This window comes from Ailuropoda melanoleuca, chromosome 4 (genome assembly GCF_002007445.2).
Source record: "Ailuropoda melanoleuca isolate Jingjing chromosome 4, ASM200744v2, whole genome shotgun sequence".
NCBI classification, from domain to species: domain Eukaryota; kingdom Metazoa; phylum Chordata; class Mammalia; order Carnivora; family Ursidae; genus Ailuropoda; species Ailuropoda melanoleuca.
Genome location: NC_048221.1, coordinates 1,919,567 through 1,974,609, shown reverse-complemented (window position 1 = coordinate 1,974,609; position 55,043 = coordinate 1,919,567). Strand labels below are relative to the sequence as shown.

At 45.7% G+C, this 55,043-nt stretch overlaps 2 protein-coding genes, 2 long non-coding RNA genes and 1 other non-coding gene across 6 annotated transcripts; 3 read left to right on the top strand and 2 right to left on the bottom strand.

Annotated features, from left to right (window-relative positions):
* Positions 1-4,383: 4,383 nt before the first annotated feature.
* Positions 4,384-10,207, bottom strand: LOC117801756. Its single transcript, XR_004624475.1, has 4 exons — positions 9,956-10,207; positions 9,259-9,409; positions 5,832-6,091; positions 4,384-5,013 (listed from the first exon to the last, which is right to left on the bottom strand). It is a non-coding gene; the product is annotated as an uncharacterized LOC117801756 (long non-coding RNA).
* A 2,065-nt stretch (positions 10,208-12,272) lies between these two features.
* Positions 12,273-20,657, top strand: LOC105239455. 2 transcript variants are annotated; one of them, XR_002143569.2, is made up of 5 exons: positions 12,273-12,631; positions 12,773-12,925; positions 19,109-19,205; positions 19,840-19,946; positions 20,231-20,657. It is a non-coding gene; the product is annotated as an uncharacterized LOC105239455 (long non-coding RNA). The 2 variants fall into 2 exon arrangements; XR_004624554.1 differs by lacking the exons at positions 19,109-19,205; positions 19,840-19,946; positions 20,231-20,657 and adding an exon at positions 14,482-15,851.
* Positions 20,658-23,448: 2,791 nt separating this feature from the next.
* Positions 23,449-37,849, top strand: LOC105239457. Its single transcript, XM_034660009.1, has 4 exons — positions 23,449-23,531; positions 27,015-27,600; positions 32,951-33,077; positions 33,850-37,849. The coding sequence occupies exons 1-4, from the start codon at positions 23,449-23,451 to the stop codon at positions 33,912-33,914; spliced, it is 861 nt and encodes a 286-aa protein (XP_034515900.1). The 3' UTR covers positions 33,915-37,849.
* Positions 37,850-38,924: 1,075 nt separating this feature from the next.
* On the top strand, positions 38,925-39,115 carry LOC117802137. Its single transcript, XR_004625187.1, has one exon. It is a non-coding gene; the product is annotated as a U2 spliceosomal RNA (small nuclear RNA).
* A 1,059-nt stretch (positions 39,116-40,174) lies between these two features.
* LOC100472441 (zinc finger protein 556) lies at positions 40,175-54,796 on the bottom strand. The gene is given in 6 exon segments (XM_019804124.2): positions 40,175-41,909; positions 41,911-41,971; positions 41,974-42,839; positions 43,454-43,637; positions 44,283-44,409; positions 53,608-54,796. Coding segments are annotated over 6 exon segments (1,524 nt in total). The 5' UTR covers positions 53,611-54,796; the 3' UTR covers positions 40,175-41,626.
* Between the last annotated feature and the right edge of the window lie 247 nt (positions 54,797-55,043).

The following is a 55,043-nucleotide window of genomic DNA, read 5'->3' as shown; positions in this document are numbered from 1 at the left end:
CACTCACCATCTCGGGGGTCCTTCCTGCTCCGGGATCTCCCGGCGTCCTAACCCGCGGCGCGGACCCACACCTGGGCTGCTCAGGACTGGGGCGCGGCAGCCGGCGCCCGCTGAGAGCCACACCTACCGGGCTAGCAGGGACCGCNTAGGGTCCCCAACAAGAAGATGGGAGCTGGGACTGCTAAAGAGAACCACGCGAACATCCTGTTCTGCAGCGTAGACGGGACCGCATTCGCGTTCTGTTCTGCAGCCTTTGCAGAAATGACTTCAGCAAAATGTCCCAAAACGAAACAATTAACTATAAAGCATTTGTCACTATTATGACGAAGAAGCAGTTGAGACGTAAGCCCGCAGGTGTCAGCCCAGAGAGACCATCAGCACCTATACATGAACCTAATAGGCAGACAGATGCCTTGATCAAAGCCCGGACTGGCACCACTCGGGACACCCCGGCTGCTTAAGATAGTTCCGCAAAAGAGTTCCTAAAAAACCCCTAAACTGAGAAACTCCAAGGGCAACCCGCTCAGGTCCCCGCCCTCTCTGGGAGCTTTATACTCTCGCTCAAGAAATACTGCTTTGCTGCCCACCACTCCTCGTCTGGTCTACCTCTTCATTCTTCCAAGTACGTGACCAAGAACCACAGGCACTAAAGGAAAAGAAATGCTAGAACACCTTTACAGAGGACGACCGGGCTCCCCTCTGTGAATACTCGCCCTAACCCTGAACCAAAGAAACCCACTCACCCTCCGCAGGGGCGCAGCGCCTGTGACCTTACTCCCTGCGGTCTCCTCCTTGCTGCAAATCAAGCTTCCTTTGTACGACAACTCACCTAGCAGCGAGCTCCCGTTAGGCCGCACACCCTCCCGAACGCCAGGCCTCCCCCCGCCCCCGGCGCTGCCTCCCTCCCCAGGTCCACCGGCCAAGGACTCAGGTGCGGCCCGTGCGGGTGGGGAGTCCCCCGCCGCCGCCGCTTCCACTTAGTTCTGGCTGCATCGAGCCACCCCTCCGGCCCCCGCACTCACCATCTCGGGGGTCCTTCCTGCTCCGGGATCTCCCGGCGTCCTAACCCGCGGCGCGGACCCACACCTGGGCTGCTCAGGACTGGGGCGCGGCAGCCGGCGCCCGCTGAGAGCCACACCTACCGGGCTAGCAGGGACCGCCCTCAGGCCTGATTGGATGGTTTACGGGCCCCGCGCTCCGATTGGGCGATGCTTCAGGTCCGGCCCGCTGAGTGCATGGGGTTTCGGAGTTAACGCCCCGCGACCCTGATTGGACATTCGTCCGGACTCCGAGCTCCCCGCACCGTGATAGGACATCCTGCGTCCACTCACGTTCTGATTGGACGGTAGTTCCGGCACCGCCCCCGTCGTCCTGGACTGGGCAGCTCTCCCAGGCCCCGCCTCCTGCATCCTGACTGACAGGCTGGCGCTACACACGTGTCTCATCTGCCCGCTAGGAGTTCGGCTTCCAGCAGAGTTTTCTCCTGGCCGGCTGACCCGTCTGCGTCATCCTTCTGTCCCGGGAATCTGATTCAGATTCTCCGCGGAGTCTCCCTTGTGCGGCGCCCGATGGGGATGTGACAGAAGGACCCGGTGGTCCTTATGTCCGTGGTCGCCAGGGGGGCGAGGGACGGAGCACCTGTTCCGTGTTTAAGCACAGCTCAAGAACCGGTGACGTCAGCACAGGGAAGGCAAGGTCTCCCTTGGTTTTGACTGGATCTGACACCGCGAGGCCCTGCCCTCCGTCCCCACCTCCACTGGCCTCAGGTCAGACAAAAGTCCCCTGAGTCTCCGCGTGGAACCCCGCGGCCCCAGGCGGGCACGGCCTCAGGCGGGACACGTTAGAAAACTCAGGTGTGCGTTATATTCTGCAAGGAAGGTCAGGGCAGAGCTAGTTTGTAGTCAGTCCCCGAGAATGTGAAATGTAAAGGGCTCTATTTCCTTCAGAGGGTGTCAGGATGGCACAGCTGTGAACAGACAAAAAACAGAAAACCTAGTTTTACTTTTAAAAGTGGGAGCATATGGTATGTGAATTGTATCTACATTTGTCAACATGAATTGAAAGGCCAAACTAGCTAGGAAACCATGCCTTCTTGCCACCACTGAAATACTTTGTCTCTATGGATCTGTCTACTCTGCATATTTTTTAAAATATTTTTATTTATTTATTTGAGAGTGCATACGCAGGGAGAGGGGCAGAGGGAGAAGCAGACTCCCTGCTTATCCAGGAGCCAGATGCGGGACTCCATCCGAGGACCCTGGGATCATGACCTGAGCGGAAACCAGACGCTTAACCACTGAGCCCACCCAGGTGCCCCTGTTTTTTATGTTTAATTAGCTAACCCTACAGGGAGGTGCTTCCTCTTTAATTTTGGGTTCATCATTTACATTGAAGTGAGTTTTTCCTTTGTCTTGGGTTGTGGATATACCCACAGGGAGGAATTTTGAGTATGTCCAGGCTTTGTGGTTTTTACTGCTATAAGGGAGTGGGGTCTTGTGGTTTTCCTTGAGTCAGATCTTGTGACTCTCTTTTTATGACCTGATGACTTTTAGGTTAAGGGTTAGCCTAAAACCAAAATGGTTTTACATTGGTCAACTGGTCTCTTGAGCCTCCCTGCCTTACCTCCCGCTTAGCTACAGTGGGTCCTTCCAAGGCCCCCCCCAAACCCTGGCTGCAGTGCTGCTGGTCCTCTGCTCCCTCTGATGCCATTTGGCCAAGGACTAGGGTGTAGACCCCTGGGGAAAGTGGGGACCTATCAGAATACCGGGACCCCAGCCCACAGCCAAGGGTGGAGACTGGGGTGTGGACCCCTAAGGGTACTAGGAGACCCAGCCTGCAGACACGTCCAGCCCCGTATGGGTGGGAACCAGGCCCTCTGAGGTTTTCCTGCCTGCCCGTGCATTCATGATCTCACTGCCTTCCCTGGTGAGGGCCCCAAGGGCAGGTGCACGTGAAAGTAAGACCCACCCAAAGCCACATAAAGGAGGCGAGGAGCGCTCCTCCCTGGATAGTGTCCTGGGCCCCCCCGCACCCTGATCAATCTGAGCTCCCCTGCTAGAACCTGTGATCTGAAAGAGCTTGGGACCGCGGCCCCACATCTCCTGATGGGCCAGCCCTCGGACACTGGCGCTGGTTTGGTCAGGGCTCCTGGCTCCCCTCGTGTGTCGGACTCGATTGGATAGTGCTCCGTGGATCCTGAGTGACAGGCAGAGGTGGGGCACGTGGCTGAGCCTGCAAGCACAAGGGTTCTGGCCTCCGCCTCCCCTGCCAGGCCTCCTTGCTGCAACAGGTCCCTGCTGCCCACAAGGACACAGGCTCGGAGCAGAACGCCCAGTGGGCGCACCCGGCATTTGCCCACAGCTCAGAGCCCCTCCTGCATCGTCCTCCTCCTGGACTGGGATGTCCTGTCTCAGTTTCCCCATGGAGTGCCCCCTTGTCCAGAGCTGGGACAAGAGGGGATAGGCCTGAATGGGACAAGAGGGCCTGCTGACTTCTGGTGTTGGGAGTCAGTCAGGGGATGAGGTCCTTGTGGCTCTGTGCCCTTTCTCTAAGAACAAAGACACTCAGTAGTGATGTCACCACATGCAAGGCAGGCCCCTCTGTTTTGACTTGTGACCTTTGCTATGCTGAGGCCTTGCCCTTCCCTCCTGCAGCTCTGGGGCTTGACCAAGGAGGTTCCCTGCAACCCATTTCTTTTTTTTTTTTTTTTTTTAAGATTTTTTATTTATTTATTCGACAGAGATAGAGACAGCCAGCGAGAGAGGGAACACAAGCAGGGGGAGTGGGAGAGGAAGAAGCAGGCTCATAGCAGAAGAGCCTGATGTGGGGCTCGATCCCAGATCACGCCCTGAGCTGAAGGCAGACGCTTAACCGCTGTGCCACCCAGGCGCCCCCTGCAACCCATTTCTTACCCCACGGTTATCAGGCTCTTTCCACTCAGGAGACCTGAAGTTTGGGTTGCCTTCAGGACTGAGGAAACACTGATACTGGGACCCAGCTCCTGGTCCGTGATGTAGGAAAGACATTAGGGTTCAAAGACAACTTCAAAGCCTACGGCCAAGAAAAATTCTTGAGACAGCTTTGGTGCAAAAAGGTGGTTCTATTAGAGCACAGGGACAGGCCCTGGGGGCAGGAAGAGCTGCACTGGGGTCATGAGGAGTGGCCCATCATATACTTTCAAGCTGGGAGGGGTTAAGGACAGCATAAGTCTCTAAGGAATTTTGGAAGCAAGGTTTCCAGGACCTTGAGGGGGTAGCTATTATTGGGAAAATGTCATTTATTACCGTCTAATAAATCCTCAGTCATGAGACCCTTCAGATGTATATCAGTGGGTCATACGCTTGGGGTCTGATTGCCAACATGTATTTGGGGGGTAGAGATAAAGGAAGTTTCCAAAGGAATTTTTATATGTCAGAGTAGGCGTACAGGGTCCTGGGGGTCAGGCTAAGATTGCCTCTTGTCCTTACCAAAGTATTAATATCAAGGCAGCTGAGTCCCTAGAGGAATGTCACCCTACCTGTTTCAAGGACTTGTCAAGGGGCTGTAGGTAGGAAGGAAATATAATAATTTTTCTTCTGCCTTTGTTTCCCACATCAGTCCATTTCTCCCGAGAATGAGGACACATTGACCACAGGAGGCCCTATTGTGTCCAGCCACGCTGGTCCTGCAGCCCGCTGGACGCCCCCATCAGTCCAACTTCCCCTTACGTGGAAAAGAAAAGACCCTTTCTGTCTGACTTGACATCCTTGTACCTCTTGGATCAGTTTGTTGTTACTTGAGTCAAGTTTCTCCTTATACCAAATCCAGATCTGTTTGTTATTGGACAGACATGCATTTTAAATCAGGAACACACTGCTTCTGGAGAGCTTGGTGCTGATGGGAAGCTGGAACTATTTAAAAAGCAAAATTCAACTGGGCGCCCCGGTGGCTCAGTCAGTTTAGCATCTGACTCACGATCTCCGCTCGGGTTGTTGAGTACAAGCCCCGCGTTGGGCTCCATGCCAGGCGTGGAATCTACTTAAAAAAAAAAAAAAAAGCAAAATTCACCTGAATACTTTTTTTTTAGAGAGAGAGAGTGAGAGAGAGGGGGAGAAGAAGAAGAGAGAGACAGAGAGAACCCTAGGGAGGCTTCACACCCAGCGCTGAGCCTGGCATGGGGCTTGAGGTCACCACTGTGAGATCAGGGCCTGAGCTGAAATCAAGAGTCTGTCGCTTCGCCGACTGAGCCAGCCAGGCGCCCCCGACTGAATACATTTTGAAGATCTTGTTGGTTTTTTTTTTTTTTTAAGATTTTACTTATTTATTTGATAGCATACAAGCAGGGGAACAGCAGGCAGAGGGAGAGGGAGAAGCAGGCTCCCCGCTGAGCAGGGAGCCTGATGTGGGACTTGATCCCAGGACCCCCCATCATGGCTTAAGCCAAAGGCAGATACTTAACCAACTGAGCCACCCAGGCGCCCCTCTTGTTGGCTTTATTCAGTGATTCAAGAATCGGGCAGCGTGCCATCTCGCGGAGAGAAAGCAGCTCGGAGGAGCTGCACAAAATGAAAGACTTCGGGCATCAGGAGTGGGAGCAGGAAGTTAGAACAGGGGGCGCCTGGGTGACTCAGCCGTTAAGCGTCTGCCTTCGGCTCAGGTCATGATCCCGGCGTTCTGGGATGGAGCCCGCGTGGGGCTCCCTGCTCAGCGGGCAGCCTGCTTCTCCGTCTTCCTCTCCCCCTGCTTGTGTTCCCTCTCTCGCTGCCTCTCTGTCAGATAAATAAATAAAATCTTAAAAAAAAAAAAAAAAAGGAAGTTAGAACAGAAATAGTGGATGGGTCGTGGTAGGTCACCTTCTTTCCGAGATGGCAGGGGTCTAGCAGCCGGACGACCCCGCAGCTGCTGACCAGCTCACTCCTGATGGACGGGTTTAAGATTCCATTGCTGGGAGAGGCCGAAATGGCAATTAGTCTTGGTTTGGTGACAGGGAGCTGAGTAAGTGACTCCATTTTGGCCTCGTTGTCTTTTAACAGCACCCAGGCCTGGGAGCAGGAACTCTTCGGACAACCACAGACGTGAGATGTACTTAAGGTTTTCAAGTGGACATTTTAGCCTGGAAAGAAATTTATTTTAGATCACTTTTCGAGTGCGTCCCTAAATGACTTGAAGTGTAAAAGGTATGCTAGCCCTGTTAGGTGGGGCCGTGACTCAGAATGGCAGAGGGAGCAGAGAAACACGGAAGGGCCATTTAAGGGTGTGACAGGATTGCAGCTGTGCCCGTAGGGGGGGTGCGGAGGGGGTCAGTTCTTGGGAGGGTAGAGCGGGAGGGGGCAGGTTTCCAAGGGGCTCTGTGCAGGGCTCCGCTGGGAAGCGGGGGTGCTCAGGCTAGGGAAGCGTGTGTTTCGCAGCTGGGGTTGACTTCCTGGGAATGTCGGGCACCGTGACCTGGAACACCCGAGTCAGGGCCAAGGGCAGGGCCAAGCCAGGCGGAGGGGAGGGGAGGGGACTTTAACAGATTCCTTTCAGGGCACCTCCACTGCCTGTGGTGACATCACTGCTCATGTGTTTATTTTTAAACAAAGGTGTTGCGGAAATCGTCAAAAAGACAGACCTCCAGGGGCGCCTGGGGGGCTCAGCGGTGTAGTGTCTGCCTTTAGCTCAGGTCGTGATCTTGGGGTCCTGGGATCGAGGGGCTCCCTGCTCAGTGGGGAGTCCGCTTCTCCCTCTATCTCTGCCCCTCTCTCTGCTCGTGCTCTCTCTCTCCCTCTCTCTCAAATAAATAACTAAAATCTTTTTTTAAAAAAATCTTAAAAAAAAAAAAAAAGACATGACCTCCAAATGGTCCACGAACTGGACGCAGGCACTCAGAGGCTCATCGTCTTCCTCTGTCCTTGGAGTGTGGGTTCCGCCTGCCTCCCCTGTCCCCAGAGGCTGCTGCAAGGGCACAGCCTCGATGGTGACGTGGCCTCATGACCGAGCGCAGTTAAGGCCTCTCTATAAACTGTGAAGATTTGGTGGGTGGGTGAGGGATCCGTTCACCTTGCTGCCGCCCAGCACAAGCCCTGTATGTAAGGTCCCTTTGCTTGGGAAAACTGCCACCTACCAAGCTCGAGGGACCTGCCTCTTTCCTGGTCTCTCTGCCCTCCGCACACAGGGGCTGATTTCAGATCACACCCAGGAAGCTCCGGAGGAGGGCACAGACCCATAAAAGAGCACAGATCCACTGGCAGCCTCCCTCCCAGGCCAGCCCCTGACCCCCTGGACACCAGGCCCTCCTGTTTCAGCCTGCATTGGCCTGGGTGCCCCTCTGCTCTGGACGAGGGGTTACTCCACGGGGAAACTGAGTCTGAAATTCCTGAGCACGGCTGAATAATGCTTCTCTGAACCCGGGTGTACAAGTGTCTCTCTTCAAAACCCTGTTTTTTATTCTTTTGGGTACAGACTCAGAATTGCTGGATCATATAAAAATTGCATATTGGTACATGCTTATGTAATTCGCTAAAGGTTATTGTGACATGCGTCATACTCAGAAAAGAATGTGTTAGATATTTTGTGTTCAGTTTAATAAAAGTGGGTAACGTTCTTTTAGCCTGGGCCCCCGCATTTGTGAACAGACACAGGCAGCTGTTAGTGTCCTGGCAGTGAGGGGTAGAGGCTGAAAAATGTTCACCTGAAGCCCAGAAGGCTGACCATATACAGCCTGCATCATTCTGACAAGGGTCACGGATGTGCTGGTGACGATATTTTTAAAGGGTCTCATGATTACCTGCACATCTCCAGCTGAACGATAAGCACCATCGTTAATGTCCAACTGAATGGTAAGCACCAGAGGAATCTTGCAAAAGTGGTTTTAGGAGTAGAAATTCAAAGAAGGCATCCATGATCTAATACTCCGGGCACACGCCTCCCTCCACTAAGCACGTAACCACCAGCTTCGTGCAGCAAAGGCACAGCTCTTCCCGCCCACGGCCCGTCCCTGTGCTCTAATAAAAGCACCTTTGGGCACCAAGCATGTCTCAAGAATTCTTTCTCCACCGTTCGCTCATGGCCCCACATCATTTTGGCACCCAACGTAGGGCCTGTCTTCTCACTGGACTTCGAGGCTTGGTGCAAACTTGGTGAGCGACCCCCTTTTCTTCTACTTTCACTTTAGGGGCTCTGCTAGGCCTTCGGTCGTATTGAAACAACCCCCTGCCCAGCGCTCAGGCTGGGGCTACTCTGCGGGGAGGAGAAAGCCTGCCTTTTGGCCGGAAGTGAGCACCAAGGCTGGGATGGTAACAGGACCCAGAAACTTAATGCCCTCTCTTTATTCCTGTCCTTATACAAAGTTATCTGTCTTGGGCAGGGGACAGCCACTTAAGTTCCCAGGACGGCTGCCAATCTTAAGACTCCTGTGTGAGGTTTCCTCCTCATTGGGGGTAATGGGATCCCCTCCACATAGCCACTCTGGCCGGGAGACCTCCACTCAGAGGCAGCCGAAACCAGTACCCGGTTGGACTAAAACCCCAGTGGGGATGGTTTCCTAGGGCAGTTGGCTGTAAGGACGACATGTGCTGGAACATGGCTCAGGCCGTGATGGATTTCTGTCTTGACTATTTTTCACTAGTGCTCCCCTACTGACTACTTAAATTACAACATTTGGTAATTTCCCCTTGTAAAACTTTCCTAGTGTTTTCCATGGGTTAAAAACGGTGGGTTCTTCATGGCAGGGTTTTTCGGTCTGTTCACCAGCACCCATTTCGTAGTCTAGAATGCGATGGAGAAGCAGACACCAGCCTCCCTCCTAAAGGGCAAGGCCGTTCACAGCACTTCTTAGAGGGGCGCCTCTGGTCACTTGGACACCAAGGAGCCTCTGACATGTGTCGCATTGGACGCCACCTGGGATTCAGGGGAGATTTTCTTGATAATGGACCTTCTCTCAGTTCCCACGGATCTCCCTTGGAATGCCTTTTAACCCACCGAAAACCACTCAGATTGCAAGAAAGGACTGATCTCCCGTAACTCTGCATGGCCTCAGCACTGCTTAGCAGACCAGGAAAAATGGCCCATGAACAGGACGATAAACTTCAATATGACCCATCAGTCAGATCTCCTCCGCAGGAACAGGGTGGAGGGACCCCATATCCCGCCCTGCATGGCCCTAAATCAGGACCCCAACCGTAGGGCCTCTTGCAGAAGGTGTTTGTCCATGAACCCCCTCCTGATTTATTGGGTGATTGTCTAAACAAGCCTAAACAAGCCCGGAGGAAACCCAGGCCATCCCTAACGAGGGGGACTCACTGTTCCTCCTCCTGAAAGACCAGGGTTACTCTTGCGTGTGGATGATGAGGGAACAGAAGGCAAGCCGAGGACAAAGCAGAAACAGACACCCCGCACGGCCACCCCATGGGATGTGCGGGACATTCCTCAGGCGCTCCTGGCTGCCCTAAAGCTAAGGAAAGAAAAACAAATAGTTAACAGATCACAGTCCTGCAAGACCTGAGTCTCCCTCCGTTTCCGCATGTCCTAGTGATTTGCAAATAAGCAGCTTTCTTATCAATAGCCTGACTTCCAGAGACTCATAATTCAGTTTCCTGGAGCCCTAACTTGACCATCCCCTCCATAAAATTGAGGGAGGCTGAGGCAGAAGGAAATGTAAATAAAATAGAATTTCTTTTAAACCTGCAGCCCATTGACAAGGACTTGTGATGGGAGGAATGGGAGACTCGCAACTGTCTTCCTGTTAGCGCCATATGAGAGGGAGGGACAGCCTTGGCTTGACAATGGCCAGGTCTCCAGCATCCTTCTGGACACCCCCTTTGTCCTCACCTCCACCACTCCCAAGTATGTATCAGCCACCCCTCACAGCCCCTGCGCAGCAGCTCTTTCTGCCCATGGGGCCTGTCCCCGTGCTAATAAACCACCAATTTTGCACCAAAGGCGTCTCAAGAATTCCTTCTTGGTGGGGGGCTCCGGACGCCACCCCACTGAACCTCACCGATATCCCACAACCTCAGCACGGGGGCTTCTCCCTCATTCGTTTCCGGAGTTACTGGCTGTGATGGCTGCAGCCAGCTGTATCCCGCTGGCCAGTCTAGGATGGGGGCTTTAAGGAATATTCCCAAACAGCTGCCCAAAGTCCTTTGGTTTCAGGAAAGTTCCCTGTCTCCTCCGGCCTGACGCGGGCTGCCGATTCTCACTTTGGGGTAAAAACGTGGGTCCGCTCATCTGTCTGAGCCCAGGAGCTTTAAGGCAGGGAAGTCTTTCGTTCTGCCCTCCAGGCTTGTAGGCCTCCCGCCGCTTCCGCCCCTCCTCCCCCTCCTGGTCCCCTCCTCCCCCTCCTGTCTCTGCAGCACCCGGGGCGCGGCGTGCTCAGCGCCTCCGGCACCGTGGGCTCCAGCTCGTGCCCTCGCTGCAAAGGAGCCTCGAGCACCCCTCCCCGGACACACCCCCCCCAATTCAGACTTCCCGACGGGTGCCCCAGGTAAAAAACTGACAACGGGGAGCGGACTGACTGAAGCTAAGTTTCTTAGTTTCATTTAGGTAGAGTTGCCAACATCAGACATAAAGCTTATCCCGCCAAGGGTTACGGAAGGTCAGAGAAGCTCACTGACCTCTGCTGCAACGAGTCAGCGAACAGATGGACTTGAAATAACGGTTAAGTTTGTCTGTCTCATAAAGTTCTCACGGGTGATTGGTAGGATAGATTTCAAAGTCTTTGGTAACCTGAACCCTTGAGGTTTTGCTCCATGAGATGTCAAACTGGGTTAAGCGGACTGGTTACCTGCCTCTTCCAAGTAAGATAAACGACTGAAGAACTGATTATTGAACGCAGGTCTGCGCATTTGGCTTCTTACTGCAGAGAACCTGAGGATACCTGGGTCTGTTAGTAAATACGCTTTGTGCTTGACTGAAAGAGTGTACTATGGGAAAATGTATGTTTTTAGAAATTACGGAGTGGTTTCTAAATTTGCCAACTAAAGAATTCTGGCCTAACCAGCTGCTCACAATGGGTTAGTTTTCACCACAGACTAAGGTTTCCAAGAATTAAAATTCTAATAAATGTAAGCAAGCCTGATGGAAATGAGGAGGAAAACAACTCTGTATGTAGGAAAGTAGATGTGTAGGAAAGGTATAGAACCTGGAATACATTTTATGAGGGGAAAAAGAAGGTAATTTTGCCCTAAAATGAGACCGGTTGTTTGGAGAGAAAAGGCATAGGACAAAATCTGATTGAAAAAGAAAGTTGTAGAAGGTTTGTGAAGGGAAAGCTTTGGAAAAGAATTTTATGTGTGGTCAGGGCTCAGGTTGAAATGAACGGATATTAAAAGTACACTAGCCTAACATTGAAATTCTGCTCTTCTCTGGGTTAAAAAGACAAAGATTTCTTGGATTGTTGGTCTGCTCTTGATAAGCAAAGTTTTAAAAATTTTCTCTTCTCTTTATCTGCCCAGAAAACCAAAGCTTTGCTTGGTCTTTATCAGGTCTTCAATTACTTAAGAAAGTTAAAACTGCTCAGAGGCACCGGGTGGCTCAGGCCCTTAAGCGTCTGCCTTTGGCTTGGGTCAGACCCCAAGGTCCTTGAATGGAGCCCAGCACGGGGCTCCTTGCTCAGCGGGGAGCCTCCCCCCTTTGTGCCCCCTGGTTGTGCTCTCTCTCTGTCAAATAAATAAAATCTTAAAAAAAAAAAAAAAGAAAAGAAAAGAAAAAGTTAAAACTTCTCCGTGTTAAAGGAGCTAAATTTTGCCAGCAATTCCATAGCTTCCTATAAAACCCTATCGCCACCTTGGTTAAATACAAATATTAAATTTATAATGATCTGTAATCCTATTTAGGCTTGTGCTGTAAAATTTTCTAAGGTTTTTGACAAACCTCCTGAGATTGAAATGGGAAAGTTAATTAGGCTTGTCTATTTTGCATGTTAAGTTACTTGGATAGTACTGTCAAGCCTTAGGTGATAAGCCTTAGGTTGCATTGAAATGCTAGCTAGTAAATGCTAGAACTATTCTAGAAAATATATGAAATTCCTGAAACTTTAAGGTGTCCTGGTATAAGATCAGTAATTGAATTATTGAAATGTGTGTCACAGATATAACCCAATTTCCTTGACAATTGCATTATGATGAACTCTCCTATCAGCTCTTTAATCATGGCCATTTCTGAGGGCTTTTTTGTCATTGATAGTTATTGTTCTGATGTTCTTACAAATTGTGTTTGTTTCGTCCTCAAGGAGATTCGTAAGAAGGACTCTTTTTTTTTTTTTTAAAGATTTTATTTATTTATGTGACAGAGAGACAGCCAGCGAGAGAGGGAACACAAGCAGGGGGAGTGGGAGAGGAAGAAGCAGGCTCCCAGCCGAGGAGCCCGATGTGGGACTCGATCCCGGAACACCGGGATCACGCCCTGAGCCGAAGGCAGAATGCTTAACGACTGCACTACCCGGGCGCCCCAGTAAGAAGAACTTTTGACACATCCAGGTTTCTGCTATCTTTAAAATCATAAAACTAAGCTGAATGAAAATTTCCAAAACTGACAGAAAAAGCTGCGTCCAAACAGAACAAAAATTAACATAGGACTGAATGAAATAAGGAAGATGATAAAATATTCCTTTATGAACAAATTGAAACATTTAATTTTCTCCCTATCTGAACCCTCCAGGATTCAGAAACCCTCAGTGAGTATTATATTATAATTCTTATATATATCATATATGTGTATGATTATATATGTATGTTATATATCACATATATATTATATATGACTATATTATAATCATTTGCATAAATTCAATGAGACTCTGTTCTCTTTGCTACAGGACACCCTTGGAAACACAGGTTATCCTACCAAGGATGTGTCATATTTGAGAGAGACATGACCAGACAGCTTTAAGGAACTAAGCTTGACTTTGTGGAGCCTTGGAGATATTGGCCTGCTGCTTGGCTGACAGAGTTCCCAGCAGCTTTACCAGGTGAGTAAAGAGTGTGACTTCCTCGGGGGTGCAGGAGCCTCAGGCTATATTGGGGGCGTCATGAAGAGGAATTCACCCACCAGGTATTGCCGGCAAGTCTGACAACAAGTATCTGTTGTCAACAATTATTTCTATTACTAAAAAGAACGTTTCTTGCTGGCCCATGGTAAACATTACATGGGACTCTGCAGGTCATAAGAGGCCCTTCTCTTATTCTCAAACTATTAAAAAAAAATTTTTTTTAAGGCTTTATTTATTTGACAGAGAAAGACAGCCAGCGAGAGAGGGAACACAAGCAGGGGGAGTGGGAGAGGAAGAAGCAGGCTCCCAGCAGAGGAGACTGATGTGGGGCTCGATCCCCACGCCCTGAGCCGAAGGCAGACGCTTAACGACTGAGCCACCCAGGCGCCCCTCAAACTATTAAAATTTTAACGGAATATGCCAACCAACAGATGGGCTCCTAACAGTGGACAAGATCCATGTTCCATCCGTATGAGCACGTGGTATCTATTTTTCTTCACCAGTACGTTTAGAAGATGTCACATGGAGGCCCTTGATAAATAGACAAATAAGGCCTTAAATGACTCTCAAAATAGCATTACATTATTAAACATTAACATTACCCGAACGCATAAAGCAATTCTACAAAATAGGATGACACTGAATGTCTTCGCGCGACACAGGAGGAACGAGTGCGTACTGAAGCTGTATGTTGCGCCTACACTCCAGATCGGAACGGAGACGCAAGAGGATTACCTACGGGTGTGAATAATCACACTGGCGCTCTTCCAGATCCCAGCTGTCTCTTCAGGATGGGTCACAGTCCCGATCAGGAGGCGACTGAGGTCTACTCTAAAGGGTCTTCTCATCACATTTCCTGTTTTTATTATCATGTTAATCGCAATTTGTCTCTTTCCCTTTGTTCCCTCTTTTTGTCAAGATACAAGCAGTTCCTGAGTCCTCTGCCCAGCCAACCACCATCCTTACTACGGGAAACAAATTCACCCCAACGTCTGCTCCGGGCTCTACAGCAATGGCTTTCTGTGATAGTTACTTGTTGGGACAGAGAGTGACCAATCTCGGCCCCGAGATAGATGATGTAGTTGTTGAGTGTAGGTGAGGTTTGGTGGGGTGAGGCCCAGAGCTGATGGCCAAGGAAAGAATTCTTGAGACGTCTTTGGTGCAATATGGCGGTTCTATGAAAGCACGGGGACAGGACCCATGGGCAGAAAGAGCTGCTGCCCCGGGCTTGTGAGGGGTGACTGATGATATGCTTGTAAGTTGGAGGTAAGGAAAAAGGTTTTCAAAAGAATTTTCGTATGCTGAAGAGGACCTACAAGATACTGGGGGACTTGCCATTGTCAAGTTAAGGTGGTTTTTCCCTCTAGTAAAGCATTAACATTAAGATAGTTGGGAGTTTCCTTCTAGAAGTTAGGTTATTGATAAGAATGCTTTTTGTTCTTGTAAATCACTAAAACATTTGTCAACTGAGGGAGACTGAGTCCTGCAAGACTGTGATCTCTATCTGTTAACCATTTGCTTTTCCATTTCTTTAGCTTTAGGGCAGGCAGGAGTGCCTGAGGAATGTCACACATGTCCCTCCTGGGCAGGGGGCTGGTTCGCTGTGTCAGCTTGTGCTCTGTCCTCAGCTTGCCTTCTGCTCCCTCATCATAGGGACATCTCTGACCTCTATTGGCTTGAAGAAGTTACAAAAGATGAGCCCTTAACCCTTCAAGAACCTTAAAGATTTAAGGACTGAAAACTGATCAGAGGGGAAGTGATGAGGGATAGAAGCAAGAAAATGTCCATCTTCAGCCCAGAAGGCTGACCTACAGCCTGCATCATTGGATAAGGATCAAATACTCACTGGACGCTACATTCTCCAGAGGTCTACTGACAGCTGTACATCTCACCTCTGTTAATACCGAACTGAATGATAAGCCCCAGAGAAATCTTGCAAAGTAGTTTTATGAGTAAAAACTCAAAGACATTTATGATCTAATGCTCCCTTATGTCTCCTCCCCCTTGAGGACTAAGTACATGACTGATGTCATGTGGGATCTGGGAGTGAAAGGGCAGGAAAGAATTCTTGAGACATTTCCGGTGCAAAAAGGTGTTTTTATTAAAGCATGGGAACGGGACCCATGGGCAGGAAGAGCTCTCCGGGGATTTCGAGGAGTGACTGATTATGTACTTTTTAGTTAGTGGGGGTTAGGGACAGCGGAAGCCTCTAAGGAATTTGGAAGGAAGTCTTCCAGGACCTTTGGGAGGCTAGCTGCTGTTAAGATAAGGTTATTTACCACTGTCCAGTAAGACATAAGTTACGAGAACCTTCAGATGTCTGTCAGTGAGCCATATGTTTGGAGGACGATTGCCAACATAGATCTTTTGGGGGGAGCATATAGAGTAGAGATAAAGGAAGTTTTCAAAGGGATTTTCATACGCTAAGATTGCTTTTTGCCTCTGGCAAAGCATCAACATTGGGGCACCCAGGTGGCTTAGTCGTTAAGCGGCTGCCTTTGGCTCAGGTCAGGATCCCCCTGGTGTTGAGATCAGCCCTGCGTCAGGCTCCCTGCTCAGCGGGGAGTCTGCTTCTCCCTCTGCCCCTCCACTCACGCTCTCACTTTGTCAGATAAACAATGTTTTTTTAAGCAGTTGTGAGTTCCTCGAGGAATGTCCTACTCTCCCTGCCCCAGGTATTTGTGGATGGGCTGTGGGTTGTAAGAACATGTAATCTTCTCTACATTTCTTTTGCCTTTGTCCTCATCAATAACCGCCAGCCTCATACAGCAAGAGCGCAGCTCTTCCGGCCTACAAGTCCTGTCCTGGTGCTAGAACAAAAGCAGCTTTTTTTTTTTTAAGATTTTATTTATTTATTTGAGAGAGAGAGAGAGATCGAAAGAGAGCACAACCCGGGGGAGGGATAGAGGGAGAGGGAGAAGCAGACTCCCCACTGAGCAGGGAGCCGGATGTGGGACTCGATCCGAAGACCCTGGGATCATGACTTGAGCCGAAGGCAGATGCTTAACCAATTGAGCCACCCAGGCGCCCACAAAAGCACCTTTTTTTGCACTGAAAATGTCTCAAGAATTCTTCCTTAACCATTTGCTTGTGGCCCCACCTCACGGGTGTTTCCCACCCCGAGCCCATCCCCCTCCTGCCCCAACAGGGGAGCACTCCCTTGCGTGTGGTGCCTAGTTCCTGTGTCTTCGCCACCTACTGCTTCTCAGGAAGTGGGGTTTGGCTTAATTTTGACTCTCGAACTCGCAGGAAAAGAGTCGAATTACACAAGGAAGCCTGGTCTGCGGCCCCTCAGCCTGGTCTGTCTCGCTGGTGTCTGAGGCCTTGGTCACCCACCGAACTCCTCTATCCCAGCTCTTTGCAGCGTGCGCTCCTTCAAAACTGTTTTCACTCTTGTGGACTCTTGCTGCGACAATCATTCCTGGTTTTGTATCCAAGAGCGAACAATTTTTAGTCTTCCCACATCCTGGATGATGAGGTTGGGGACTACACGTGAGGTTCAGCGGGGTGGAGTCCGAAGCCGGCGACCCAGAAAGAATTCTTGAGGCAACTTTGGTGCAAAATGGTGGTTTATTAAAGCACGGGGACAGGACCCGGGGGCAGAAAGAGCTGCTGCCCCGGGGTCATGAGGAGTGGCCCATTATATGCCCTCAAGTTGGGAGGGGGTTAGGGAGAGCATAAGTCTCTAAGGAATTTTGGAAGCAAGGTTTCCATGACCTTGAGGGGGCTAGCTATTGTTGGGAAAAGGTCATTTATTACCGTCTAATAAAACCTGAGTCATGAGACCCTTCAGATGTGTATGGGTGGGCCGTATGCTTGGGGGACGATGGCCAACACATATCTTGGGGGGTGGGGGTTAGAGATAAAGGAAGTTTCCAAAGGAATTTTTATACGTTAAAGCACACTTACAGGATCTTAGTGGAGGGGAGGGGGTCAGCCTAGGACTGCTTTTGGCCCTTAGCAAAGTATTAACGTCAAGGCCGCTGAGTCCCTGGAGGAATGTCACCGTGCCTGTTTCAAGGACTTGTCAATGGGCTGTAGGTATAAGGAGACTTTGTCTACATACATTCCCTTCTGGAAGCTACGTTACTGATGGCTTTGTTCTTGTCGACTGCTAAGACATCTGTAAACTGAGGGAGACCCAAGTCTTGCAGGAGTGTGGTATCTGTAGGTTAACTGTTTCTCTGTCCTTTAGGGCAGCCAGGAGCGCCTGAGGAATGCTGCATACATCCCGGGGGGAGGGGGCTGCAGGGTGCCAGCTTCTGCTTTGTCCTCTGCTTGCCTTCCATTCCCTCATCACTGGAGAAACGCTGCTGTGCAGCAAGTTCCGATAACTGAGGAGGGAGCAGAAGGCAAGCGGAGGGCAAGGCACAGGCTGACACCCCACGACCCCCCTCCCCACGCCACACCCCCACGCCTGACTCCCGGGTGGTATAAGGGTGACATTCCTCAGGCATTCCTGCCGGCCCTAAAACTAAGAGAAGGGAAAAAACCCAAATGGTTAACGGCTAGAGATCAGAGTCCTGCAAGGCCTGAGTCTCCGGCAGTCCACCGACGTCTTAGTGACAGACGAGGAAAAAGCATTCGTACCAATAGCCTGAGACCCACAGACCATCTCCTGGAGCCCTAACGGCACCCTCCCCTCGGTAGTGATGTGGGACACAAAAGCAGAAGGGAATGTAAATAAAACAGAATCTGTTTACAACCTGCAGCCCTGCGACAGATACTTGAGAGAGGCAGGTGGTAGCGTTCCTCCGGGGACCCGCCCCAATGGTCTTCACGTTAATGCCGCACAAGAACGAAAAACCACCTTAGCGTGACAATAGCCAGGCCTCGGGGATCCTGGAGTCGTCTTTAGCATATCAAAGTCCTTCTGGAAACCTCCCTTTCTCCTTCCCTGCCCCACCTCCCAAGTATGTAATCAGTTATCCCTCACTTATCATTCAGCTCCTTCCACCCCTCAGGTCCTGTCCCTGTTCTTTAATAAAATCACCTGTTTGCACCAAAGACGTCTCAAGAATTCTTTCTTGGCCATCAGCCCTGGACCCCACACCACTCCGAGCCCCATCAGTAATGTTCACATTTACTAAGAAATGCCAGTGGAATCTGTGATTTGACCCCCTACCATTATGTATATGTCTTCCCTAACTTCCTAGGACTGTCCACTTGCACAATAACCTGATGTGTGAATTTTTGCCCACGGAGAATGGGAAAAAGGATCTCTGATTTTGTTGCAGAAAAATAAGAATCAGACCGGCGAGAGACCGAGTGACGCTCGGAGAAGCAGGAGAACTCGGATTTATTTTACGCCGGCGGACCCAAGGGAGCTCCTGCTCCAAATTCTGGGCCCCGGGCAACAGGGTTACAGGGCTTTTATAGGGGACCCCAGGCAGTCAGGCTCCAAGGGCCATGCTGCCCGGTGGGAGATGGGTTTGAACTGGGGGAGTGGGGGCTGCTGTAGGCGGGAACAGGAGCGCAGGGAGCCTGTTTACAGCGGCAGCAAGGGCTGCTTTTCTCTGGCTCGCAGCAGGGCTTCTGGTTATCTCTGGCCTATTGTTAGTAACCTTCCGTCTTCTGGGGCCTCCTGGCCTGGGCCTGCCCTGGGCAGTTTCCCTCAGTTTACATTGTTTTTTAACTCCTTACTAAAACGACCAAGCATTGTTCCTCTGTTGTCTTTCACCGTCTGTTAAAGCCTTCGGTCATCGTTTCACCTCCATCCTGACCTTACATCCCCTGGGTGTGGATCCTTTTTTGTTTCTTGATTCTGCAAATATCTCCTCTAAAATGGTGGCTTCTCTTTTCATGCCTTTTACTCTACTCCCTGACGGACTGGTCTTAACTTTAATAGCACGGAGTGGACCAATCTCTTTGTTGCTTACATTGTGTTCTTCTTCTGAGAAGGACCTGCCAACTCGAGTGAGAAGAGTGTTTCTAGTAACTTCCTGCGGGCCCGTCTACTGTAGCTGCTTCCTTGTCAACCACTGGGACTTGTACAAACGGGGGAGACTCAGGTCTTGCAGGACTGTGATCTCTGTTAGTTAACTATTTGTTTTCCTTTCCTTCGTTTTAGGGCAGCCAGGGGTGCCTGAGGAAGGACCCGTACATCCCATGGCCGGGGGCGGGGGATGGGTTGTGAGGTGTCAGTTTCTCCTTTGTCCTCAGCTTGCCTTCTGTTCCCTCATCACGACTACCTTGCTCTTTGGATGCTTCTCGGTATTCCTGGGTACTTGTTCTGCCACGGACATCGTAGAGAGTTTTTGTAAGTACCAAACACTCCCTGCTGGGGTTTTGATGAAATGTAATGAAAACTACAGACCTACTTGTTCAGAACTGACACCACGGCAGTGATGCGGTTCTGGAGTACAGGGGAGCTTCAGTGGGGTGGAGTCTGGAGCCGACGACCAAGAAAGAATTCTTGAGACGTCTTTGGTGCAAAATGGTGGTTTACGAAAGCACGGGGACAGGGCCGGTGGGCAGAAAGAGCTGCTGCCCCAGGTTGTGAGGGTGGCTGATTGTGTACTATGGGGTTGGGGGAAGGTAAGGAAAAGGGAGGTTTCAAAAGGATTTTCATTTGTTAAAGAAGACTCACAGGACACCGGAAGCCTTGCCATTGTCAAGTTAAGGTTGTTTACCCCTCCAGTGAGACATTAACATGAAGATAGTCGGGGGCTTCCTGGAGGAACGTTACACTCTGCCCACTTCCAGTATCTTCCAATGGGCTGCCGGTTATAAGGACATTTAATTGTATCTACATTTCCTTCTGGAAGCTGGGTTATTGATAGAAATGCTTTGTTCTTGGAGATTGCTAAGACATTTGTAAACTGAGGGAGAAACTCAGGTCTTGCAGGATTGTGATCGCTACAAGTCAACCATTTGTTTTTCCTTTACGGCAGCCAGGAGTGCCTGAGGAATGCCACACATACCCCATCTGGGTGCAGAAGTTGTGGGATGTCAGCTTCCAATTTGTGCCCAGCTTGCCTTCTGTTCCCTCATCAGCACCGTTGAGTTCTGTTTTTTGTTTTTTTAAATATTTTATTTATTTATTTATTTATTTATTTATTTGACAGAGAGAGGCAGCTAGAGAGGGAACATAAGCAGGGGGAGGGGGAGAGGGAGAAGCAGGCTTCCCGCTGAGCTGGGAGCCCAATGCTGGGGGGGGCGGCGATCCCAGGACCCTGGGATCATGACCTGAGCTGAAAGCAGACGCTTAACAACTGAGCCACCCAGGCATCCCTGAGTTCTCTTTTTTAAGAACATTATTCATGTTTCTATTTTTTTTTTCAGTTGGCTTTGATGTCACCATGATGATGTGGGAAACAAAGGCAGAAGAGAAGTATTAAATTGCCTTACTACTTAACAGCCCATTGACAAGTCCTTGGGACAGGCAGAGTGACATTCCTATAGGAACTCAGTTGCCTCGATGTTAATACCATGCTAAGGGCAAGAGGCAATCTTAACCCAACTTCCTTTACTTCTAACCCCCAAGACACATGACCCTGTACACCTACTCTAACATATAAAAATTCCTTTGGAAACTTCCTTTATTTTTACCCCCCAAGATACATGTTGGCAATCATTCCCCAAGCATATGATATCTGAAGGGCCTCATGACTCAGGTTTTATTAGACAATAATAAATGACGCTTTCCCAACAACAGCTACCCCCTCAAGGTCCTGGAAACCTTGCTTCCAAAATTCCTTAGAGACTTATGCTCTCCCTAACCCCCTCCCAACTTGAGGGCATATAATGGGCCACTCCTCATGACCCCGGGGCAGCAGCTCTTTCTGCCCCCAGGCCTTTTCCTGTGCTCTAATAAAACCACCTTTTTGCACCAAGGATGCCTCAAGAATTCTTTCCTGGCTGTTGGCTTTGAACCCTAAGGTCTTTCCTACACCAGTGAAAGTTTTTATTATCCCATTGTGGTTTTTTATATGCCTCATTAGAATACGTTATGGACTTAATTGTGTTTGCCCCCCAAATTTGAAGCTCTGACCCCCAGACCCTTAGAATGTGACTGTATTTGGAGATAGGGCCTTGAATGAGGAGATTACATTAAAACAAGGCCACTGGGGTGGGCCCTACTGCAATGTGACTTGTGTACTTATAAAAAGAGGAGATAAGGACATACAGACACAGAAAGATGACCATGTAAAGATACAACACCACAGCCATCTGATAGCCGAGGAGGGGCCTCAGAAGAAACCAGCCCTATGCATACCTTGATCTTGGACTTCCAGTGTCTAGGAAGAAATAAATTTATGAAGAAATATGTGAAGAAATAAACTGATGCCACCAATGACTGTGTCATTTTGTTACGGAAGTAGCCCTGACAAACTAAGACAGAGGATGTTTAGCATGTCATTATATATAGGCACACCTCATTTTATTTTGCTTTGCTTTATTCCACTTTGCAGAAACTATGTTTTTACACATTGAAGTGTTGTGACAACCCTGTGTCCAGCAAGTCCGTTGGTGCCATTTTTCTAACAGCATTTGGTCACTTCACGTCTCTGTGTCACATTTTGGTGATTCTCACAATATTTCAAACTTTGTCATTACTCTTACATTTGAATTGAACGGCTGAGGAGTTGCTTCTTACGGATGGGCAAAGAAGGTGGTTTCTTGAGACAGAAGCTGTTCCTGGTGAAGATGCTTGTAAAGATTGTTGACGGGACAACAAAGGATTTAGATCGAACTTGAAAGTTCCGTGGGTAAAACGCTATCAAACAGCACTGCACGCTACAGAGAAATCCTTCTTGAGCGGAAGAGTCAACGGATGTGGCAAAGTTCATGGTCTTATTACAGTAAATTGCCATCCCCACCCCCACCCCCACCAGCCCCCACTCTGCTCAGTCAGCAGGCATCAAAGTCAGGAAGAGACCCTGTGGCAGCAGAACCATGAGGACTTGCTGAAAGCTCAGATTATGCATTTTTAGCAGTAAGATAATTTTAATTAAGTCATGTGGACGGTTTTAGAGATGATGCTATTGCACACTTAACAGAGTTCAGTGTAGTGTAAACGTAACATTTATATGTACTGGGAAACCGAAAAATTAATTTAAATCACTGTATTGCAATATTTGCTTTACTGTGCTGGTCGGGAACTGCACGTGCAGTATCTTTGAGGTATGCCTGAACAGTTATTTCCTAACTACTACTGCTAGTGATAAGACGTTATTATTTTTTTTTAAGTAAAGCTATGCTCAATGTGGGGCTTGAATTCACAACCCCAAGATCAAGAGTCACATGCTGTACCGACTGAGGCAGCCATGTGCCCCAGAAATAAAAACTACTTTGAAAGGGCTCCCACTGGGAAGATTGGTAAAATTTTGAGTGTCAAAATCAACAATGAGAGCAACAGCCCATTGAATAATGTAAGAAACCATGAGCCAAAATCCAATGGGAATAAATAAATAGGGGAAAAGGAAGGTCCTCTACACACTAGAAAGCAAACTAAAGAATGGAACAAAATACTGGTGTTAGAAAAATCCCTTCAGACATGTCATCCTCATAATGGATTCAGGCAAGTGCCATCAACAACTATTGAAAATAGTTTGAAGAGGGGCGCCTGGCTGGCTCAGTGGATGGAGCATGGGTCTCTTGATCTCAGGGTTGTAAGCTGAAGCGCCATGTTGGATGTAGAGACAACTTAACAATAAAATCTTAAAAAAAAAAGTTGAAGAAACATGGATTTTCATAGTTTCAATGAAGATAGGCTGAGAAACAAAGAATGAAAATGATATTCTAAAAATGAAAAAAAATGACCAAAGAGAAGGTAGTGGAAATGAAAGACAAGAAAAATATGCATATTACCAGAATCCCTGAGGAAGAAAAATCAACAATGGAACAGAGCTAATAGAATGCAAAAAGACTTTTCCAGAAATAGAAAAGGATATGAATCTACAAATTGAAAAGGTCATTGGATAAATTAACTTAAAGCAATCAATTCTAACACATAGCCAAGAAAAAACATTAGATTTCAAGGACAAATTTAAATCCTCAAGACTCTAGGCAGAAGAAGATGGGGAAGGAGGAGGAGAAGTCAGAGGAGGAGGAAGAGTAGGGGGAGGAGGAGAAGGGGGAGGAGGAGAAGGGGAAAGAACAATTAGCTTACCTACAAAAGTGAAAGGAACTGAAATTGGGAGTTTCAAACTAACATACTAAAACAGCAAACAGCCAGACACCATTTTTAGAAGAACAGCTAGAGGAAACTAAGTGTGAACCAAAGATTCGATATCCACCCAACCTGTCCTTCAAATACCTAGGCTAGTGAAAAGCATTTCGACAAACAAGAACTTAGGGAAATCTGCCCCCTTAGGCCCCTCTTGTGACCCACTAGCACAGGAACTTCATCTAAGCAAGTGATAGCTGAGAAAATTCAGCCAAGGCACTGATGGTGAGCGTTTTAAAAAAATATAAATATACATCTAATAATAGAGCAAAGATGGAAAGGGGGTGGAAGAGTAGGTTCAAATGTTATGGATCATGACAAAGTAGAAAGAATGCAACTAAAACGGGAGAAGAAAGATGAGAAAAGGAAGCAGTGGAACTCACTGCCGCCTAGGCAATGGGAAGACATGAAAGCGTACAAAAGCAACCCGATAAACTGGATAGTAAAAAGATAAAGAAAAAAATACAGAACGAAGTGCTTTAAAAAGGCATTAAGTACAAAGACAACAGAACAAAATTACAAACACTGTTAAATAGCAAAAAGGGAGTATTAATAAGAGAGCAAAGTATAGCTTTCTGGTTGAGGAAGACACATAGCAGATGATACAAAATATATATAATTATAAAAAGTTACGACAGCCTAGAACCAACCGCACTCAGATAGCCATGAGCACACCCAGTGCCCAGATCTTGGTTTCTCAAACCATTCTCCAATAGAGCCAGGGCTCCCTGGAGAAAGTATTGATTCTAGGACTGGGGCTAGGACTAGAAATACACAAGATGAGGAGAACCTGGAGAAGCATGTACAGCCAGAAATTATAAAAGTGCTACAAAACAAAACAAAAAACCCCACAAAGTTGGAAGCATGTCAAAAGGATGTGTGAGCCAAACAAAAGAGCCCCCCCCACCCCCGTGACCAAAGCCGGAAAACCTTGAGCAACAAAATAAATAATGACGTTTTGGATTATAACCCAACGTATAAAATAAATATCCATGAGTTCATATTGATATAACTAATTGCATGAATACCTAAAGGGGGTAAATAGGCAAAACTCCAATGCAGAAGAATTCAAGAAAACTTATTAAGATACTCAGCCCTCAAGGAAATGCAACACAACTCCCCACTCCTAAGTGAAAGCCACGTGACTTCCCTCTAAGGAGTACAGGATGGAAGGGCTTAAAGTTTACAGTGGAGACACCTGACAAATACACCTCAGCCAGGTGACCAAGGTCAATGACAGCGATAAGTCATGGTGGTAGCATGTACTCTTGATACGATGGGATGAAAATGGCTAAAACTTTACCTCTATGGTCTTCGTCCCAAAACCCCACAGCCCCACTCTAATCATGAACAGTTTCAGTCGTATTCCACAGAGGGACACGCTACAAGATACCTGCCCAGTCCTCCTCAAAACGAGGGCATCAAAGACAAGGAAAGTCTGAGAAATTGTCATAGCTCAGGGGAACCTAGGGAGGCATGATGACTAAATGTCACGTGGGGTCTTAGATGGGGTCCTGTGACAGAAAAAGGACATCAGGTGGAAACTAAGGAAGTATGAATAAAGCATGGACTTTAGTTAATGATTATGTGTCAACATTGTTCATTAATTGTAACCAATATGCCAAAATAAGATAAAATATTAATCATAGGACAAACTGGATATGGGATATATGGAACAATTCAATAATATAATAGGCTCACGAACTTTCCCTGCATTTCCCCTGCACTCCCAGTGTCAGACACGCACCTACCTGTACTCTATCTGGACAAAGATCAGGACTGTTGATCTAGCAGGAAGACAACACAGACAAGGGCAGTGAAGTGCCTGCCAGATAAAGGGAAGCTGATCCTGACTGTATCTGCTAGCGGAATGGGCAGAAAGCATTTGCTAACCCAAATGCCACCTGTCAGACGCCAGGAGCTGGTTCACCTGCACCAGCAGAGATGCCGCATTTGAGACACAGCTGTGATAAATACACCAACCTGCATCTCTGAGTATGTGGATGGCAGTACTAATATCTGCAGCCCCTCCGTGAATGAGGTGCCGCTTCAGCTTTTCAATCTTAAGGAGCAATTGTGGAAGCATCCCTTTGACCTTCGCCCTGTAATAAGCCTGAAGGAATGAGTTAGGAAATCAAAACTGCTATTTTGCTAGTTAATATGTCCACCTATTCCCATGATCCATTCTGGGCCCGAGGAACTAACCTATTCTCACATTTTTATTAGGCATTTGTAATTTATAATTTTTCTAACTTTCTGTGCATAGCCTTTGCACATTTTATTGGATTTCTACATTCTGCATTTGATTTAGAAGAGCTCTTAAAAATATTAATGATAGTGTCCTTTTTTACTATAATATAATTTAAAAATTTCCCAGTTGGCATTTCTTTCATCTTCTACTATTAGACATTTTAACTTTTTATTTTTCAAATAATCATTTTATTTATATTTTTTGGATGTCATAAATTTCACTTCCTAAGTATGTAGAAATACTGATGTTTTCTTTTAGGATTTTTGTTTTCTTATGTCTAAATTTTTAGTCCATCTGGAACTTACTTGGTTGCGCTAGAAGAGAGGGCTATAGGTTGAAACATCTCTTGCCATAAATTATATATTTTTTACATTTTTTAAATATTTTATTCATTTATTTGCAGAGAAAGAGAACAAGCAGGGGGAGCAGCAGGCAGAGGGAGAAAAAGACTCCATGCTGAGCAAGGAGCCCAATGTGCACTAGATTCCAGGACCCTGGGATCATGACCTGAGCCACAGGCAGACACTTAACCAACTGAGCCATCCAGGCGCCCCTAAATTATATATTTTATTATATTCTTGCATCTGTTTATACATTTCCAAGGGCCGTCTGTTGCAGAATTTCTCAACATTGACATTATTCGCATTTTGGGTCAAATAATTCTTCTGGGGGGCTGATCCTGTGTATTTTAAGATGTTCACAGCGTCCCTGGTGTCTCCTTACTAGATGCGTTTATCACGCCCTCTTCACATCCCCAGCAGTGAACCAAAAAGACCTCCAGATATTTCCATATATCCCCGAGGCGCAAAATCAGCGCTGCTTGGGAACTACTGGTCCCTTCTTATAATGGCAATAGGCCATTTCAATTATTTGTACTCATTCATTATTTTAATTGGTACATCTGATCAGAAAACTCTTCATTCTTCATTTGCAATAGTTGCCTAGCTACTCCTTGCACTACTTTTCAGAGATTCTTTTAGAATTAATTTATTATGAGGCACAGAGAAGTTCCTGATGAAGATTTCGTTGGAAATTTCTCTAAATGTTATGGCTGTGTGCGTCTTTGCATTGAGAAGTCTTCAATCCCACAGAGTTGCTTATGTACCGTGAAAATGACACCTCTGTCACCTCACCAGGAACACTTGGAATTGTTCTTACACAGATCCTGCACGTGGTGTTAAGCCTATTCCTCAATATTTTATACATACATACATGCATGTGTGTGTGCGTATGTATCATGAAAATGCAATTTTAGTCCAATAGTATATCATATATTGTAAATATTTAATGGTATCTACTAAATTGACTCTTTCATCAGCTCTCACGGTTTTAGTTGTTTTCTCTTTAGTTTCCTCAAGAAAGCAAAGCTATCACCTCTAACCACCACACCTGCTTCTGTCCTACTGTGTAAATTGATCATCCCTATGGATGCAGAGGCTTGAGAACCGAGTTGCTGCGGACACAGACTGTCCAGAAAATCACCGAGGGAAGGACAAAGAATATAAATGGAACACTCGCAGGAAAAGCCCTGATCACACATTAAAACGACAGAAATGAAATCTTAAAGCAGCCTATCAGAGTTAAGATGCTTTAAGTGCACTTAATACACATTTTTAAGAATCAACTCCTGTCCTGTCGGGCTGCAGGCAAGGGGCGCTCCGCGGGGACTTGAGTCGGGACTTCCCGGCCCAGGAGGACGACGCAGGCGGAGTGCCGCGCTGCGGAGAGACGCCAGGCGCGCCGCACTGCGAGCTGATTCTGCTCGGAGCGCGCATCCCGGAGATCACGCCACGCAGGATTAGGGCTCAGAGGCAGAAAGGCGTTTCCGCCCGGCCTGGCCACGTGACCTCCGCCCCCGCCCGTCACTCAGACTGGGGCGGTGCACACAGGAAAATTGCCCAATCACAGGCACTGGGACCTAGAGCAGTGTCGAATCAGGAGCCGTGGAAGAGGGTGTGCCCGGAGCACTGTCCAATCAGCACTGTCCGATCGCCCTCGCTTGGGACGTCGCTCTCCTCCCGCGGCGGGCCCCTGGGCACCTGCCCGGCGCGGCCCCAGATGTCCGGTGCGCCTGGCCCTCACCTGCCTGAGTCGCGGAGGCGCGGGGAGAGGGACCGGGAGCCGGGAGCGGGGCCGCGGGATGGTGAGTGCGCCGGCCCGGGCCGAGATCCAGAGGGGCTGACTCGAACCGGCTGGCGGCGGCCGCGGTCCCGGGTGTCTCCGCCCCCCGGGGTACTGATCGAGGGTCCGCCCCGGGCCGGGGGTGGGGTCGGGCGTCCTGTCAGGTCCTTTACTTCGCGTCCGGGTACCAGAGACACGGAGAGAGGGTCTGGCACACAGTACGTACCTAAGAGACGTTTCATGAGATGGATTCTGGTGTCCGTGGGACTGAGTTTCTCCAATGTAGAAAGCTAGGATTAGGGTCAGCACTTGAAGTTCAAGGACAATGAGTCGGGATCACATCGAATCTGTAGATGAACTCGAGGTCGTCTTTACATCCTCGCGTACTGAGCTTTCCGATCCATGGACTTGGTATGTGTTTGGACTGAAAAGTAAAACCTCGGTTCGGTTTATTACTCTGCATTCAGTATTGGTGCTGATTTAGATGCTATCTATTAAAATACTGTTACTGGTACATAGAAGTAAATTCATGTTTGAGTATTACTCGATTAACCAGTGTCTCTGTTAAGTGCAGGTAGAGATTTTAATTATTAACCATCTGTAAATTATTTGAATCTTTATATGCAATATCTTCCCTGCACGTAATGGTATTTCAGTCTTTTTCTTCTCCTATCATCTCGCCTTTCATTTCTTGTTCTTTACTGATTGACCAGGACCTCCAGTTCCCTGTACAACAGGACACTGTGTCAGTGCCTTGCCTTTTTTTTTTTTTTTAAAGATTTTATTTATTTATTTGACAGAGATAGAGACAGCCAGCGAGGGGGGGAACCCGAGTGCTTTGCACTCTTGACAAGGGAACTGGTTTTACTTCACAGTTTTCACTCAGCATTGCAGTCGCTGTTTTCATGCACCATCTCCCACGATTAGCCACGTGCCTTCTAGTTTCAGGGTATTAAATATTGCTATACATTAGTAAGTATTATATCACTCATTGCTTAGGATGTAAGGACATGAATTTTGATTTTTCTATATTTTCTATTAATTGAGTAAAATGTACTAATTTTTGGATCAGTTTTTAGACATCTTGCATTTCCTGAAATAAAACGAGTTTGGAGCTTAGGTGTATTTATTATGCACATTATTTATTACTCTATGGAGGGCAGTAACGTGTGGAATTTTTTTTAATAGACTTTTGCACTTATATTTGTTATATTTAACTTTTCCCCCCTAGTTATATTGCTCTGCTGTTGGCATATCTCTGAAAAAGGAATTATTTTCTACACGTAGAATTATTAACCCCTTTAGTATTTAGTACAGCTGGCCTGTAAAACAGTTTGGGATTTTTGTTTTCTTTGTGTAAACATTTTAAAACACTCTTTTATTTTCTTTAAGCTACTTTAAACTTTCAACAACTGAATTCTATGGAAGTACTCAGAATTTTATTTATTTTTAAAGATTTTATTCATTTATTCACTTACTTATTTGAGGGAGAGAGAGTGCGCCTGTGAGCGGGAGGATCAGAGAGAGAGGGACAAACAGACTCTGACTGAGCATGGAGCCCGACATGGGGCTCGATCTCATAACCCTGAGATCATGACCGGAGCCAAAATCAAGAGTTGGGTGCTTAACCAGCTGAGCCACGCAGGTGCCCCTGGAAGTACTCATAATTTTAAAATGTTAGATCATTCCCCTCTTCTTGTATTTAATCCCTAGAACATTCCTACCTGTGCCTGCGTTTTCATTCATAACTTTATTTGCCCATGCTTTGTTTTTCGTGAAGAAAATTGTCAGAGGTTTGTCAGTTTGATTCATTTTCAGGAGATATATATTTTTAGCCTCCTTTTTATATCGTTAATTTTGCCCTTCACATTTCTTTCTACTCTTTCTTCTTTTATGCAGCTGCTCTTTTTTTCAAACCCAGAAGCTCATCTGTAGCCCATTGATACAGATGGTCTTTCTGCTCTTGGCTCAGGACACTTTGATTCCAGTGCCTCCTTGGACCAGATTTCTGATTCCAGTGTCTCTCCACTGGGACATGGTGAAGTTGACCAGCACTTGTGATCTTTCTTGAGACCTTGTGAAATTGTGACATTCAGCTTCTAATTCTTAAGAGTTGAAAAATGCAGTGGTATTTAACAATAAATCAAGCCAAAACAAGCCAAGGTATCCATTTCCAGTGTTACTCACATGGTTATTTTACTGTTTGGGGGGGGGGTTTGTTTTGTTGTTGTTGTTTTTAAAGATTTTTATTTATTTATTTGAGAGAGACAGTGAGCAAAGAGAGAGAGCACAAGGTGGGGGGCGGGGAGACTTCTCACTGAGCAGGGAGCCTAACGTGGGGCCTGATCCCAGGACCCGGGGATCGCGGCCTGAGCCAAAGGCAAGACGCTTAACCGACTGAGCCACCCAGGCACCCGTTGTTGTTTTTCAAAGATTGTATTTATTTGAGAGAGAGAGAGAACGAGTGGGGGGAGGGGCAGAGGGAGAGGGAGGAGAGAGGCAGACTCCCTGCTGATCCCAGGACCTGGAGATCATGACCTGAGCGGAAGGCAGACCCTTAAGCATCTGAGCCACCCAGGCGCCCCATGGGTTTTCTTGAAGTATAATTGACACACAATGTTACGTGAATTTCAGGTTTACCACGTAGTGATTCTACAAGTCTGTACGTTATGCTGTGCGTGAGGTTACGTTCACAAGTGTAGCCACCATCTATCACCATATGAAGCTATTACAATACCAGTGACGGTATTTCCACGCTGTACCTTCTAACCCCATGAGTTATTCCGGAAGCCTGTACCTCCCACGCCTCTTCACCCATTTTGCCCATCTTCCTACCCCTTCCTCTCTGGCACCCATCAGTTTGTTCTCTGGATTTATGGATCTGTTACTTTTAGTGTTTTGCGTTTACCCTGCTCCAGTCTGATTTGCTCACCCTCTCATTCCATATGGCTTCACTGTCTGTATTTTATTCACAGCACTTACCCTTCACCTAGATTATAGATTTCCTTATTACCTCCCCCATGAGAATTTAAGACACAAGTGGTTCAGAATTTTCCTCTTTCTTTAAAGCACTGTATCTCTGTAGCTGCACGCAGTAGGAATTACCGCCTGAACAGATTGTCAGCATGTGAGTGAATCAGCGTTACAGGTGTATAGAGAAGCAACTCTCCTGGGACGCCTGTGAGGCTCAGCTGGTTAAGCATCTGCCTTCAGCTCTGGGATCAAGCCCCACACCGGGCTCCCTGCTCAGCGGGGAATCTGCTTCTCCTTCTGCCCCCCCCCATGATCTCTCTCTCTTGCACTGTCTCAAATAAATAAATAAAATCTTTAAATATATATAATTAAAATAAATTTCAGCACATCTTTTTATAAGGTGATTACAGGAAAATTCAAATTTAGATACACTGTATTGTCTTCCTGTCTGACGGCACCGCTCTAGATCAGGGGCTGGCAGACCACAGGCCAAATCCAGCCTGCCGCTTATTTTATAAATAAAGTTTTATTGGCACACAGCCACAGCCATTCCTTTACTTGTTGTCTGTAGCGACCTTTGTGCTACAAAGGCATAGCTGAGCATGTTGCAACAGAAACCAAGTGGCTGGAAAAGCCTAAATGACGTACTATCTGACCTTTATATACAGCTTGCTGACCTCTGCTGAGTAACAGCCATAATCATATCGTACGGTACATGTATGTACAGAAATGCAGCTACTAGGACTTTAGGCTTTCAAGGCAACCAGACTTATGACATTCAAACTGGGTAACACTGAGTGTGTTACCGACTGTCCTTTTAGCTTTCCCTTGTTATATACTGATTATAATGATACCTACTTGGGAGATTTTTATGAGAAACAAATACGCGAATGGTTGGAAATCTCTGTATAAAGTATTTCACACATCAGGGATGCTCAGTAGTACATAGTATTGTTACTGTTGCCTTGATGGCTTTAAAATATCACCTGACACATGGGGCGCCTGGGTGGCTCAGTCGTTAAGCGTCTGCCTTTGGCTCTGGGCGTGATCCCGGCGTTCTGGGATCGAGCCCCGCATCAGGCTCCTCTGCTGGGAGCCTGCTTCTTCCTCTCCCACTCCCCCTGCTTGTGTTCCCTCTCTTGCTGGCTGTCTCTCTCTGTCAAATAAATAAAATCTTTAAAAACAAACAAACAAACAAAATATCACCTGACACACGGCAGTGGAAGAGTTGATTTTGTCTGTGGATAAAAATCTGTTGTGCAACACTAGATAGCAGTGTGCTGACCCTTCTGGTTTTGCTGCGCACCTGTGCCTGCGGAAGCAGTGAAATGATGCACTTTCTCAAAGGCCAGGCTTTCTGGGGATCCTGCAGGCCAGCGGAATCCATGTCCCGGGGCTGGGCAGTTATCCTTTCAGCATGCCAAAGGTGTGGAATGCTTGTTATGTGGAGAGACCCAAGAGGCTGGTGTATAAGCCAGTGCCTCTGGATTTTCAGACAGTGGGAATCCGTGTTCTGGAGGAAGGTGCTGCCTGATACTTTATGAATTTTATGATCTCAGTAAATTCACAGGCAAACCCTTCTGGACTTCAGTTAATTCACTTCTACAATGAACTCATAACTGCCTCTTCACAGGCAGAAAGAACCAGGGCACACTTTTCTGGGACAGACAAGGCTGCTCTGGCATCTTGGGATGTCAGTCTGTGTGTTGAGGGAGAGCCATCACCCAGAGCTGGTGGTTATCAGCACCCAGGCCATGAATGCAGGCCCTGTGGTGAGGGCTGAACTCCTGCCTAGCTCCAGTTTGTCGATACACTGCCTGTCTCCTAGAGAGGATGTAGGAAAGGAAGGATTGCTGTTTCATAGAAAAACAGGAGACAGATAAATATTAATGCCTCTCATAAAGAATATTATTCCACTAGGTGGACCTGCCAGTTTATAGTGCATTGGAGTTCAAGGAAATATATCTATTCAGGGCCTGGGTTGAAGGTTGGGCATAACCAGGCTCCTTAGGAATCAAATGGTTAGTGAACAGAAAAGCAGGAAATGGTCCCAGGCCCTTGACATGTTTCCACTCATTAAAACCTCATCTAGGTCCGATGTTAGTGCTGAGACCTGTAGAGGACAGTGAAGAAAGACAAGAAGTCCTTGTTTTATTTGTGTAGTATTTCTTTCATATCTCTGATATACTGTGGACTGTTCTGGACTCTTCAGATGGAGGGGAAGAGTGAAAATAGTCACAAACTGTGGCAGGATGAGATTAGAGATTCTATTAAATCTATAAGGCCAGCTGGCATCCCTGAGGGTGCAAGTGCTTAATACAGGGGAGGAGACAGAATGACAAAGCCCGAGAGTAGATGGGAGGCCACAGAACTATGTGTGAACTTGCTGTGAATCAAGTCTTGGTTCCCCAGTTAACCTCTCCCTTCCTCCTGCACACACCGGTGGAGAATGGTACCTTGTTGAACCAGAATCTATGGGATGTTTCAGGAGGCAGTGGTCTTTGTGGACGTGGCTGTGGACTTCACCCCGGAGGAGTGGGCTTTGCTGGACGGTGGTCAGAGGAGGCTGTACAGAGATGTGATGCTGGAGACCTGCAGGAACCTGGCCTCCCTGGGTAAGCATGGCTCCACCCCTTCATTTACTCTCTAGAATATAAGCACCTGCAAGCTTTGAGCTTGTTCCAAAACTTGAGCTGAACAATGGGACTTTATTGCTAAGGAAGACAGACACGGTCACATTACTAGAGCATATAGCCTAATAACTTTCTAATGTACATATTTGAACCTGCTACTTTCTCTCCTAAATGTTTTTAGCCTCTGTAAGGATTATAACTCTGTGCCTTAAGAGGAACAAACATTACATTTCTTGTGGTTTCTTCTTCAATTGTTTAAGTTTTCACATTTATCTTCAGTTTGTTTGGAAAGAAGTTATATGTAGTGCACGATATGGCAATTTACATATATTTCACTTCCATATAAAATTCCTAAGGGACAGAGGTAAACACATGACCTAGCAGACCCATGTTTATGGCTAGGAATGCTCTCAGAAAAAGGGAATGAAGCCACCAAGTTGGCTTGGCTCAGGTCCATATACAGAAAGGGATGTAAAAATGGGGAAACTGCTGTGATCCCGAAGCACAAAAATGGTAGCCTGTTGTCCACAGAAGCATTAGGTACACTAGCGGCCATCTGGCAGAACCCAAAGGTCATAGGTAGAGGCTTTTGTAGGGGCTCACAAGTCCCTCCTGTGTGCAAGGGGGAGGTGCCTCAGCAGCAGCCTTGGCCTAAGCGGCATCCTAAAGCCTCCAAAAATATATGCTGTCTGGATATACCTGAACTGGCTCAATCTTCTATTGAAATCTGACTGATGCTCTCTCTACCATCTAGTAATGACTACTGATAACGCATATCCACACACCCCAGAACATGAAACTAAAGAAACTGTTTTATAAGGTAGGAAAAGACAATGAATAGTGATTTCCAGAGTCCAACCGAAGATAATAACCTTGTCTCTTATGACTTGATTTTGATTTTCTTTCAGAATGGATAAAGACCAGATTTACTGATGGTGAACTAAAAAGGGCACTTTTGCTAAAAGGGATAAAAATTGATACTGTAATGTTTTATGTGTCAACAGTGCTATTTGCTGTAAAGTTCCCTATGATCTCCAGGAAAAAAGGAGATGGTAGGAACTGTAAAAAGTAGTTGGCCAAAAGGACACTCCAACTGGTTCTGCTGTGATGGTGGAGTGGAGCAGATATGTCAATACCCAGTCCTGGTCAAATAGCAGATTTGTTAGCAAAATAAATGTCTGTTTTGATCTGTAGGTTTTGAAGTGATCTTTCGCAGCAGCAGATAACAAATACTCTAGCATAAGATGACATGCCCTTTCCTTCATTCCAGAGGATATTATTATTGTATGAAGCATGAATTTGGGTCTTAAATTGAGATACTTATATATTTTTTAAATTGTGGTAAAATATACAACATAAAATATACGATCGTAACCATTTTTAAGGGTGCAGTTCAGGGTCACCAAGTACGTTCACGTTGTTATGCAACCATCAGCACCATTCACCTCTGGACCTGTTTTCATCTTGCAAAACTGAGACTCTACACCCATTTTAGAAGAACCCCCCAGTGCCCCCCATCACCACCCCACCACTGGCAACCACCATGCATCAGTCTTTTTGTGTCTGGCTTATTTCACTTAACATAATGTTTTCAAGACCCATCCGTTTTGTAGCAAGTATTAGAATTTCCTTCCTTAAGGCTGAATAATATTCAATTGTATATATACACAACATTTCATTTATCCGTCCATCCATTGATGGACACCTGGGTGGCTTCCATTCTTTAGCTATTCTCAATAATGCTGCTACGAGCATGGATGTACAAATATGTCTCTTAGTCCCTGCTTTCAATTCTTCTGGGTATATACTCAGAAGTACAATTAGTGGATCATATGGTAATTATATTTTTAATATTTTGAGGACGGCCATACTAGTTTCCTTAGCAACCGCACATTACATTCCTACACACAGTGCACAAGACTTACAATTTCTTCACATCTTCACTTGTTATTTTCTGGGTTTCTTAAAGTAGCCATCCTAATTTAGGGTGTTAGGTGGTAAGACAGTTGCAATTTTAATTACCACAAACTTTTCTCCATCAACAAAATGAAAAGGCAACCACAGAATGGGAGAAAATAATTGCAAGTCCTGTATCTGATAAAGAACTCACACAACTCAAGAGAGTAAGAAACAATCTAATTTAAAAATGGGGAGAACTGATAGACACCTTTTCCAAAGAAGAAATCCAAATGGCCAACATTAGGTTATTGCACACAGAATGCGAAACATACACAGTGAGAAAGAACTGTCTTCATACAGTAATGCAGGAGACTCAGACACTCTTGCCTGAACACAACTCTGCCACACAGTCAATCCCAGCCATAACCCACGTGGCCCCCGAGACAGACGCAATCACCTAGACTTTTTTTTTTTTTAAAGATTTTATTTATTTATTTGACAGAGACAGACAGTCAGCTAGAGAGGGAACACAAGCAGGGGGAGTGGGAGAGGAAGAAGCAGGCTCATAGCGGAGGAGCCTGATGTGGGGCTCGATCCCAGAACGCCGGGATCACGCCCTGAGCCGAAGGCAGATGCTTAACCGCTGTGCCACCCAGGCGCCCCAATCACCTAGACTTTGAAACCTGCGATAAAGTTACACACACTCTCAGAAATAACGGACACTAACTGACCTCCAAGAGGCATCAACACAGCCCAGACCCTTTGCACCCTTCCCTGGCTTTCTTTTTCCCTTTGGAACTTATCACCGTCCCATACACCTTATATTTCACTTCTGTTTCCTTAGAATTTCAGCTCCAAGTGGGAATAGATAATCCCTCTGTCCTGATGACTGCTAAATCAACAGCACCCAGTTCAAAACCTAAATGCTTACTGCAACGCCAGGTTCACACAGTCACACACACCTTCCCCTGGGGGCTTTCACAATTTATCCCAACATACCCAGGGGATCACATCCATTTGATCTGCCCAGAGTGAAGGGTTACGTTCCTCATACCAAACAGTATAGGGTTCCGTTGGCCCCCAAAGGAACCTTTGGCTGACCTGTTGGAAAGAGGCGATCACACGCAGAAGCCTCACTGTGCAGAAAGCCTGCCTGCCCCTACCCTAGTTTGACTCCATGATTTGCGGCGGGTGGTGTGTCGTCAGCCTCTGCTACCCAAGAGCCGGCGACCCCCACAGTCAAGAGCAAACAGCCTCTAGGGCCTCGCTGTGCTGTAGGTTTCTGCTGGGAGAGGGCTCCTCACCCCCTGACATCTGGAGGGGGTGTCCTCCTTCGTTCCTCCGCTTTCCCCCACATGCCCAGCGGCGAGTGGCTGCCCTTCGCACTCCCGCTCAGCCACAGGGTTCTCTGCCGCGCTCCCCTAGGGTTCGCATTCCCGCCCTGGTCTCCCAGGGCCGGCTCCCGCCACCGACCCTGCGGCGTCTCCTGCCCGAGGTCGCAGCCCAGCGTACTCACCGCATCCCGCGGGTGAAAGCCAAGGTCTCTCAATCTCGGGCATCCGGTTTCCCGGCTGCAAGCGAAGACTTCTGGGACCCAGGAGCCAACCGCGCTGCATGTTGGGAACACTCTGGGCAGCGGGATGATTGTGTCTGAGGAGGCTCTTACTCTAAACTACGTTTCCCCAGAGGACGCGGGATCCGCGGTGGCTCGAGGTCAGGGGGTGAATACGGTGTGCAGCGGGAGGGTTCTGCAGATTCTACCTGGAGCTGTTGAGTTCGGATCCGAGGAAGCCCGTGGTGTTGACAGCGCATGCGCGACGCTGCCCGGCTAGTCCGTGAGATCAGAGGCGGGAGACCGCGGGGCTGTGGGCGTGAGTGCGTGCGCGTGCGCATGGCTGTGGCGTGAGTGCGTGCGCGTGCGCATGGCTGTGGGCGTCGCGTCCTCCTGAGTACGTCGCGCACGTGGTAGGTGTTGAGGCTGTGACCGATGCGAAGTCGAGGTTGCCTGGCTGGCGGTAGGGTGCTGAGTTCATCAGGGAGCCGTTGCCCTGGAGAAAGAATGTGAGTCACCGGGTCGCACTCTTTCCTGCAGACTCTCATTGCAGCCGTGTGGAGTTTTTGCTGGGGAATGAATGCTGGAGCCCCTCCAGTGTATATCAGTACAGAAGATTTGCCTCAGTGCTGTTGACCCCGAGATGCCAGGTAGTCTGAACTGAGTTGCAGATGGCTTCAGGACAGGACCGAATGTGTATGCCCACCCCCAACCCCCGCCCCGAGGATCCCCTTGAGAACGCTCCGGAATTATTTAAATCTGAAGCCACAGAATTCCAGAGTTCTGGTCCCAGGAACATGGTGTAAACCTAGAGACACATTGCTGATTCCTCTCACTTCCCTCAGGTAATGTGACTGAGGTGTGGACAGGTGTGACCCTGGAGTGTTTTCTAACTTCAGATGAGTTCCAAGAAAGGCCTGTTGGGTCACAAGTCTCTACGAGGTGGAAAGCACTGCTGTTACTCCCCTAAAAATCAAGGTGTGTGTGACCTTGAATTTCTCTTTAGTCCATAAGATATTTTTGTTTCTTTGTTTTCTAATAATTTGTTTTAAAAGAGTAAAACTGGCCATTGTGAGTATAGTTCTGTGGGTTCTCATAAAATGATACTTGTACTACCACAGTCAAAATACAGAACACTCCATTCTCCCAAGAAAACCACCTCTTAGTGCCCATTTGTAGACACACTTCCCCCCACTCTTAATCTAGTCTAGTTCCTTATACCTTTACTTTCATAAAAACGTAGTCTTTTGAGTACTGTGTTTATTTTTTAAAAGATATTGTTTATTTATTTTGAGAAAGAGTGAGAGAGAGAAGGAGCCAGGGGAGGGGCAGAGGGAGAAGCAGACTCCTTGCTGAGCAGGGAGCCCAAGGTGAGGCTGGATCCCAGGACTCTGGGATCATGACCTGAGCTGAAGGCAGAAGGCAGACGCTTAACCAACTGAGCTACTGAGCCCCTTGAATACTGTGTTTAAATTTTAATGTTACATTTTGAAAATTGTGTAATTATACTTGTCCTCCAGAATTGTTGTGAGATTTCACATTTCCAGTGGTGCCCAGTACAGGTGGTGGCACACATTAGGCCTTCAAAATAGAGAGGCTCCATTATCATTATGCACCATTATTGGGTGCATAAGCTTACACAGGACCCTGCTTCCATGCCTAACTTCTGTCACATGTACAGTTGGAAGGATGTTGAAAGAAGTGATCAAAGGAGGTAATAAGGATCATGACATAACACTAATCTCTGCTGTGCTGTCAAAACAAGAGTTAACATGGAGAAACAGATGAAGACCAGACTTCATTTGCCTTTTAATTAAACACAATACTATTATATTTTTCTTTCCTAATCTGTATTGGAAGACTAAACATGTGGAAAGAATACCTATAACAAGCAAAATGGACATTTCGGGCTTGTGGATTATTAAGACAAAAGCTTACACATTCTCCTGCTATAAATGGTTATTAAAATTTTCCCTAGGGGCAGGGCACCTGAGTGGCTCAGTTGGTTAAGTGGCTGCTTTCTGCTCAGGTCATGATCCCAGCACCTTGAGCCCTGCATCAGGCTCCCTGATCATCAGGGAGTCTGGTTCTTCCTCTCCATGCTCTTGGCATGAGGGCTCTCTCTTTCTTTTTCCCTCTCAAATAAATAAATAGAATCTTTTAAAAATTTCCCTATGTGAGGTTGTCTAATAAATTGGGATGTCACTCAAAAGGATACCCCTAGTCTGCAGCTTACTTCACTTATTCCTTGGGTGGTTTTCCCTTTTACCACCCATACCTCTTCTCTTTGCTTCTATTAGGAAATCATAGTGGACTTGCATAGATATCACTATGCTCATCAAGGGGTTAGAACTGTGTGGATAACCATAAAGCTTCCTATCGCTTCTCAGCCTTTTGGCTAAGATAAAGTGTAGTATCTGTTCTTATCAGTTTAATATCTGATATGTCCTTTATCCAAGGACAATATATTAAATGGATTTCTGGAACAGGGAGATGTAATAGGAGCTTGCTCCTTCCACTCCATCTATCGACCTGGTATTGCAGTACTTCTGGGAATGGTGCACCCCAGCCTAATTAAAGGTTCAGCAGGCAAAAACAAAACAAAACCAAAAAACCAAAAAACAAAAAACCCACCAGAAAGTTTCTTTAGACTATGAGGAAGTCTGCTTTTCTGTAGAACAAATCTCAGTCAATGGGAAGGAGCCCCAAAATGATAATACCAAATATATGAGGCCATTTCACATTATTTCATGGGGATCTTCAATACAAACACCTATACAATGTGCTTCACATCCATACGAACTGTCTGATCCCAAATACCCATGTCCAGTGTCACAAATATATGACATGCCCTACAATTCTTAACCATTGCAAAAATGTGGCTGAACTATATCTTCACTTTTATGGGAAATATTTACTGTTAATTCCATGAGTGGAGAATTGTTTCTGTATCACCACCCACTGTTTACTAACACTTTTGAACAGTTCCAGAAAAGATCTAAGCATATTAGGTGGCGTAAGTGTACGTGAATGGATGATATCCTCATTCACTGAGGCCTCCATCCTTTGTTCTTCATCCCCTTTTCTCTCTCTTGTCATAGTTTATATTTTACTTCATTTACTTTTATATTATGCAGTGAAGCTTAAAATATTTTCTCATAAGAATCTTTTTATATCATTTGCTAGACTTATTTACTACTTAAATTGCTAAAACTATTAAGTTTTTACTATTATGAATAAGACGTTATATTAACAAAATTGTAACAACATACAAAATAAAATTTACTAGCATGAAAAATGCCTAAATTTGTATGCACCTGGTAAGATCGACTCAGAATGTATAATTCTTACGTTCCCATTTACAAAGTTGATTTGCCAGCTCATAGTTGAAATATTTTAATATCTTTTCAGTAAAGAGATTGACATTTATTAATACACATTTGAAAACACAATTAATAGGATATTTCTCAGAAACATTTTATACATTTATAAAGTACATAACTCATATGAAAACAGTTAATAGAATATTTCTCAGAAACACAGCATTTGTTCAACCAAAAAAATACACACTGTGTCTAACCACACATATCAATCTTAATAACAACATATCCTGAGGGGTTGTATTCAGTGCTGATAACAGAAAACCCACACAGTCTGCCCAATATGTCAGTAATGCATATTTATTTCACAGAAATACTGGGTCAGGGCACCTGCTCAATGACGCTGCAAGGAAACACAGTCCCGTATGTTGTTATGCATGCACCATTGCATCTGTTCTAGTGCAATCAGAAACACAGAAGCATGAGAAATAAGAGAATGAGGTGTTCACCATACAAATCAGACGTTATTCGAATATGTTAAGATCTAGAGAAAAGAGGTCAGAGCATTAGATAACATCCACAGCCATGACATCCTAATCAGTGGCCTGGTGGACAGTATAGGGCTTTCAGGAAAATGCAAACTGTGGACATCTAACCATGGAGGTACATCCACGATGGGAAAGCTGGAAGGGTGTCTGTGAATGCCCACCCCTCTGACAAAATGGAAGTCATGCAGTTGGTATTTGTTTTGAGGATACTTTTTATTGGCAAGACTAGCAATCAAGAAAATAGGCTGGAGATGGTGGCCACAAAGTCCCTGTGCATCTGCGCATCTCCTTAAATATTGGTGGCTCAATAAACTGAAAATTGCTTCTTCCAACTCTCACGCAAGCTGGGCTCTTACAGAATTCTATCATGGAACCATATAGAGAAGGCATCCTGGGAAATGTGGTTCCTAGCCTTACCTATGCTGATGGAACACAATCCAACAGAACCATCTCCACCTCTAGATTTCATTCTTTCTTAATTCAAACATATTGTCCACTTCCTAACCAGAACCCAGGACAAAGAGCATACAGCAACAGATGGAAATAATAGTTCATCTGAAACTATACTCTTTCAAGACCATTGTATACCTACAAATTTCTGCCAACTTACATACTTACAAAATTGCAAGCGAGCAAAATGGAATAATGAAACTCTGGCAAAAAAAAAAAGGGTGTTGAGAATACATACCTTATGTAATCAAAGAAGTGCCAGCTTTAAAAGTTGTAGGTTCTCTCAGGAAGATAATAAGATGGAATATATGTAATGGGAAAGTGACACCCAGTTTGGAACACACTGGGCCAGTAAGAAAATCCAAACAAACACCAATGTTACATTAGTCTAAAGGCCCCATACTTACAGAACAATTTTTAAAAACTATATAAAATTAAACCTAATGCATATTCAAAACACACATCAAATCACCCATGGCTATATCACACTTCAAAATGGAAACAGAAATATTACCTGAATTCATGAGGGGAAAAAACCCATAATATATCAAAATTCATGTGCTATATAGATGTACTTAGAATACTTGAGAATTTTCATGTCAATGTTTAGTTGAAAAAGATACGGAAATCCACTTGCTAGAGGTTCACGTTAAGGATGGGATACTGAGCAATACCATCTTTGTAACCTTTATAAGATTTCTCTTCTGGTGTGAATTTTCCAAACTGTTTTACACGAATTAATTTGCATCAGGTTTTCTCATGTTACTTATATTTATAGGTTTTCCTTTGACTATGAGTTCTCACATGACTATGAAAGGATCTGGGACAACTGAAAGTTTTCTCACATTTTTCACATGTATGAGGTTTCTCTGTAGTCTGCATCCTTATTGTTTTGGAAGGATGAGGGCCATTTGATGTCTTTCCTGCATCGCATGCAATTATAGGCTTCTCTCCACTGTGTTTTTTGACATGTTTGTGTAAGGATGAGGACCAACCAAATGCTTTCCCACATTTTTCACACTTATAGGGTTTTTCTCTAGTCTGCATTCTTATATTTTTGGGAGGATGAGGGCCAACTGAAAGTTTTCCCACATTGCTTGTATTTATGGGTTTCTCTCCAGTGTGCTTTCTGTTATGTTTGTGTAAGGATGAGGACCAACCAAATGTTTTCCCACACTTTTCACACTTATAAGGTTTCTCTCCGGTCTGCATTCTTGCATTTTTGGAAGGATGAGGGCCAACCGAAGGCCTTTCCTCGTTGCTTGCATTTACAAGTTTCTCTCCAGTGTGCATTCTGACATGTTTGTGTAAGGATGAGGGCCAACCAAATGCTTTCCCACATTTTTCACATTTATAAGGTTTCTCTCCATTGTGAATTCTCACATGTCTCTGAAAGGATGTGAGCCAACAGTAGGCTTTCCCACATTGCTTACATTCATAGGGTTTCTCTCCAGTGTGCATTATCATATGTACTCGAAAGGATTTGGGACAGCTAAAGCCTTTTCCACACTGCTTACATTCATAGGGTTTCCCACCATTATGTATCATCACATGTACTCGAAAGGATTTAGGACAACTGAAGGCTTTCCCACACTGCTTACACTCATAGGGTTTCTCTCCAGTGTGACTCCTTATATGTCCAGTGAGGGAATGGGAACGAATAAATGTTTTCCCACAAAGTTTACATGCATAGGGCTTCTCTCCACTGTGGGTTTTCACATGATTCCTTAGGTATGAAGAACAACTGAAGGCTTTCCCACATTCCTCACACTGATATAGTTTGCGTCCAGTGTGACTCCTTTTGTGTCTCTTAAGGGATGAACGATGCCTGAAGACTTTTCCACACTGACTGCATTCATACAGTTTTACTCCAGTTGCAGTTTTCTTGTACAGCTTAATATTTGGAATACGGCTGACGATTTCTCCACATGTATTACCTTTGTTACTTTCACAGAGTCTCTCCACTATATGACTTCTGCTAAAAACAGGGTGGGAGGAGCACGTTATTAATGGTTTGTGTATTCACCATTTATTAATATTTGTTAATGAATGCTAGGATTACATTTCTATCATTTTCTGTATAAATGTAGGGGTTTTTAAAAAAGATTTTATAGATTTATTTGAGAGAGAAAGAGTACCATAGCAGGGAAGGGCAGAGGGAGAAAGAGAAGCAGACTCCCCACTGGGCAGGGAGCCCGATGTGAGGCTCGATCCCAGGACCCCAGGATCATGACCTGAGCTGAAGGCAGACGCTTAACCAGCTGAGCCACCCAGGTGTCCCATAAATGTAGATTTTCTGTCCCATTTGAATTATTTCAAAGTGGAATAAACTAGCTGCTTTGGGAATGGGATTAAGCACAGCCCATTGCTACAACAGCACTTCTCATATAGAGTTCCCTGATCATTGTTTCCCACTAAATTATCTTTCAAATGCTCAGTGTCTGAGTCACATGAAGGAAAAAAGGGAGGGAATGACTTGTGAATAAACAAATCTGGAGCTAGGTTTATCAGTTGTTTTTTTTTTTTTAATTTCATGAAATAGTAATAATCTCTACTGGGATATTGTGTTTTCTCCTAAGTTCAACTCACCTCAAATGTCTCCCCTCATTGTTGGGCTTATCTTCTATGCACTGGTCTTCCCAATTTTCTCCAAAAAGGGAGGTCCAGAAATCATTTTTTATGAACCTTGCTATTTTCTGTTCATTGGATAATTTTTTCCCAAAAATATCCTGCTGAGAAATGGACCCATTGGTTTTAAGTTGAGTGTCATCATCTAAAACAAAACAGTGAATAAATCTTATAAGGAAGGCACCTGTGACCAAAGAAATACATTCAGTTTAGCTGTTTCCAAACTTCACTACTAAGAGGCACAAGAGGTCAAAATAGAGGAGATTTATTTTTTATTTTTAAACAGATTTTATTTGTTATTTGACAGAGAGAACACAAGCAGGGGGAGCAGCAGGCAGAGGGAGGGGAGAAGCAGGCCCCATGCAGAGCAGGGAGCCCAACATGGGGCTTGATCCCAGGACCGTAACATGACCTGAGCTGAAGGCAGACACTTAACCAACTGAGCCACCCAGATGCCCCTGGAGGTGATTTAATATGCACAGAAGAATCACAAGGTTTCAAAACAACAAATTTCTCCATGCCCACAAAGTGACCCACGAATATCTGCCCAGACTGATGACACTGAAGAACCCTAAGTATTTTAAAGAAGACACAAAGGAAAACACAGGTTAATACATAGATTTTTACTGTCACAGAGAAACTGTTAGATTCTAGATCCATGACAGCTGTGATCATGCTTGCTTTATTTATCAATGTGTTTTCCTTCTTTATTCCAAATCTTGAAATAGGCTTAATTAATAAGAAATACTTACTCTTTAAATAACTAAGTGAAGGATTGATGCCTCCTTACCTACTGAGACCAGGTTCCTGAAGGTTTCCAGCATCACATCTTTATAGAGCCTCCTCTGAGCAGGATTCAGCAGGGCCCACTCCTCTTGGGTGAAGTCCACAATCACATCCTCGAAGACCATTGAGTCCTAAAACAAACCACATAATTGTAGGAGAGTGGGTAACCCTGACAACACAGGGAAGGTGTACTCAAACTCATAGGAAGTTCAGACAAGACTCTTTGGTCTCCCCACGTCTAATCTATGTCCACACTCATTTTCTATATCATAGTCTTTTAAAAGATTTTATGTATTTATTTGAGATAGAGAGTGTGCACATGCAAGAGAGTATGAGCAGAGGGGATTGGCAGAGGGAGAGGGAGAAGAAGACTCCCCGCTGAGCAGGGAGCCCAATATGGGACTCAATCCCAGGACCCTGAGATCATGAGCTGAACCAAAGACAGACACTTAAGCGACCTGAGCCACCCAGGCACCCTCTGTATCATAGTCTTAACACATCATTAACACATTGAACTTATTTCTCTCTCCATTTTTACTGTGGCCCTTCCTGTGTGATCCCTGCCTTTTCACAGAGTCTAGAATAGTCCAAAACATATTGGAGAAATTAGAGAAATGCTATACAAATGAAACAAATATTGCTATTTTATGACAATCGATTCCTCGTGACAAAAATGATTTCATCTCTTATTGCCCACCGCATCTCTCAGCACTGCATAAACCACAAGTTCAAATCTTGATGAGATTCTGATAAATAAAAACACACTGAAGGAGCTTTTCCTTCATTTCCTCTCACCAACAGTAAGAGGCCCACGGTAGAAACCCAAATCACAATGTGGGCCAACTGACCCTGTGTCATGATGTACTCCATTTGAAATACACAAGTCCAACGGGGTGCATGAAGACATTTTCCTGGAGAAAAGCTGATTTTAAGTTACATGTGTATTATTTACATATATTCTTTATCACAGAATCAATTACTACTCTTTTTTCCTTTATGACCCCTTAATTTGAGACAGAAGGGGTACTGAGAAAGAGGAGGAAAGTGGAAGACATGAGAACTCAGACCTTTCCATAACATCCACATTCATAAGCCTTGGTATTGGTGTGCATTAATTTTGAGTACACACACATACGCACTGAGGTTATAAGATGCCAAAACGGCTCATTCCATCCAAGGCATGCTGGTGCCATGATCTTGGACTTCCCCGCCTCCATATCTGTGAGAAATAAATTTCTGTTGTTTATAGGCCACTCTTTGGTGTTTTGTTATAGCTGCCTGAATAGGCTAAGACACATTGCCAAGGACTGGAGCAAAGTAAGCTGGAGAGTAACAGTCAAGGATGGTGGAGAGTGATGAGAGGTAGAGCACATCATCTTGTGGGGAACTAATCAGATGTGACTCTGGGAGGAATGCAGAACTACTTCTGACTCTGGCACAAAGGAGTGATGTCCTCTGATAGCTTTAAGGACCCATCACTTGTGTTGAGACTAGACCACAGGGGATGGATGTAGGGACCAGAACACCTGATAGGAAAATAAAGCCATAACAAGGTGAGAAGAAGGTGGGTCAGCCTGGGTAGTCACAGTGGAATGTGCCCGAAAAACATAGGTAAGAGCAACAGATTCCAGATGGACTGAAGTCGGGGCAAGACAGAATGAGAAGATTTAATGACTCTGATCATTTCTTACAGTAAAAACTGGAATAATGGAGACGTAGGAGGCCATATGTGGATTAAGTTCTTGGGGAGAAGAAGAGGAATTCACCATAGGGTATACCAAGATGGGGATAAGAATAAGACATCCAAGTAGATACATGTATAATAATGTTTTTAGGAGCACTGGCAAAAATTTGAAAACACCCAAATAGCCACTAGTAATAGAGTTAATAAAAAATAATGCTATATCCTTAAAGTGAATACAAGAGAGACATAAAGGTTAATTAACTATTATTCTTCGTAGAAGACCATGAAATAACTTTAAACAAAAAAAGTCTGACATAAAATAGCATGTACACTGTGATTCCATTTACCTGCCTTATAAAACATCCAAAGTTATAGTGTCTTCATTTAATGATGCACACACAGGTGATAAAAGCATGGATATTATCATCACATGATTCAAGATATTGGTTACATCCGGAGAGGAGGGAATCACTTCCAGTGGAGTGTCTGATGTCAAGAACTGTTTTAGATCTAGGGCTGGATTTTATTTTACAGGTGTTTATTTTTTTTTTATTTCTATGGACTGTCCAAGATGTCTTATGTGCTTTTCTGCAGTATGTTGTACTTTACAATGAAACTCTATAATCAATTAATACAATTTACCTGAAATCATCTTAAGAATTATAGAAAGCGATTTTATAATACTCAATGAAACACATGAAAAACATGTACCATAGGGGAATCAATGGTAAGATGCATAGCCCAATAAAGGGTGTAGTTAAAAAAAGATTATTCAAAAAGGAACATACAAATAGAGTGAAGTTCATTCTTTTTTTTTTTTTTAAGATTTTATTTATTTATTCGACAGAGATAGAGACAGCCAGCGAGAGAGGGAACACAAGCAGTGGGAGTGGGAGAGGAAGAAGCAGGCTCATAGCGGAGGAGCCTGATGTGGGGCTCGATCCCACAACACCGGGATCACGCCCTGAGCTGAAGGCAGACGCTTAACCGCTGTGCCACCCAGGCACCCCAAGTTCATTATTTTCTATCAAAAAGAAGTACAAAACTAGGTTCCCATTGCCTCACTCCTGGTCAACATTGTACTAGAAATCCGAACCAGTGCCACCTGAAAATAAGCAAATATGCAGAATTACAAAAGAATAGAAGATCATTGTTATCCTTAGCACTAACAAACATATGCATAGGATCCCAACAGAACAAAAAGAACCAAAGAAAAAGATTTTTAGCAAGATTCTAGAATAAAAACACAAGATGAAAATAAAACTCATTACCTTTCCATTTAATAACAACACAAAGTTGGAAAACTCATGTTAAAAAGCAAACACGACTGTATGGTAATATGAGATACCCTGTGGACCTGCTTTCCAGTGAAGCTGGTGAAATTACTTTTAAAACCATCATTTCAAGCCTCTGGAAAGAGTCCTGAGGGCATACAGCTGAGGAAACAGGTACTCAAGAAACTCTATGAGGATTCAGTAAGAGAAGTTAACAGTCTGGTATTTGAACCAAGACCACTCTCTCTCTCCCTAGACTTCTTTTCCAGGCTGCAGCCAAAAACACAGACTCTCTGTCCCCACAGTTCCTAGTCAGAGAAGGAGGATGTCAGCATTTCTCATCCTGTCCCAGTTAGCTGTTACTGAGTTTAAGCTCCAAGCAAGCACAACTGACAGTGAGGGCGCTCCATTTCCACCAGCCCCCACTTATGCAATGTGGGCTCCACAGTGGGTACAGGGCTGATGAGAATACTGTGGACCTGACTGCTCTTGTTCTGCCTCGGAAGGCAGAGGTTCCCCCTGCAAGAGAGGCAAGCTGAGAAGACATCAGGGAACTGCCCTTCCTCCACTTAATGCTCAGCTCTTAAATTGGCATGTCACTCAGAAAGAAGTGTACCATTGTCCCCATCTCACTGCAGTTCCCTGGCTCAGAGATTTTGACAAGGCGGAAAAGCAGGCTGTAAAAGAGATAGCTCTCAGCCTCTTCCCAAAGAGCTGACTTCATTTACAACAGAAGATGGAGAACCTTAAGCCTAAGGGTGCTCTCAAAAACAGTCCAAGCTATATTGAAAGGCAACAGGGGAGAGATTCAAGATACAGGCAAAATTGTAGTCCACCTTGTTTGTAAGGGAGAAACAGGGAAAGAGGAAGCTGGGAGGAACCCTCCAAGGGTCTGAACAATTAACAGACACTGACCTGTGAAACTATGCCTTCGAAGGAGTCCAAATTTGACTGGATTAGTCTATAGACCAATGTATGCACCCTGGCAGGTTCAAAACAATAAAGCAGTCAGCTGACAGTTAGTGGAGCTTAACGGCTTACCAGTGGATAGTCAAGGAAAGAAAAGAAGAAAACCCTGCCAACACTACTGCCATCCCAGGGTGACTGAAGAGGAGTATCAGAGGCTTAACACTGAAGGGGTTGGGAGGGGAATGAAATAGATTTGATTGAAATAATCCAGCCAGTCACCAAACAAACACAAACAACAGTCACAGGCCCCAGAGGATAGGGGCTAGGACCCAAAGTCGCTACAATATATTACCTATAGTCTCCAGTTTCCAATAAAAAATTACAAGGCATGCAAAAAAAAAAAAAAGAATATTGTGATCCTTACAGCGGAAAAATTAGCAGGCAATGGAAACTGAGAGCAAACAGATGTTGGATTCAACAGAAGAAGGCTTCGAAGTAACTATTACAAATACGTTCAAAGAACTAAAGGAAATCAGGATTGAAGATGTAAAGGAATATATGATGACAATGATACACCAAATAAGGTCAATAAAGAGAAATTATTCTAAATTATTCTAAATTAGAACTCAATGTCACCAAGATGTCATCTCCCCAAAAAGAAACCTGTAGTCTTTATAAAATTCCAGTTCATCCTCAGACTTCATGTTCCAGGGCCTCATAAACAACTTCTCCAAACCGAATAGAACAAATGTCCAAAAAAGAAAAAATTTTCTTAAGAACAAAGTAGGGGCTCTCCAAACACATCAAGGAATTTGAAACCACAATAATCTGGGCAATATGTTATTAGTATAGGGATAAACAAATAGATTCATGGAAAGGAAAAGAATCCTAAAGAGACGCCCATGTATATGGAAATCTGATAAATGACAGAACAAGCATCACAGAGCAATGGCAGAAATGATGCACACTATAATACATGGGGCAGGGAGAAATTGGTATCCAACCAGGAAAAATGAACTGTATTCCCATCTAGTCTATGAACAATAACCACTTTATTCTATGTTTAAATGTGAAAGACAGGAGCACCTGGGTGGTGCAGTTGGTTAAGTGCCCAACTCTTGGGTTCAGCACAGGTCACGATCTCAGGGTTGTGAGATGGAGCCAGGGTCAGGCTCTGTGGTCAGTGGGGAGTCTGCTTGAGATTCTCTTTCCCTCTCCCTCTGATCCGACCTCCACACACTCTCTCTCTAAATAAATAAATAAATAAGATTTCACTCATTTATTTGAGAGAGAAAGCGAGAGAGCACACAAGTAGGGGGGAGGGGCAGAAGGAGAAGAAGACTCCCTGCTGGCCAGGGAGCCCAACATGGGGCTCGATCCCAGGACCCCAAAATCATGACCTGGGCCAAAATCAAGAGTTGGACGCTTAACTGACTGAGCCACCCAGTTTCCCCTCAAATAAATAAATAAATCTTAAAAAAATAAAATTAAGAAACTGAAATGGTAAACCTCAATTTGAGATAAAGATACTTGCAACACATACAAATATATAAATATGCACGCAGAGTAAAAATTAATGGTCAAATAAATGAATAAAAAATAGGAAATGACTAAAACATGTATCACAAAAGATGTAAGACCACATATAAGAAAAGAGTTGACCTCATTGGTAATGAGCAAATAGCAAAATAAAATCTCAAATAGATCCCATTTTAAACCAAGAAGGGCAAAAATTACTGAATTAGATGATCTCAGGTGTAGATGGCCACATGGAACAAATAAGCAGTTACGCACACGTGTTTGGAGAGTCAACTGGTACACTTCATTGGAATTGTCTCATAAATTTGAACTTGGCCATGATCTACAATCTAGAGTTTTCCTCCAATATGTGGCAAATGTACTACACATTCGACCTCCGACACTGAAACAAGACTCATAGGAGTGGCATTTTTCATAAAAGCAAGAAAACAAACTTGAAAGACCCAAACCCCATAAGCACTGGAATGGAAGAATCAATTGAATGACTGCACTTTCAGACAGTAGAATGTAAGAAACAGACTAAGGCAAAGAACCATAGGAAAGCCTTTCCAGTGTAATTCTGTTAATACTTATTTATTGCATTTCTCAAAGAAGTAAAACGAAGCAGGACACTACTTAGTAAAAAAAAAAAAATCATAAAAAGTAAAGGTATGAAGATTAAGCAAAGAAGCAAACAGTGGTCATTGATGGAACAAGACAGTGGTGAGTTCAGGGAGGGTCATGTCTGGAGACTCGTACCACTACCCAAGGTCCACTTACGAATCTAGGTGGTGAATCCACAGAGGTTTACTCTGTGATTAGTTTTTAAGTGTCCGATAAAACTTTGTATACATTCTAAATATAATAGAGTTCACCATGACAGTTAAAGCATTAATCAAGGTTGGAAAATAACACTTTTTGTATGTTTGCTTACCATGTAATAAGGAAAAGTCAGTTTTAATTAATAAACTTGGGTAGAAAAATATTAGAATCAGATCAAGTGCCTAATTAGAGAGAACTGGTTGCATAAACTTGAAAATTAAAGACGTTTGACATATGAAAAAGTCTGCAGGACGATCATGAGAACAAATCAGAAAAGTACGTTGCCTTGTGTACATCATGTTACCTTTCCGATAACAAAAGAAAAACTTTTGCACTTTTCTTTTTATAGAAAGAAACACTGATAAAAATGCATAAGAAATGATTAAAACTGGTTGTCTGAGGATGGCTGGGTAGGACTGGCGTGGAGCAGGGTATGCGGGCAGGGAGTTGCCTTATGTCAGATTGTCAATGTTTTGCAGAGTTTTTAAACCTTTGCATACATTATTTACTTTACATAAAAGAAATCTACATAAATTATATTTTACTTTTTTTAAAAATTATTTATTTTAGAGAGAAAGGGAGAGCACTCGAGGGAGGGGAGAGGGGGAGAGAATCTCAAGCAGATTCCATGCTGAGCTTGGAGCCTGACTTAGAGCCCGCTGTGGGACTCAATCTCATGACCCTGAGATCATGACCTGAGCTGCCACCAAGCGTCAGACACCTAACCAACTGCACCCTCAAGGGTCCCCTCACACTTGAGAGTATTTTCAAGAATGAGTAGGATACGTCACACATTAGGGGTTTGGACCTAACCCATTCAATGCACTATGATTTTCAAGGATTTGCATATGCAAAGGCAATTGTCCTCATATTGGTTAAAATAAGAATTGTCTTAGGAATAGTACACTTTAAATTTCATAACTCTATAGAGACAATCACTGATTTAAAAAAAAACTATGGAAAAAGTGAAAACCTGAGAGTTTAAATACACCCATCTCCTATCTGGATGTTCTCTTGTCAAAAAAGGAAGAAAAATGTCATATGCTTCCAGAATGCTCTTCTCTTCTATTTTATCTTTCAATCCATTTCTACTCACACAAGAAAATAAAAATCTTACACACTCAAACAGGGAAATGAAAAGGCCAAGCGTTTAGGGAGACTGGAGTCATACAGCAGCAATATTCAATACAGAAATCAGAAAGGAAGAAAACCAAACGTTTCCATCAGCCCAGATAAAGCCACTCACTGATCCACTGTTTGCAAAGAAAACCCTCCAAGTTCAGAAGGCAACCCATTCATTCACAGGCTTGGGGGCCAAGACTTCACTGCAGAAATACCAGCCTTCTGCAGGTCAGTCCCCGGTGACGGAGGGTAGGGAGACCTGAGCAGACGCAGGGATGAACTCTGGAGCCCCACACACCCTCCTCTCCCCAGCCTGCAATGTGGAGTGCTCCCTCTCCAGGCTTCAGTGCTCAGCAGCCAGGAAAGTCTTGGCTGGAGTCAGTTTAAGGCTCTACCCCAAGTGCACCCCCACATTCATAACTCTTTCTCCAGGAGACAGACCCCCAAAGAGTCTTTCTCTAAGTCTGACCTCGATGGCCTCTCAGTGTGCACAGACCACGCTCCGATCGCACAACCTCGGTGCGTGCCCACCCCAAATGTGTCATTTAGAAACAGACCCAAGACAGTGGCAAGCACAACCTCAGAAAGGGCATCTCTTCCAGCCACACCCGTGTTTTGGTGCCCTGAAGCGCTTCTAGGCCCATGGTGTGGGCAGCCTAGGACACAGGCACCGGAGAGAATCTCCAGAAAGAAACCATTTCATTCCCCGCCCCCCCCCCCCGTCCCTTGGCTGGCCTTGCTTAGCTTGGGGTCACTGGGCAGGGCCCCCACCCCCACTCCAGATAGTCGGTCGGTAGCGTGAATCTCTGAAGTCCAGTAATACCAGACAGACGAGAATGATCCACAGTCATGAACTCCCCACCCTGTAAGGGAACAGCTGACATTTTTGGTGAGTCTTTGTAATTAACCAATTAATACGCCAGACGTTATGTGTGTGGAAATGCATTCATAATGGGGCAGAGGGTTTCTCTATTTCCCATAGATTCTTTTCCCCAGGAGCATCCTCAAGGCTAAGGTCTGGAATTCCATTTGTCATCACCAAAAAGAAAACAACAGATGTGAGAAACTTAACCACTCGTGCTCCGGGAGAGAAAAAAGACACAAAAGAATTTTTAACAAATGCAGTGTAAGACTATATCTTTTTTCCCCCTCTGAAATTGACCCCTCCCTTGTTTTTTTGCAAATATTTTACCTAATCTTTCAAAGTCTATTAGTTAAGTGTATTTTACATTTACTGAAAAATCTGAGGCTCAAATAACCAAATAAATCTTTTCAAGGTGACAAACCCCAGGGAGGGGCAGTGCAAAACTGGAACTCAGACATAGATGACTCAAGGGTCAAGCACGGCCATCCTACCACGTGGGACACATCCACCCCCCACCACCTGTTCTCCGAAACGCCCGTAACACCCTCCCAGAGGGCATTGGCTCCTGTCCCACTGCAGGTCTCCAGTGCATTTTGCTCTGCAGACTGTTGCACTGGCTCACTGGGTGGGTTTTCTCCGTCCTCCAGTTTTGTGAAGGAATTCACTGTGAAAACCCAAAGGGCAGGAACCCTTCCTCTTCCCCTCAGTAGCAGCATCTGGTCGGCTGACGACTAAAGTCCTTCCAGGAAACGAGAACTGGGGTCGGGTCACTTAGGGATCGAGGACCTACCAGGGGATCTCTCCGAGCCCAGGGCCCTAAGCAGGTCTCCCCAGACTTCCTCGCCTGCCCCGCCAAGGCTGGCCTCCGGGTGGAGCCGACCCGCGGCTGAGATTCCCCGACCCCGCGTGGAGAGCAGTTGCGCTCATCTGGTCACCCCGGGAAGTTCGGAAAACCCAGACCCACGCGCGTATGGGACAGGACGCCGGGACCTCAGCCCGCGGCCAAGGGTGGAAACTCGGGTCAGAGCCTGGACAGGGGTGGAGCGGGGAGGAACCCGGGCCGCGGCCACCTCCAGCGGGTACCGGCCTGGGGGAACCAGCCCCTCCGGGTGTCGGCCCGACCCCGCGCACTCACCATCTCTCAGCCGCGCTCCTATCTCTCCCGGCGCCCTCGCCGTGACCCCGCGGCCCGTGCAGGTGAGAGCGATGCGGATTCAAGACACCTGCGGCCGCAAGAGGCAGGTGCACACTGGGGCCTCGGGCAGTCTGAGAGCCTAGGCCACAAGGCGGGGAGCGTGCCCGTCCCCGGCTCTGATTGGACAGTGCTCCGAGCCCACGGATCCTGATTGGATAGTGCTCTGAACCCCGCCCCAGCCCTCCCACTTGGACACGCCAACACCCTTGCGGCAGGGCCCCCGATGGGACGATTCCGCACAACTGGAACACACGTGGCTGGCCTCTAGCGGCTGGTCACAGTAGGGACGTTGGTGTCCAAGTAGAGCTAGCTCCAGTTCCTCGAGGAGGACTTCGGCGTCCTCCCGCAGCTCGGTGGCACCGCATTTCCAGACCCCGTTTCCCCACGGAGCAACAGGGCTGAGACAGACTGAGCAGAGCTGGGCTGGGACAAGGCGGCCCGGGCGGGAGGGCCTGGTATCTTCCAGGGGTCAGAGGTTGGCTTGGGACTGCAAGGTCACCCACGGGTCTGTGTTCTTTAAGTACACAGGCATTTGACAGTGACTTCAGCGCGTGCAGCGCAGGGTCTGGGTACGTTCTGATGTTTGGCGGTTGACCCTGTGGAGGCCTCATCTGTGCTGCCCCACCCCCACTCACCTGCTGCTTCGGATCAGGAAAGCCCGGCCGAGGAGAGCCGGCGCCAGCGGGAAATTCGAACCCTGGGCACAGGAACTTTTTTCAGAACAACCACAAGTTACCAGATGTGTTTATTAACATTCTTGGGTTCACATTTCACAGTAAAGTGAAATTAATTGCAGATCCATGTTTTAGTATATCCCTAGAGACTCTGAAATGTGAGTGGCTATGATATCCCTCAGGCCACTTAACTCTTAGAAGAAAACAGCAGAAGCTTAAATAAATTTGGAATGGACCCAGAAATTTAATATGCTTAACAGATTGAGTCAAAATTCCTAGTGCATTTAATATGCTTCCCTGTGAAGAAAATACTTACCAGTTTAAAAGCCAGTGGAAGGAAACTCTATTGCTTATTTTATTTAAAAGTTGAAAAAGTTCATGTTTTATGGTTTTTAAAAAGTATTGTCCACTTTCATTAAAAAAATAGTGCTCAGAGACATAGCATGTAGAAAAGAGGGTTCTCATTAAAAATATATTACTCATGGCACCTGGGTGGCTCAGTCAGTTAAGTGTCTGCCTTTGGCTCAGGACATGATCTCAGGGTCCTGGGATCGAGCCCCATATCATGATCCCAGCTCAGCAGGAAGCCTGCTTCCTGCTCTCCCTCTGCTTGTGTTCCCTCTCTCACTGTGTCTCTCTCTGTCAAATAAATTTAAAAATCTTTAAAAAAAAATAATCAGCCTGAGATTTAGAAATCTGCCT

What these genes read in the sequence shown, in the direction of transcription:
- LOC105239457 (XM_034660009.1), top strand. Translation starts at nt 23,449, where the DNA reads ATGCAACTAAAACGGGAGAAGAAAGATGAGAAAAGGAAGCAGTGGAAC. An exon ending in GGGTGTCTCCGCCCCCCGGG is followed by an intron (nt 27,601 to 32,950) that starts GTACTGATCGAG and finishes GGGATGTTTCAG; the next exon opens with GAGGCAGTGGTCTTTGTGGA. An exon ending in CAGGAACCTGGCCTCCCTGG is followed by an intron (nt 33,078 to 33,849) that starts GTAAGCATGGCT and finishes TCTACCATCTAG; the next exon opens with TAATGACTACTGATAACGCA.